This window comes from Arctopsyche grandis, chromosome 13 (assembly GCF_051622035.1).
Source record: "Arctopsyche grandis isolate Sample6627 chromosome 13, ASM5162203v2, whole genome shotgun sequence".
NCBI classification, from domain to species: domain Eukaryota; kingdom Metazoa; phylum Arthropoda; class Insecta; order Trichoptera; family Hydropsychidae; genus Arctopsyche; species Arctopsyche grandis.
Window position 1 is genome coordinate 13,345,441 of NC_135367.1, and position 63,694 is coordinate 13,409,134.

General features: G+C 33.0%; 3 protein-coding genes and 1 long non-coding RNA gene across 4 annotated transcripts in view; 1 reads left to right on the top strand and 3 right to left on the bottom strand.

Moving 5' to 3' along the window:
* LOC143921196 (uncharacterized) overlaps positions 1-12,903 on the bottom strand; it is a 14,823-nt gene extending 1,920 nt beyond the window's left edge. The window contains exons 1-2 of the mRNA XM_077444387.1: positions 12,737-12,903; positions 100-424 (exon numbers count right to left, since the gene is read on the bottom strand). Coding sequence (XP_077300513.1) covers positions 100-262 — 163 coding nt within the window. The 5' untranslated portion in view covers positions 263-424; positions 12,737-12,903. The remainder of the gene's footprint in view (positions 1-99; positions 425-12,736) is intronic.
* A 4,056-nt stretch (positions 12,904-16,959) lies between these two features.
* LOC143920848 (uncharacterized) lies at positions 16,960-23,112 on the top strand. The gene is made up of 4 exons (XR_013261370.1): positions 16,960-17,095; positions 21,865-22,031; positions 22,107-22,236; positions 22,332-23,112. It is a non-coding gene; the product is annotated as an uncharacterized LOC143920848 (long non-coding RNA).
* On the bottom strand, positions 19,358-28,677 carry kel (kelch protein). Its single transcript, XM_077443836.1, has 15 exons — positions 28,439-28,677; positions 25,664-25,822; positions 25,444-25,588; positions 25,285-25,365; positions 25,038-25,213; positions 24,859-24,955; positions 24,147-24,248; positions 23,901-24,065; positions 23,694-23,806; positions 22,291-22,468; positions 22,081-22,221; positions 21,880-21,994; positions 21,586-21,800; positions 21,352-21,476; positions 19,358-21,268 (listed from the first exon to the last, which is right to left on the bottom strand). Exons 1-14 carry the CDS (start codon positions 28,540-28,542, stop codon positions 21,372-21,374), a joined length of 1,896 nt encoding a protein of 631 aa, XP_077299962.1. The 5' UTR covers positions 28,543-28,677; the 3' UTR covers positions 19,358-21,268; positions 21,352-21,371.
* An 8,912-nt stretch (positions 28,678-37,589) lies between these two features.
* LOC143921608 (putative G-protein coupled receptor CG31760) lies at positions 37,590-55,638 on the bottom strand. The gene is made up of 13 exons (XM_077444959.1): positions 55,511-55,638; positions 50,596-50,733; positions 50,381-50,522; positions 44,233-44,374; positions 42,040-42,172; positions 41,682-41,835; positions 41,497-41,606; positions 40,474-40,618; positions 40,201-40,270; positions 39,969-40,107; positions 39,781-39,886; positions 39,560-39,715; positions 37,590-37,742 (listed from the first exon to the last, which is right to left on the bottom strand). Exons 1-13 carry the CDS (start codon positions 55,636-55,638, stop codon positions 37,590-37,592), a joined length of 1,716 nt encoding a protein of 571 aa, XP_077301085.1.
* Between the last annotated feature and the right edge of the window lie 8,056 nt (positions 55,639-63,694).

Consider the following 63,694-nt stretch of genomic DNA (forward strand, 5'->3'; position numbering starts at 1 on the left):
ATGAATAGTTAATATATGTAGATTGTTTAATCTTGGAATTATTAATCGTATCACAATAGTTTAAGTCGAATAAAGCATTAGTTACAGTGTTTTTCATACCTAACCATTGCGGTAGCCAGTCTAAAATTATAGTTTTGAACTCCACATAAGCTGTCAGCATTAAGATGAGGCTAAATATTGCTGACAAGATGCCGAGTATGCCAATAATGATTGTACCAGTCCTCAGAGACGTGCATCCACAGCACGACCTTAACCACGACATTTTGTCTTTGAAATAATCGAACAAAGTCCACAGAAAATAGTCCGACGAAAACAAAAAATACACTCGTCAAATTCGGCTAGTATTTGCACTGTTCATTTACGATGCATTTATTTCCTCTCCATCTTCTTCTTTTCAATGTTGACTCTCGCAAATAATGATTTCCTACAAAATAACAATTGTATATGTTAGTAAATATCTGAGTATGTATGTATTTATAATATGAAATTAATGTTTATAAGACTTGAGATTCATTGCAGGAATGGATTGTATTGCATTGCTTTACATATGCATGTGTAAACAGCGTAAGAATCAAATGAATAATCTTGAACGAATGCCAAATTCGATGTAAACATTTCGAAGTTTTATTCCGATCTATCTGAAAATATTGTCCGATGCTAATATAGTAGCGACATCTTTTGATTAAAAATGATACTAAGAAACTTTTTCTAATAAATAAATTGTAGTTTTAATTTTAAAACACGTTAAAAAATGTTGAAGTAATAAAAATAGAAAACAACCACAACGTAATTTCAAGCTAGCTAAACTGCAATAGGTGAATATTGAGTGTATATATATTTTTTAAATAGTAAGAAAATCTAAGCTCTGTATTGTAAAAAAGTGGATATATGAAAAAAAAAAACCCACTTTTTTGAAATTTTCGTCGAGATATGTAAATATGTAGAATGGTTAGAGGCACAAGAAATTATTTAAAATCGATGATTTTTTTTATTTAAGGTTTTCTTGATACGACCTTTCCCACTAGGTCCATCGATGGAATTTCGAAATTCGAAAATTTTTCGTTCCGGTCCAATGTATGTAGGTGAATGTGTGCCATTTTGTTAGCTTCCAATGTAAAATGTGATTGGTAATCAAGTGATGACTTTAATCCGATATATCAAGACTTTTCTAAAAGTTCGGTGATTATTTCGCACACATCAATAAAATCTCGATCACGGAACACCTGATCCCCGAAAATTCCATCTATCGAGAGTGTTCCACGCGAACTATCATACTAACGAGAATTCAAGTGCCAGATATTCCGTATTCGTGATTTTCGTGGTTACGATTGTCGTGTGCGCGATCGCAATGATCGAAATAATCCGTTTACCGTATGATATGTATGCATATAAATATTTTCAATCACGTGATGGGTTCAAAATAGTTGTAAAAAAATACGTTCGTGTTGAATGTAAAATTACATTTAATGTTTTATATTATAATGTAAAATTACATTTAATGTTTTTATATTAACAATTTTTAATGTAATTTTTTTCATTTTTTTATCATTGCTCATTTCGAATACGCGTTCATTTTTGGTGATAGTAAATGTAAGTTGTGTATTTTAGTTCCATATGATGCATCAGAAAACAAAAATATAATTCAATATATGTATGTATGTAGAAAAATAAAGTGATAAAAATCCATTTTAGTTACAGTCCAATCAGCGAAGGGAAACAAAACTTCTCAGTGTTTCAATGAAGTTAATGGAAACGAATCAGGTTAAGGTTTTTAAGGTCTTCGATAATTTATGACCATACGAGTCATAAATCTCTCTGCGAAAGTGAACATTACGTAATCGCATTTTGTGGACATAAAGAATGTGTATGCAAAATTTATACGATGTAAGTCGATGCTTTTCAAACTATACTACATATATTAATGCAATTAGTTAAATATGACTTTCGTTTTTTTAATTTTATTCCCACAGGTATATATCCAACAGAATAGATTAGTGGTTAGCATATACATACATAATGCTTTGAACAGAGTGGTCACGGGTTCAAATCCCACTGGCTTCTGCTGGCCAGACCTGGGATTTGTGACTCCAGATCGATCGTTTCCTATCAGAGTTTGCCAATTTATCTGATTTTCATTGAAACGGTTCCAACCAATTGGCAACCTTACCCATTTTTTGCAAATCTCGAGTTTCGCTGAACTATATAAAACGCTACAAATTTACAAAATTGACCATCGATGTCTCTGTGGACATTAATTGATATGTATTTATATACTTTGTATAATACTGTTACGTATACTAAAAAGAGCCGCCGGTTAAGTGCAATCGGATTAGGCCGAGGCGCATCCCTGACAATGTGCGACCGTTATAATTGGTTTCGAGGATTATCTGCAAACTAAGTGCATGTAGGCTAAACAATGGCCACCGAAGTGTCCCTTCGCAGAAGTGACCGATACCGTGGGACTGGGTGTCGTGAGAATACATATCCGGGTACATGCGTAAACAATAGGGAAGTAACCGGATGCCCTGAGAGACCTGCCCCTTATAAGGCGGTACTTAGGCGATATCAAGAGATTCTGGACGGAGCACTGCCAGTGCGTGTTTCTCCTTAATCATCAATAAATGCTGTGACACGACTTTGGCCTTTTACTTGGATCCTCCACCCACCCCTAGGCAACAATACTAATAATATTTGTATTAAATGTACAATGTTTTTTTCCAGGAAGGCACATTGTATATGTGTATATTGCACATGGTATAAATTAAAAAGATAAAATAAAATATTATCTATTAAATTGCGAAATAACCTCAGTAGTAAATTAAATTGGCATTGGTTTTAAACAATTTAAATTAGTAATCTTGTTGATTTCTGATGTATAACCTTTGCTGAAGTACAACTTATATATGTATGTATATGCATAAAATTTGCAAATCAATTTCAGTTATATTTTTCATGTACACGTATATAATAAAATAAGTATCCAAATTTAAGGTTTTGCTAAAAGTTTAAATCTTCCGAGACATGAAATTAAATATGTATGGATTCTTCATCATACTGTGGTCGGCTCCTCTGATGACACTTAAGTAAATATATAATATATTCGCTGAATACTCAAATAGGTCACCGTATTCAAGGTCATCGTATGGTAAGCGATCGCTCATCAATATTAATCGAATGGCATCGCTCGGTCCGCCAAAAGTGGTTCGATGGCTACGATATCCATTTTTAGTGTTTTCTTTTAGTGTTCTCTTTTCCCCTGGCCTGTTGTATTAGCGATCGCGTGTTTAGGGGCTAGGTAGGTTTCCGTCAATCACGGCTCGATTTTGATAGTGTGCCATAATCGAAACGATCGGGAGAGTGGCCGACGAGGTCGAAGGAGTGTCTCCGACGAAGAAAAGGTCAGCTCCCGGATCGATAGGTGGTGAGGAAGGCCAGCAAATGTCAGGTCTTTCGCGTTTTGGGAAATTTCAACAACGGCCAAGGCTGTTGCATCGCTCGAACAATACATATGTATATCATATTATTTACGGAAACTGACCTATTTCAATATTGCCGTAATTTGCTTGGTCCAGTACATATGTATATGTACATATTTCACTTAAAGAAATAACGATGCTTCTCACCTTTGATGTTCGTCGGTTTTTTGTCGTCGAAATCGTCGAGGTAACCTTTCATATGCCTTTCGTATGCATATCTACTTGAGCTATGTGCGTATGTATTATATATTTAGGTATATCTATGGTTTCTTTTTATTTCATGTAGGTGTTTAAGTTGATTTAAATTGCGTCATAAATATTTTGTACACATACATATATGTATAGCAAATGCTTTTTCTATTTATCCTCTCGAATATACATATGTATTTATTTTTCAATAATTTTTCACAAATCCAAACACAACGTTCTTTATTTTTTTGAATTTCAGTATTCTTCTTCCTCTGCTTCTAGATTCTAAAATTTTTTAATATGGAATTCTTAGCATGGTCTGCAAATTATTTTCACACAATGAGCTGGATTATCAAATTATTCAACAGGTAATTTTTCAATCTATTGTAGGTCACTCCTGTTATTGACGGTACCTATTTTGTAATTTGCAATTCAATTTTAATTCCAATTTAATTATTAATCATTAATTTTGAAATTATACAATGATGTTTCTCTTTTCCCTTATTTCATATTTATATCGAACGTTGCAGAAATTTACTATAAATTAAAAATAATTTAATAAATTAATGCTTAAAAGTTAATGATCAACTATGACAGTAATAAAAAATCAGGAATTCGTGATGTGCAAAATCGATGTTTTAAATTTTAATTGATATTTATACATTTCCATCATTTGGTATTGTAAAAAATGACTATTGATCAATGTTTTTTTTATAAAATATTAAAGAGTCTTATAGTAACACGGGATATTATAATTACATACGTATGTATTGTCTACCTCGTTCCACCAACTTGCAATATCTCAAGACTGGTTTTCCCAACTTTTTCGGTGTATTTCGTCGTCGAGTTTGTATTTATTCAAAACACATTTGTGTGTGTATACAAAGTGTGTTTCGCATATACATATGTAAATATATACAAACACGAGTTTGTATACATATGTATGTATATGCGTAATGTTTTATGTAGTGAAATACCTACTTTACCAGATAAACATAAACTATTAAAAAAATATAGTAAGAATTGGTTTTCAAACGTTTTTTGTAATATTTTAAAGGTGTGTTAATAGCTTAAAAATCTATGAATAATCATAACTTGTATCTTATAATATAAGATATTCAATACATAAATACAAAAAAATATGGTTGTATACAATATACGAATTCCTGTTTAAACAGACGAATAGTTGAGAAAACGAGTCTCGAGATATTGCAAGTTGGTAAAACGAAGCGCACCGCCCCACAACACGGTTGTTAATATTGCATACTTTGTAAAATAATATGTTTGATTTTAATTTGGGAGAAATTGATATTTGAAATTTTCACATATGTACTTCATATTCTCTAAAAAAAGTAGGTAACAGAACCTATGCCGTCAGGAATCGGTTATTAATAATTATTTTCATTTTAATTGAAATTGAATTTATTTACTTGTATTTACAGGTAAATCGGTAATTTTGATATTTTACTTAATGAACGTATTCGAAAATTGTGAAAAAAATAATAGCAGGAGAAGGGGGTAGTGGCATATTTACAAGCTACCAAAGTTAATTTGACAAACTACCCTAGTTACGGCTCTGTCTGTACATACATATGTACGTATGTGTGTACATATAACCAGAATAGCCTCTAAAGTTGCTAATTTTAATTGATTTTATATCTTTCATTTTATTAAAGGAAGAAATAAAATTTTAAATTAAAATTTACTAAACGAAAACAGAAAAAAAACATAGCTTGTGGATCCATATTCTTAAGTGTTAGAAAGCATAAGCCAAGTTCAGATCTGAAAATCCCCTCTGGAGAAAGTCTGAAATGGCAGTCAGTAATAAAATACTTAGGAGTAACTTCGATAAAATAATGAGATGGGCACCTCACATTGAGGGAGCAAGGCGATGCGGGCTATATCCTCAATATATCTAATATTTAATTGCCATAGTTCTTTATCAACTCAAAATAAAATAAAATTATATCGCGCGCTCATATTACCATTATTAACCTATGCTTCAGCTGTATGGAATAACGCCTCGAATACTAACCTTTCCTAGCTCCAAGTAATACAAAATAATTTATAATACACCCATATATACTAACTTGAAAAAACTGCATGCCATATATAATATACCGTTTGTTACAGACATTACTAACAAACTAACCAGTAGATTCTATGACAGAATCACTAATAACCATACTAACATATGTACTTGTAAAGAGTCTCGGTGATTACAACAAAATGTCTATCCCCTTCAGGTATAAACACAGATTACCTAAACACAATCTGCTTTAGGTCATCGACTTTAGTGAGTCTTTAATTATTATCTTTAATTATTAGATGTATCATGAGCATTTATAAGGATTGTAAATAGGTTTTTGAGCTCTTTTTCCTATTATGCTGTAGATTAACATTAGAATAATATAATACTATGATTACTAACCAAATTAAATTAAATTGTAAAATAGAAAATGATCAGTAGATCAGTAGCTATTAAAATAGATATAAGATGTATTGTGAACATAATTTCGTAATAATAAAAAGCATTTAAAAATCAAAATCAATAGCTTGTGGTTTATAATATTTACTGAAATCAAAAAATAAGAAGTCTACTGTTCTTACTAAATAAAACAGCAAATCGTTTATGTAGAGGACTAGAAAGATAGTTTTAAATTTCAAATACTAGTAATATACACGGCAGTTTGGAAAGTTCTTGTACAGATGTCATTTATTTTAACGAGGAAGAAGACCGCACCTTTTTTACTTTTCGACACGTCCGAAGAACGCTAAGCGGAACCAATTTTAAAAACGGAGCAGAGCGCGCACAATGGCAGACAAAAAGCGATGAAACGCGGCCATTTGTTCACATTAGGTGACACTAATTTATTATCGTGGTATACACTTCAAAGATTTTAAACATAAATAATGATGTCATTTGAAAATAAACTCACACAATACAAACGGAATAAAATTCTGTAACTAGAGGTGTTATCGTTTCGCGATAAATCGGTTGCGTTAATTTCTCGAAACTTAACGGATGATGGACATAGTTGACGTTGTTACGACCGTAACGGGGCGTCACCGTTCTATGGCGCGATTTCCAAATCGAGAAAATGTCGTAGAAAAGCATCATCGTCCGTGCATTAGAATGCGGATCATAACAGTGGGCTTGGGCGACCTTGTATCATATTTACGCGTACGATCAAAAGGGATCAATTCGAGCGAACAAACATTGTATGAATGTATGTACATACATATATACCTACCTACTGACGGATTGTATAGCCGGAAGTTTATTCATGCGCTTTTAATTTTTAGACGTAAGAGCGCGCATTCTACGCATAGTCCATTGATGGTTTTTTTTCTGATTCGTACTTATAAAAGGGAAATCACACAGTAATTTGAAGTTAAAGTAAAATCATATACAGACATACTGCTTCTCCATTTGACGTAAAAAAAGCAACTTGATGTGCAAGCAACGTAATATTTTAAACTTAAAATCGAAAGAGCCCGAGTTTGAGTACGAATATTTTTTTTTTGTAGATTTATGAAAAATAAAAAAGGCTTTGTTTAATAGTGGTGTGTGAGTTGTCCAATTTCCAAAACAACAGGTTTCCAACAAGAATTCTTCCAATACATATCTAATATATAATTTCGAAAGAGACTTTGTATGTATGTATGTAAGATTGGTTGGTAATCGAAAACAAATCAAAGTTTCTATGACGACGATTCGATTGTTTGAATATAATTTTTTTTCGATTCAAATAAATTTAATAAAAAAAAGAAACAAATGAATATTTATTATTAGATTCGCCATGTTTAAGCTGTTTATATTACAAATACTGAGCGAAGCCGGGTAAAATAACTAGTTATGTATATTTATAAAAAGTGTTTTTATTTATATATTTATATTAAAAAAAAAACAATTAGATTAAAATAATCTTAGTAACAAGCAGACGAAGAGGTCAAGTTTCATTAAAATTTATAGAGTACAGATTTTAAAATTGCATACTATTATAATATGTAGGTATGTATCTAAATATCCCTGAAAACCGGATTTTTTTATGAATGATGCTCCGTATTGTATAATTAATCATAAATATGTATATCTATTATATCATCATAAGCACTGTATATTTATATTTATTTTATTTTATACTAGAAACAAATAAACTCCAATGCGATTTATTGGCCAATTACAAACATCAATAAATAATTATGTGTATACAGTATCAAAGAGACAGGGTGGGCAGCATTTTATAATATCAGCAAATTCGAGATGTATGAACTCGAATTTGCGAGAAATAAATAATATACAAATTTATTATGTATGAAATATGTATAGCGCAAGTTATAGAACAAGACCCAAAATTTTTTTTAAATATAACTCATTGCCAATATTCAAATGGTGAATTCAGAGGCATGAAGATTTTGAAGGTTTTCAAAAATTTTAAATCATAAAAAATTATTTTCAAGAAAAAACGTTGAATAGCATCACTAACTATAAGTACGAGTTTGAACCTTTGTAGTGATCTGTACCAACTGGTTCATCATTATCTCAATAGTATGTACATACTATTGAGATAATGATGAGATAAAAATGATACAACTAAACTTCAGAGCCCGTGACCTCTAAACTCCTTGATGCGACTCTGATTGAATTCGCAATTAACCTCTCGCCTGATTACGATCGACCTAAGGTTCGCCATTATTGTGTAGAATGATAATGGCCGGGCTCGTTTCCAATAAACGGCCGTTTACGAGTTTGCTCCGTGGCGAAATTGGGTCGGCTTGTGTGGGACAGGCCCGGGGCTATAAATACGGAGCGGGGGCGGAGGCGCCGAGCCCACTTTGCGGGGAAGCGGGGAAAGAAAAATAAGGGGGGTACCCCTTTAGAGTCTTAACAGAGCCTCGTCTAAAACTCCGGACACGAAGTTTCCGGTGATAATGGAAACAGTGCTGAAAAAACCGGCTTGACTGGTCCGATGTCAGCGGCCTTCGAAAAAAGTGGTTCTTCGCCTATTCTTTATCTATATAACGTTTTTAGTGTGTGGTATACAATTACCATAATGAGTGGATACTGTGACGTCAATCGTATAAACTAGAATCTTATCAATGAAAAAGTCGCTAGCAAAATTGGTTCAGGTGAGAATTTAGCCAGATGAAAAGATTTTCCGATTCATATGACATTTCCATTCAAACGAATCCACTTCAAAACAAATATGTGGTAATCCTCAAAGAAATATTTGCTTGAGTGAGCCGAATGGACTTTTATAAGGCGGAAACGTGGTCTAATTTAAATTCCACGTGTGGAGATAAAAATAGAAGAGAAAAATGCTATTGGTTACATTTAAAACATTCCTCTGATACTCAACTTCTATTTTAGTCAATGATGAGACAGCTTTCAATGATTGGGTGTTGTTTTAATTGACAACACGCGAATGGATGATTCTGGGGAAAAGTGAACTAATGGTATTGAAAATAAACATTCAACAGAAGAATCGGAGTCAAGTTCTTTCAAAGCAATTTAATTTAATTTAATTACTTGCATGGAAAAAAAATGTAAAAACTGGTAAGTAAAAAATGGCGGAAAATTGTAACAGAACAAAAATTAATAAATGATTTTGTTTCTAATTTCAATTCAAATATTTGAAATTGTGTGAAGTTAATTTAATTTTTCATATAAATTTATTTATATTTCAACGACTAGGAATACAAATAATTTGAATCAACTTATGATGAGCTGTTTTCAGGCCACTATTTTATTAAAGAATCATTTTATGGATATGTATTTATTTATTTTATTTTTACGGTCAAGAAAAAATTGACCATTTTACATGTTGGAAATAGACAAAGAAAAAAAATTAAAATGAAATAAAAAGAAAAATACACATACTACAAAATAAATTACATTATATTAAAAAAATATTTAAATAGAATAGATTTCATGTTGTATTTACTAACAATGAATAAATCGACCATGGACAATTCGTTTCCAACTCAACTCAAGTAAACCATTAATAGTCGACTTTTCCGGAAAAACAGCATTCCCATTACACTTATGATGAGCTGTTTTCAGGCCAATATTTTTTTAATGAATCATTTTGTGGATATGTAATGCAAGTAAACCATTAATAGTCGACTTTCCCGGAAAAACAGCATTCCCATTCAACTGGTTAGCTCATAAGTCATAACAGACCTTCATACAATAATAATTACACGAAAAAAAAAGCGTAATCGTTTTAACACACCCAATTGAAACAATAAAAGAGTATACGTAAACGAAGCGACTGTCATAATGACCCAAGGTCTGTATGTATGTATCACAGTTGCACATTATGCCCCCTGACAAGTTCAAAATATGCGTCAAAATTCAGTATACATAAGTAATCGTATTTTCCTTGAATTACGCATGTTGGATATTACAAGGTACGCCTACTATTATATATGTACGAATAAACGTGAGTTGATTCGTCGATGATGCAAGAAACTGCATCCAATGTCTGACTCAAAGACGGCTCATGTTTCGTGGATGGAACACATGCCACTGGCGTGATATAATGTTTTAAATTATTATGTATGTATGTATATGATGATACACATTGTGTATATGAATATTATGACAATAAATAAAGTACCGCCTGTATAAACAAATGCGGAAACTTTATTTCACAAATATTACGTCAACACTAAAATAACAAGGAAATATAAATCTTAATTGTCGCAAAAAAAAACAACCGAAAAACATTATTTTACACCCCACACAAAAATTCTTTGAATTGTCATCTTTTTTTTTTACTAATGTTTTCCAGATTTTAGTTTTTATGCATAATTATACAAAAATGATTAGCATTTTGTTTAAATTAATAGCTTTGAGTTTTTTTCGACAGCTATGGCATACCAATAATGAATAATGATCATAATAAATGTAACTATGAGTGTTGATTTAATTTAAAAATAAATGAATGCACATAATATATATTCGAATTCTGTTTTTAAAAATTTCAAGCTTTTGGCCATAAATTCGTTGATAATCTCAAAAATAATTTAGAAGCTTTATCTAATCTTAATTCCAGTCTAAAAAGAAGTAATGGTAACGTGTCATCAAAATAACGCGAAGAATTTATACAATGTACAAACAAGCTGGTCAGATTGACCAATTGAATGATGACCGGATTCGTTTAACATGTTTTTAAAATGATTCGAGTTATCTATAAATAAATATGTTAGCGAGTGCCGATGTGATTTGTAAAAAAATATTTTTACTTAAGATACTTTTACATACTTCAGTGATAAAAGTGAACGAAAATAAGATTTGTTTATGTAAAAATAGTACAAATGAAAAAAAAATGCATAATTTTACGAATACTATCTATATGAACTGGGCCACAGATTTTTTTTTTATTAAATTTAATTATTTCTCCTTTAAATATATGTATGTATGTACATTCGGGTAACCGATTACATATTACATAACTTGACTTGCATGATTTCACAGAAAAAAGGAAAATATGATGCATGTATTAGTAAACCATTAATGAAAATTTGAAAATGTAGCCATCCCGTCTTACTTACGATCACTACCAGGGGCGTAACTAGAAAAATTGGGCCCAAATGAAAATTTTAACAAAAGGCCCCCCCCACCATTTAGTAGCTTTTTTATTAAAATTGAACTGATAATGAACACATAATTTAATGTTCTTTTTCCTCACATTCGAAGTCGCAAATTATACAATTACACCTTTCAAAGACAATTTAGAAGTTTCTTCATGTTCAATCGATAATATTGCTAATTCACTGAGTGTAAGTTGACTCTTCGAATTTCTTTTATAGACTTTTATTAATTTTTATTTACTAAAAGTTTGGTCAACACAAGCGACAGTGACTGGCAAAGTGAAAAATAACAAAAAGGCCGTGTACACTTAAATTTCCATAGAATTATATTTTGAAATTAACAAATCCGAAAACTGTTGAATAGGCATTGTTGCATTGAGATCACTTCTTAACACAGTTATAATTTGACTTCCAAGACTTTCATTTAAAAAATGTCTAGTATTTTTATTTAAAAACCGAAGAGGCCCGCATGTACCGCATGCCCGTGTGGCATATTAGTTACGCGCCTGATCACTACCTTTACTAACTATCATACAAATTATTATAGACTTTGACATTCTTATATATGATATACTAGTGGTTTTACCCGGTTTCGCTCGGTATTTGTAATATAAACCGCTTAAACATGGCTAATCTAATAGTAAAAATTCATTTGTTTTTTTATTAAATTTATTTGAATCGAAAAAAAAAAATATTTCGCCGTCATAGAAACTTTGATTTGTTTACGATGCTCCCACACAAACCTTACATAGTTACAAAGTTTCTTTTGAAATTGTATTACATATTAGATGATGAAAGTAGAAATTTTTTTCCGCTACTGCGAAATAACACTTTTTCACGGAAAAGTATTTAGTCTCCATACATTTTTGATGGTGAACAAATTCTTTGACTTGGTTAATTAATTGAAAATTTGCTATATATTATCTGGCTCATTTTATATCAATATGCTGTTAATTTTTTTTTTTTGAGTTTTTCATCATTGTACAAACGAAGTCTGAGCAAAGTCATTGAAAGTTATCAGTTATCAGTGACCGGTGAAACCATTAAATACTTAACATCCGTAAATGATTTTTTTACAACAGGTAAAGAATGTATGCAACCGAGTTAGCAGTAGATCAACTCCTACTGATTTCCAAGTAAAAAGCGTAGCACGTTACACACAAACACCGTTTCTAAACAAGGTCAGAAATCGCACATTCAAGAACCGAAAGCATTGTTTATGATACGTACGCACTGGGTTACGCCTGGATAAAACTTTTGGCACTGAACGCGCGTCGGAAAAACTCGGTCGTCGAGCGGAAAACGCGAAAAATGAAAACAGGTGTACACAGATGTAGGGTATGCATACACAGTTTAGTTATTGGCAACGCACGTGTCGTAACAAATAAACAAATATATGTATGCATGTATTATACATATGTATATACAATGGTGTGTCGATGAGACGAGTCGTCTTCGGGTCGAGTTACCTTCAACTCGAATGAACTGGTAGGTAGTCGGCGAGTTGGTTAGTTGCGCAATCGACCGGGAATATAATGATGCTGGTGTGGTGGAGGTTGAACGAAGACGATCGCAACACCTCGACAGACCAACTAACACTGCTTGGTCGGCTGCTGCTTCTCGAGATTTCACAACTAGTCCGTGCGATGTTAAACTGTGGTGCGCGCCAATTACTCTCGACGTACCTATCGAGATAGTTGCAATTTTCCGCAATACTTTTTCCATAAACGAACATGTCTGCATCGTGTAATGTTTATTATAACGAGGTTGCTCTTCTTTATCAAACTGTCTAGTTGAAAAAATGGACAGTTTAGTTTGGAGTAAATCTGGAAATATTATCGGGGATGGCCCAGTGGCGTAGCTAAGAATTTTGGGCCCTCATGCAAAATTTATCTAAGGACCCCTCACCCCTCCCATTAACCTGATTTTGTAAAATATGAGACGAAATAATTCAAATTGTTTGTTGATACATATTTACATAGGACTATTGTCATAATAAATAGTGTTGTACCCGATGAAATATCAACGCATGGGTGTTGTACCCGAAAAAATAAAAGAAATGTGTCGGTCCTATGATCGATCTGCACGAGATCGAGCTTTTTCAAATATCTTTTAAATATATTTAATTTAATTTTTATATTTAATTGTTTAATAAAAATAAATAAACAGATAATACATTACATGTACATAGGTCCATATACTAGTGTTGTACTAGATGAAATATCATCGCATGGGTGTTGACATATTAAATTATTAAATAAACAAAAATTAAAAGAAATGTGTCGGTCCTGTGCTCGATCCGCACGTGGTCGAATTTTTTTTCAAATACCTTTTAAATGTATTTATATTTAATTATTTAATGTGAAAAAAAAATGGTAAAAACTACCAACCTACCTACATATAAACAATATAAAACACCAATAGAAAAATTAATTAATTAAATAAATGTTCAATAGATGGCGGTAAATGCTCAGAGACAGCACCGTCTATAAGCCTAGAGGAAACATTGGTAGCAAACAGTATTAACAGTATAAAGAAGTTTTTTCTTTTTTTATTATATTCATATGTTTTGTTGGCATTGTTTTACCTGTGACGTACATATGTATGTCGAATCGAAATGACTATTATAGTACGGCGAGCATTATATTACACACACACACAGATACATAGAATAGCGATATTATATATGTATACGATTCTACAAAAAAAATAAATTTAACTTAGCTCACCGATTTCAAAAGTCTTCATTTTCGATTTAAGGTTTTCAAATTTTGTGATGAGTCTTGAATGTATTTCCAATTAATAATGGCATTACGTGATTGATTATCCGACTTGAACCCAAATAGCTTTCAAAAGTCTTCATTTTCGATTTAAGGTTTTCAAATTTTGTGATGAGTCATGAATGTATTTCCAATTAATAATGGCATTACGTGATTGATTATCCGACTTGAACCCAAATGGCTTTCTATGGTCTGCAACGATACAAGCCCAAATAGTTGCTTGAACCTTTTCACATTTCTGCGTCGTAAAATAAAGGTGAAGCAAAATCATATTTATAAAATTATAACTCTCAATATTTCGATATTTTCAACAATGTTAAATTATATTGAGTGTACCAATGTACTCATATATGTATATATAAATTTGAACCCCCTGTCAAGCTGAGCTCTCATGCTTTGTATGTCTTTGCTAAGAGGTAGCTACGCCACTGGTATGACCACTTCTAACTACTGCAATAGGTTGGTCTCAGTGACGTCGCTAGGGTTGGTGTCACCTTGCGCTTTAAGTCAAGGTGTTACCCCCAACCCAAAGTCATACATTTACAAAGGAAAATACAAATAATGAAAATATTTCTTTAGTGACATATGTATATGACACTCTTAGATTGGATAGCCTAAAACATGGCTGCTACTTCCTTAATGGTTCTTGATCTGATCTGGAGTTCAGAATGAAAACGGTCAATGCATTAAAATCGTCCTCTTGTTTCATCATTCTTATAAAGTTAGTTCAGCGTCTCTTGTTTGCTCCCCTGCCCACCTCTTTTTACAAACCTCCTTTACGTTTCACTTACTATTACAATTATTAAGCCTAGATCTTCTCTCTATTGCGATTTCATGATCATCTGATCTGTTCTTCTAGCTTCTATTGATGATGATAATGGCACACCTAGCCACCCTTGAGTTGGAATGCCCTATCGTTTGTTGTTATATCCCCAGACAGACGAGTCGTTCCGGTTGCGAATAAATTCATTTAAAATTTGTAGTATTATATAGTAATATGTATTTTTCATTTGATATCACCCCCTGGATGATGACACCTAGGGCGCTCCGCAACCCCCACACCTGCCTTATGACGTCAATGGTTGATCTAATAACTAAATATCTAATAACATACTGCTATCAAGTAGTATTGAATAAGGATATTATTTGAATACACAATATTAGTGTAATTAAATCCAAGAAGCCAACTACATATATACATACATACATACATTATACATTATACATATACACATTTTTACCAATTTTAAACATTTTATCAATTTCTAAAAGTGCTGCAAAATTCCTATACGCTTATAATTTTTTTTTGTAAATTAAAATGGATATTATTTGTTTTCATTTCTTTTTGGTTTATTAAAGATTTGATTATAAAAAAAAGTGCAATGTTTTTGGTACAGTTAGTACCTCATATATGTACATACACATGTGTGTATTTACATTTTACATACAACAATTCAATTACGGGCCAAGAATTTAATATGGAGGGGGGGGGGGAGAGAAAGACTATATATTATTTTGCAAACATTATCAAATTAATTGTGATTATAAAAATATATTTAATGAATAAAATCCAGTTTACTCTTCTTATTGCAAAACTTTTGAATGGGTTCGGTCGTGTTATTTTGGAAAAAATCGGCTAGTGTTTTCCATATATTTTTTTTGATTTTAAGGGGCGAAGGTCTTTCTGGTCCCCTTTCTTGGTTGCGTCAAAGTAAGTAGTCATTTATTAGATAACTTTAAAATTCATTTTAGAAACCGTCCGTTTCTTAGAAATTCAGTAGAATTCATTGGTAATATTATTGATAGATTACGTCGAGAGAAAGAGAAAAAACAGAAAATATAATAGTAATTAATATAAAATTAAGTATTAAATCTTTGTGCGTATATTGGTTTTGGTTGCAAAATAAAATATGAAAACACTGTCAATAAATGAAGCAATACATAGTACTTACCATAAGTTAGTGAATATGAGGAAATTATTTTGCTAATGCGGTAAAATTGTTTGAAACTGTTACCCGGACGTTTCCTGTCGATGAAGCATTGAAAACGTGTCCGGGAAAAGTAGGATGTATGAAAAACTGTGTCGAGACATAATAGTCCGCAAGTCACAGTCCTTATATGTAATTGTAATTGTATGTAATTTTAAACACAATTATTCCAGGTATTTAAATTCAGCTATTTTGCAAATTTAAACTCGTCAATCAATACCCGAGTTAAAATTAAGCATGAATATTCTATAGAAAAATACTACAAACGACACTTTTGACCTCGAGACAGACCGACAAAAGGTCAATACTTTTTACTTCATCTACATAAACCCTATCTATATGCAGACCATCGTTTATATAATAAGTTTGAAGTTTCAGAACTCGAATTTAATAATCTAATACTTGAAATCAATTGGTTTTCGACTAAATGACTATGTTAAATCATTTAAAGAACCTGTTGATTTATACAGGCCTTAAAATAAATAGTGATAATTTTCTATACTACATACATACATATTACAATTAAAAATGTTTTAAACGATTGACATTCTTTTCGTAAATGGATAAAACCATTTTCCAATAACACGATTCCATTAAACCCCAATACAATTTTATCATGCGGCAAATCAATCGTGAAAAATAGGCTACTTCCGGTCGAACGATTTTCGCCGTATTCAAGACGACTTCTTCTCGATAATATGAACTGCGAAAACATGGCCACCCAATTTCAAGTTGTCGTGCGTAAAAAGTCCCTAGGAAACTTAAAAATTAATTTGTGTTCGTCAAAATCAAATTGCACACTTCGAACACAACGTTATTGTCGCATCCGCATTGGAAAATGTAATCGAGCGGTTCTCAAAGTTTGATATTTGTCGAAGTGGAAGCAGTAGTAGGAGTCGTAGGTGCCCAGAGGTGGGAGTTGTTATGACGTGAGTTTCTGCAGCAGAAATAGCACCGTAGTGAGTCTTGGTTCGTTTTTGTGACACCTGGTGACTAATCACTCCTTATTTAGCCATTTGAAAAAGCCTGAAACACAATTCAGGACGACGGGAAAATCGAGGCAGGTCTAAAGTTAAAAATAAATACAAGTTTGATTGATTTATTCTTTTAATATACACGAATTTTCATTTATTTGTTCGAACAATATAGTTTTCCTCCATTTTTTAAACACCTACTAATAACTAAGCCTAGAATGCATGGAATTCACGCCAACAACGGCGTAGCAATCAACAAGAAAAATACATACATATACTACAAGGCGAAAATTTCACTGAAATATGTTTTATGTATGTGTACATGCACGAAAATATGAACTCAGTTAAGTGGGTCATGTCCAGGACGATGGTGATCTAATAATATTACGTCATACCCAATGAACTGTTTACACATATAGTAATAATAATAAATAAAAAAATATAATAACAAAATTTATAATACAATACAAATAAAAATATTTGAGCTTTTAATACAATGATACACATTAACAATCACTACATATAGATGCTTACATTACTTTTTTTATTTATTGGTTGTGGCTATTTGCAGGTGCTAGATCTGCAAATTATTGGCTATTTGCAGGTACTATATCTGCGACAGGCGCAAAGCCTTCTGCGCATGCGCGTGAACTTATAATCCGATTATAATTTCTTACATTTAATGTATGCTAGACTTGATTGAATTAATAATATTAACTAATTTGGATTATATTTTTTACTCTACGTCACTTTACGAGTCCGAACTAAATTTTAAGAGGTTTAAAACAAAATTTTAGGAGTAAACACGCTGACAGTGACAGTTCACGCGCATGCGCAGAAAGCTTTGCACCTGTCGCAGATATAGTACCTGCAAATAGCCAATAATTTGCAGATATCGTACCTGCAAATAGCCACAATCTTATTTATTTAACACGAACTCAAAAATATATATAAATTAAAATTCTGTAAAAAAATATTTTTTTTGAACACTATGAATAACGTTAAAAATAAAAGCAGAGACCTGTGAATAAAATATTATTTCTTTCAATGTAAATCTATCACAGAAAATTTTAGAGATAAATCACAATATTATACATTTATGAAAAAAATGCAGTGGTGTCTTGACTGAAGACAAGTGATATACATAAATATATATTTAAAAACTTTGCAGGTCTCCATCACAGGCTACTTTTTGAAACGATTACATTACTGAAAAAATATATTTAATATTGTATATACGGAAATATATTTTGATCTTTGCAATATTCTTTACAGCAAAATCATAACAATAATGGTAATTATGTACAAGCAAATTTTTAACATTTTCATCTATTTATAATTATACATTCACACACATCAATGAATTAGAGAGACAAAGAAATTTGAAAATACAATTTCGCTACTGGAATGATGATGTCATTTTAATTTGATCGCTATTTAATCACAAAACAAAAACAATTTAAAATCAGACTTTTCAGATTGAGCTCGCTGTAAGTATTTACACTATGATGTTTCTTTTACAATCGAGAGCGAAGTATGTAGGAAGAAAAATAAAATTGGAATATAGACATTATTTTTCACAACCTAATCAACTTGCTTCCTGCAATTTACACTATTGAAAGAAACAAATTAATTAACAACATACATAAAGATTATATACATGGAATATCGGGGAATTCATAATATATATTATATATTTATGTATATTATTCTACTATCGAATTTTTATTATTGCATACTCTCTATAATATAATACTAAAAATAAATCGAACATTGCACACAAATTATGACTAAAATTAATTGGTATTGGTTAAGAATAACTTCATCCGAGGCTGTTGCTATTAACATATGAGATGAACAGTGAGGCTAGTCTGCTTTTGGAACTGTCAATTTAAGACACAGATAAGATTCAACCATCCAATTGATTGCCAATTACAAAGGTATTTATGTAAGTGTTTATAACACACACATGTTTTCATCTATAAATATGCCTGGTATTGGATATGCTTAAGTACTCCATTGCGACCGCCTCACTTTATCACATTAATATTAAATTTGATCATTGATTTGAAATGACCATAGAAGTAGAATGCATAGAATCGCTCTCAGCCTCCAAAAATGTTGCTACAAAAACTCTGCGCGGCAGAGTTTGTTCATTGTTTGCTAAATTTCGTCTCTCTCCTGACTTTCGTCTCTCTCTTCGACGGCTCGCTTTTAGACGATACTTTTGTTAACAATGACCATTCTATGGATTCTACTTCTATGGAAATGACATTATACTGGTTTCATAATTGAATTGAGGATATTCTCAATCTGTATGTATTTTTTTGGTTTTTTTTATTGGTTTTAATTAAAATTTCTACAACTTTTACTAAATACTGTTAGAGAAAATGGTTAATGCAATGACGTCTACTAAAGTTAATCGATCCCTGATAAATTTTTATTATCGTCGTCTTATTTGAATTTCATTAAAGCAATAATATAGGATGTAGAAATCCACCCAAACAATCTTATAGATCAAAATATGAGAATACTAATTATTAAAAACATCGGAAGGTTTGGGACTGGCGGGTCCTGTAGTTGGAGTAGGGGTCGACGGTGAAGTCGGAGAACACGTATCAACACTGTTGCTATGTTGTCCCATTCCTCTGCCTTCCGACGTAGACGGCTCATTATCGCCCAAGCTTAGCCCTTGATCGTTGTCGGTTATACTGTCTTGAGTTACAAAGTTGTTCGCTTGTGACGTATCAGGAGAATCGCAATCCTCATTCAGCGATAGATTACCACCGGGCCGTTCGTCACCGGGATCGTTCTGATTATTGTACGAATTCTCTGGAGAGTTTCTCAATGAGTCTTCTCTTGCAGCGTCGTCAGCTGGCGCGTTATGATTATTACTCTCTTCAGGGGGGTGTTCGTGTTCGGCAAAGTAGTTGCAGACTCGTCCAGCTCCGCGTGGACACGTCCTTCTATACAGACTGCACGTTTCAAACACATTCCTACCGTAGCAGTGATCATCGGTGCATGCTGAAGTGCACGCCGAGTATTGTACATCATCATATAATGAGAAATCTAAATCTATGACTTTGTATTCATTCTTACCACCAGAGTTTCCAACCCATAACGGTAGCCAACGGTTAGACATAAGCCATTGAAGTGAGCTCTTAGATATTCCCCGAATGTCAGCTGGAACTAGTGATGCCCCAATCCTATCGCCTTCTTCAGTTGGGATGTGCGGATTTTGATATGTTCTGTCAGCTTCGACCGTTTGATTTTCAATCCTGAACCTTGGGTTACCTTCTTGACGAGCGTGCGGAGTACAATAATGATCTATGTTGCCACAGGAAGAACTTAAATGGCGTTCAATGCGACCAATGCCTGATCCTAGCACATGCAAACGGCCATATGTATTTCCGACTCTACCGTAAACACAATTTGACAAAGCCGAAGCCTGAGGCTGAGATGGTCCACCGTTACTACTCTCTTCAATTTGCCTCTCTACGATGCGATTAGAATCCCGACCTTCTCGGCTACGGTCATTAAACTCTAACGTTTGGGAATTTGACGGTGAATGCAATGATTTTTTTCCAAAACATATATTCAAACTGATTGGACTCCCACTAGTTTGGTTGGAAGATTCACCGTTGGTCGCTACTGGAGAAACTTTCAATTTGTTCTTCGCTTTAGTCGGAAAGCACTTATCAGCAAGCTTGACGGGTGCTTTGGGAAAATCATAATCGGATGAATTCTTTGTAGACTTCAACGATCCATCCCGAACGCTGTTCTGTTTCGTATTCTTCGTCACTGACTTGAACATTTTAAAGCGCCAATGAGTGGCCGCAGAAGACGTCGAAGTTGAAGGTTCTTCTAATCGTTCGTATATATGATTTGGTCTATTCAGATTGGGGCTCAGATCTAGGCGGAAATTTGGTGAGGATCGAGGCAATGTAGCGCATCTTTCAATATCGGGTCTTTCAATTATATCAGCAGCCACTAGGACTCTGTCATGTTCGATCACGTTTACATGGTTGATAATTTCTAGTTCGTTAGCTCGGGAACAAGACGGCATGTCCACCGAGTGATTGGCGGCTGAATCATGTCGAGATGGTAACGTTCTGCAGTTGTCGTTTCTGGTTGATTTTTGTTGGTTATACCGTCGTCGTGTTGTTGATGATACACTCTCACCACCGCATATTGAACTTCTGGCGCCGTTTCTGCTCTCACTGTCAAATTCTTCCCCCTCACTTGTTTGAGAAACATATCTAAAACGATATAATGTATTTAAAATAATGTTTCTATGTATGAGAATGTGTTCTGAATTTGATATATGTAAATTCAAACTAACTGAGAGGGAGGTGGGCGACGTCAGGCTGGTGTGGGTCGATCAATTATAGCTACTCCTGCGTAAGAACGGCCAGTTGACATGCCACTGGCAAGTGTTGTCCATGTTTCTGTCTTTGGATTATACACCTGAAATATAAAAAAAGTATATTTAATCTTAGTACAAATTGACTGTCCATATAAATGTATTGTATAAACAATAGTAAGGTAACGTAATTCTCATTCAGTCTAAACTAACCTCAACAGTATTTAGATTCGAAGTTCCATCATCTCCACCAATGACATATAAAAGTCCACGGTGGGGCAGGACACCAGCGTTACGTCGACAGATGGACATGTCTGGTGCTGGTCTCCACGATGATGTGCCAACTTGCCACACTTCAACTGTACGACGCACTTGAGGTCCATCATGACCTCCTACCGCATATAGCACACCGTCTAACACTCCCACTCCTAAAAATACAACAAAATTATTAAAAACAATTCTAAATATAAATTATAATTGCACATATTACAGAAAATGAGATATTACCAGCTCCACTTCTACGTGCAGCCATATCAGGGGCCATAGTCCAAGCATTGGTGGCCGGATCGAAGCATTCTACCGAATTCAAACATTGTCGACTGCTTCCATCATAACCACCAACCTAAATATAAAAATAGTTGGTATTCAATGATTATAAGGTTGTTGCTTTTTAAAATTTCGAAAATGAAATTTGTAGAATTAACTAACTGCATAAAGTTTTCCTTGAAGAACAGCTACACCGACGGAAGACCTACGTGTGGTCATGGATGCGAGAGGACGCCACGCTCCTAGTCTCGTATCTAATACTTCAGCCGAATTCAATCCTGTAGCTCCGTCAAATCCACCGACCTAAAAAAAATCTTTGTAAGTATAGACCTAAATATTGAATTGATAATAAGCAGATGAACAAATACATACAGCATAAATACAAGAATCAATAACGGCAACACCGAGAGTAGAACGTCTTGCTTCCATTGACGGTGCAACTTGCCAAGAGTCGGTGTTTGGATCGTAGACATCAACAGTACGAACACGCAACGAACCATTGAATCCACCTACAGCGTAAACCTTACCGTTGACGACTCCAAGACCAGCTCTGTAATATTTGATAATTATGATAGTAAAAAATGAAACATACATAGGTAATTAGCATTAGCTTTGACAATTTTTCAATTAATTAAAAACATTCCAGTTGGTTTTGACATACTTGAAAAACCCAGATAAAACTGTAATTAATTTTTGTGAGTGTGTAATTTTTGAGTTTGTGTAAGTGATTTTTGACAAGATGAGAATGATAACTTCATTTCGTCATCATTCAACAGAATGAGAGCATTAAGTTAAGTTAAATATTACAACAGAATGTTTAAAAATTTTATATTTTTTTTGGTAATTCAAGCGCCATGGCTGTGATAATTTACATACAAATTTATTGGTAAATAAGGATTTGAAAGCTTTTTAAAATAAATAGAATACTGATAAAAGGCTAAATTTTTTGTCTATTCATTGATAGATAGGGTGACCATACATCCCGTTTTGGCCAGGACGGTTTGTCCCAACGTTTTCGTAAAATTGTTTGATTTGTCCCATTTTATCCGTCCACTGATACATAGAAGAATTTTGTTATACAAATATTTCCATATTTTTCCTTATTTATCCTAATCAATTTGTTCCCCAAAAACAAATATTCATTTACATACATCCATTTTAAATAACATTTAAATATATTGTTACATGTTTCTGGAAAAAAAAAAAAAATCGCTTTATGCTCAGCATAATTATTTTTAAATAACTCTAAAATACAATATAATACTATTTTTAATTTTTTATCTTGTTTTATTTTCTTCTGTTTAAGAAATGTACGTTTTGATGAAAATTATACTACTTGATAAAAGAAGAAATGAAAACTAAAGAAATAAAGATTTTTGGACGTGTAACAAATTTTTTTTATATAGGGGGGGGGGGACATATTTTTTTGGAGATTTTGAGTCCTGGGAAATACATATGGTCACCCTATTGATAGATAAAGATTTATTATTTCGATGAGTGATTATCCCATGTTTACAGATTGTCATCAGTCTGAGTCCTTACACTTTTTTCCTTCAGTCTACATCCCAACATACTATTTCTTATCTAATTTTCTTCAGACAGGTCAAAAACATTTCTGAGAATTTAAGTTTATTTTACAATTTAAATCTTTAATATTCAATGTATAGTTCAAAAGTTATCAACGAAACAAATACTTCCGCTACTCATAGTCCACTATGTATAAATAAAACGAAACAAACAACAATATTTAGAGTTCAAATTGAATGAACACAAACCTGCAACGTCTTGTTGCCATTTCGGCAGCATGGTACCAACGCTCCTGCTGCAAGTCATAGCATTCCACGGATCGAATCGCTTTTGGAGCTTGTCCTCCGACCACCAACAAAACCTACAATATCCAAACATACATGTGTTAGAAAACAAAACGGTCAAATTCGACGATGGTGTGATACATATTATATTTAGTTGGCATTCGAGATAACCTTGGGAGCATCTATGGGTTCACGAGGTCGACATCGCGGTGTTATGGCCGCTAGGCGTTGTTCCGGCCTCAGCAAGTGATAAGTCAAAGCCTCGATGAGTAAATCTTTGCAGCGTAGATCACCGCGGAGGGCTGGTTCTGTCTGGACTCGGTTCACTAAACATTCCTGAAATAATTTGATGTTGATATATTAATTTTGTGATTTATTGGAGATATTTAATATGATAATTTTGTATGGAAATCTTACTTGGGATAGTAAGGGTAATCGAACGTGTTCCATGAGGGAAGCTAAATGTGGCTGACGCTGGGTTGGATTGTGAGCAGCCCACTGCAGTACACTTTCCAAGACCTGAATAATTTAATTTAATTAGTACCATTTACAGAGCTCCACAGAATCGACTGACCATAAACGCATCCTAAGAATTCATTTTACATGAAAATCTTCTCTATTAATTTACCATTTTCTAACTTTTACTTTTTCTGGCCACTTTTGTATGTCTAGAGTTGCAGTATTTGTATCCTATCAAAAATTAAATGTAACAATTGGCCGAGCTGATATAATGTTTAGTGTACTCCCTCAATTGAAACATTTCAGGACTATTTCGCAAGAGTTAGAGCAGCGACTTTTAACAAGTGTGTCGCGCAAAATCGACAGGTGTCCCACAAGGGTTTTGTAGGGTCTTTACTGTAAAATGTACTGTAAGTTGAAAAATACTGAAAATTATAGGTACAAATGTATGTATGTACATACATATGTATATGTAAGTTATTTTGTCATTTTTTTATTCAATGATTAATAATTTTAGTAAGAAAATTATATACAAAGTATAAAACGTAAACAGTAAACAATTGATAAAATGCGCTGTAGCAGTGTTACGCAGGACAATGTTCTGAAATGTACGAGGCTCCATGTCATTAATATACCAAACATGATTAATGATGATGATTTATAAAATTACCTTTTCTTCAGTGGACACAGTAAGACGATCACTGCTAATCAAACGAGCCACTTGTTGTTGTGAAAGTGCTAAAAACTCCTCACTCTCCACAACCTCACTGCAAGTGAAATCAAATTTGAAATTTGCACACCCAAAATCTATTACTTACAACAATCATAAAATACCAAAAGCATAATTACGCAAAATGAGCTTCGATATAACGATCGGCTGCCAGTATTAAATCTTGACACGCATGTAGATCGGCAAATGCGCGGATGCCCAGACAGTTTGACGGATGCAATTGTCCAACGAGAAAGCTACAACAAGCTTCTCGGACTCCACCGAGTTGAAGAAGATTAGCAGCAGGTAACAAAACCTATTAACATATAAAGAAAATTACTATCATGTAAATATAATCATATGTGTAAAGACCAAAAGAATACATACTTGAACATTATCTTCGGTTACGTTAATTTCTGGTTCATATACATAATCGACAAGAAGTTCTAAAGCAACTGGATCGACCCCCTAAAATCAATCATTGGAATGTGTAATGTATACAATATAAGATATACATATGTAGTGTTGAATTATTTAAATTTATACTTGTAAAATAATACGATCTCTCCGAGATTCGTCAAATTGAGTGAACATAGCTCGAAAGTATGGGCTGCATGCTGCCAAGATAGCACGATGAGCCGGTACTTCCGTTTCGCCGGCCACAAGTCGAACGTCGCATAGTATTCCTTGTCTGAAAATGTCGGTGAGCGATTAATTATAATTTAAATTAAATACGTGCAAGGTTTAGAGAGTATTGTGAACTTACTTTCGCATTTGGCCAAGCGTGTCAAACGCTGTTGTCGCATGATGATGGTGCCGATGGCGCTCCGAAGCTCCGTCTTCTGAGCTTCCCAGTCCACAATGTCCGGCAGGTTGACTGCTTTCGTCTAATGAAGATTGACTTGCGCATCGTAGCAGAAGGCAACTGTAGAGTTAATACAATCACATTGTAGCCAATTGTATGAAGTTTTTATATATAATGTAATACAATTGAATGCAACCGATGATTCTTAATCGGATAATTTTAGTATTCCTTTTGTTTCTGATTCAATATTAATAGATAATAGATAAAATCAGATTTGAGGAATGTTTAATTCAACGTAAGATTTGGTTTTAATGCAAACTCAAAATGATTAAATTATTAGGTTTCACTTTATATGTAATATATAAAACATGCGTACATCCTAAATACATACTACTAATGTAAACTTAATCATTGATATAATCTCAAATACAGCTAACATATTCTACATGAATAAAATACTATTATATTTTGCGGTATTGATAATAGACCCAGAACAGAAATAGAATCACAACAGGAAATGAGTGTTTTGAAACCATAGTGCAACACCATGTTAAATAAACAGACATTACTAACACACTAACCAGTAGATTCTATGCCAGAATCACTAATAACCACACTAACACACTATTGAAGAGTCTTGGTGATCACAACAAAATGTCTATACCCTTCAGGTATAAACACAGATTACCTAAACACAATCTGCTTTAGGTCATCGACTTTAGAGAGTCTTTAATTAATATTATATATTAGATGTATTATGAGCATTTATAAGAATTGTAAATAGGTTTTTGAGCTCTTTTTCCTATTATGCTGTACATTAACATTAGAATAATATAATACTATGATTACTAACCAAATTAAATTAAATTGTAAAATAGAAAATGATCAGTAGATCAGTAGCTATTAAAATATATATAAGATGTATTGTGAATATAATTTCGTTATAATAAAAAGCATTTAAAAATCAAAATCAAATAAACAACCATATTGGATAAAAAAATTATTAATAAACTTGACAAAATATTCCTCTAAGAGCTACAATTTAGAACTTCATACTATAGGTACATGTATGCATTATAATTCTGATTATCCTATATCTGACTCAAAATCAGAATAAAAGTGCATCAGATTAAAGATTTTGATTGCTAAAATATGTAGATTGAGATGGCGCAGATTTATAAAGGTAATTGTTGCTGATATGTATGTATATTTATGCATTATTTAATGCATCATCGGTCTAATTTAAATCGGTTAACCGGGACTTGTACTGGAGTGATTTAGGAATGTAGTACAATAACAAAATTAAGATAAATATTAAAAAATCAATCGTATTAGTATATTTTTAAATGGTTAATGGACAAACTTCTGATTGGATTAATATGCAATCCTCGTATTTTTGCTGAGTTGAACTTCAATGTTCCCAGCAAACTCAGATCTACTAGATACCGCGAATTGTTCTTCTCACCTGAGGCACGTACCAATTTAATGCTTTCGTCCCCTGTCGCCAGGGGCATCAAGCTCCTCAACCGGATTTCTATTAGATTGGATTTGTTTTATCTAAACTATACTGATCTGGTTGACTTATTGTTTAGTTTGAGATCATAGCACCTTATAACATATTATATTTTATATTTTATATTTCATGTTTTTACAATTTTGTATTTTTATATTTGTTTTTTAATTAATATATAATATAATAATAATTCATTCTTTTTATGTAGCTGTAATGACGACTTGGAGTTAATCTGTAAAGTCACTATGGCAAACTTGTAAATAAATAAATAAATAAATATAAAGAGAAACAGATTACTAAGAAAATACGTCTATTTTATTAGTTTTTATTTATTTAATTTAATTTTTTATTTAATTTACACCAAGAAGGCCTAACAGGTAAACCCAATGCGTCTTCCTGGCCAAAGACAATTATATAAATATAAATGTAAACCATCCATATATACACAAATACTTCCACGTATACACAAATACACATACATACATACATATAAAAATACACATATATACATACATACACACCTACACATATATATATATATATATATATATATATTTATATATATATATATATATATATATATATATATATATATATATATATATATATATATATATATATATATATATATATATATTCATAATGTATTCATAATGTATTCATAATGTTTGTATGTATATGTATATGTATGTATATGTGAATATATATATATATATATATATATATATATATATATATATATATATATATATATATATATATATATATATATTCACATATACATACATATACATATACAGATACACATACAATACATACATCCATATACATACATATACACATAAACACATAAATCATTACAATTAGTTATTTAGTTTCTCATGGCAAATTTATATCACTTACGGTAAATATTCACCGAAGTTAACGAACTAAGAACAACTATGAAGCAATCCGTCTGGCCAAATAGAATTGACCCTGCTGATCTTATCAACTTTCAAACACGCCACCAAAATGTCATAAAATTTTTGATACGAGCAATCAGTATTACTCTAGTTCTAATTGACATTTGAAACATGAGCATATGTGAACAATTGCAACATAATATTGTGAAAAAATCAGATGCTTAACAATGGTTGAAATAGTATAGTATAGTATAGTATTGTAGTGTAGTGTGATGTAGAGGAGTATTGTGGGTGGGGTGGGATGGGGTGGGGTGGGGTGACCTGGCTTTGTGAGTGGAGTCTCTGGGGGCAGTTGAAGTTGAAGTTGGAGGTGGGGCTCCGTTGCCCGTGCCCGTGCCCGACCCTGACCCACTGGCGCCTTCCATGGCTTGGCCCTTCCCCGCTTGACCGTTTCCTCCCTCGTAACGCGTTCCGAGCGACCGACAGCGAACGACCAACCCTCACCGAAACTCTTCCCCAACTGACAGCTGCGCGCTCACTCTCCACCCCCACTACCCTCTACTTCTTCCCCCACCCACGTCGATATTACCTTTGACATTTGCGAGTGCACTTGCACTCTGCACTTTACGCCTCTACGCCACATACAATCAACTACAAATGTATACATTCCATGAAAAATCGATTGTTCAAATGAGATTAGGTCACACAATGAAAGTGTGTACTTCTGAAGTGTAGATATTTCAACCTAGCTAATATTTCAAGGAATCCTAACGAGTTGCGACCGATAAGCTGATCTAGAAAAAATTAAAGCACCTATTCAAATCGTAAAAACATACCGAATGGATTTTTACGGACAGAATTATTCCGTTAATTAATAATGTGGGCAGAGATTATTCTACAAATTGAATATTGAAAATATTTTTAATAAAAATTATTGTAAAAAAACATGTCTCGACTTACATTTATAAAATTGAAAAATGTAAAATTGGATATATTTTATAATGTATCTTTGAAGTACTGTAAGGTAGGGAAGGTATGTTGACCGTATCCCGGCCTAACGAAACACATGCTGTGTATTTTGGAAGAGGATCGTTTATTTTTGTTCAATTGTTACAATGGTTATTGTATGTACGAAGATGTTGAGCTTCGGAGAAGTGAGCTGGTTGAACTCCAGAGGTTCACTCTGGTGCGTCGCTTTATATACGTTCTGGCTTGAGGCGTGCCGTGTGCAGATGCTTTGTCTTCGTTTCCAGGACACGCGTTGACCTATTTTCGAGGCACGTGTCTTTGGTACACGTATGGTTTATAGCTATGGGTCCAGCGCGAGGACGTCGTTCGTTTGAGAATGGGGTCGTGTGCCACGCGTAAACGATTTTTTAGACATGTGTTACGGTTGCCTGATGACATCACTGTTGGGTTTCATTCGTTTTACGATCTAGCGATGAACTCTTTCTTCTGGAGTGGTCAAATGGGACGTTACCTTCGAGCTCTGCATGTTTGTACAGGAGCGATGATGATTGGTGTGAAATGTATGAGATCACTGGTTTTGATTCGTAAGAGCACAAGTTGTGTTATATTCCTACATGTACATATGTATTTATGTAGGTTCGGTGATTATTCTGTAAAAAACGATTTCGTAAAAGTCACTAAAATTTATATTACGGAACATCTGGCACCCTAAAATTTCATCCATCGAGAGTTGACCACGCGAACTATTATACTAACGAGAGCTCGAGTGCTAAATATTCCGTATTCGCGATTTTCGTGGCAACGATTGCCAAATAATTCGTTTATCATGTATTTATGTAGGTGTCATACAAAGCAATGTATTGTCAAGTTGTCGTTTTGTACGATTGTCAGCAGTGCGCGGCGGTATACTCATTTAAAGCGTCCGTTGTGCGTTTGACAGTTATCAAATTAATGAATACCATGGCAGACAATTGGAGTTCACGCGAATACGAACTCCAACTGCTCACATTCGATCGACCCCTGCTCAAGTGGGCCATCAGAGACTTGCTGAACGACCGACTCAAAGCCCTCACGGATCAGGCCGAGCAAGATCTCACGTCAACCGACCGAGTCACCCTTACTCCTGCACAAGTCGACACAGTGAGAACGAGATTAAAACGCATCAGCGAATACTTCAGCGAAGGAGCCAAGGAGCCTCTGGGCCGCATCGAACAGGCTATCGACGCCTGCTTGTCTATTCCCGACAACGTACTCTTACCGTTGGACGAAGGCTGTGGATCGGAGCAAGTGCAACAGAAGCGGCGGTTGGAACAAGAGGTGGACCAGTTGCGGACTCGGGCACTCGCAGCTGCTGCTGGGAGCCGATTGTTGGAACGAGAATTAGCCATTGTCAGGTCGGACAGAGTGAAATTGACTACTGCAGCGGGTAATAATGTTGCGATGGCCATAAATAATAGCTCAAACACGTCTTCTGCTGCTTCCTTATTCCAATCGTATTTATCACTTGGCCTTAATACGGACTCTGAATGTATACCTCGTCTTCAAGGCGAAGCCTTTACTACGCATAATTCTTCCTCAAGATTGTAAAAGTGTGACTATGTGACTATTTTTAATTTTATTTAGTTTAAACCAGTGTACAAATATATTTAAGTGTAAGTTTGATTAATTTTTATGATAATAATGAGCATAAATATTGGAGATTATTATGAAATTCTTTGATTAAATGTCGCCAATTTAATAGGTTTTTTTTTATGAACTTACCTTTAAATTGAAATTAAATGATCAGTATCTATTTTGGTCAGTATAAAATAATACATATACGGCGAGCAATAAACCCAACATATACGAAAAACGGTATTTTGATTTAGATTTTTCTCTCAAATTCTTATAGCAAGTCCGATTCAGATTTCAGCATGTTTACAATTTCATACAATTTGCTCGAATTCTTCCCAACTTCTCTAGTTTTTCTAAGACTGGTCTCACTTTGAAGCTGCCACAGATATGGATGTTTTTGATGTGGCCTAGCATAGTTGCCTCCCGCCCATCTAAGCATCCTCATCTCGGTAGCATGTTGTTTCTTGAGTAGCCAACACTTGGAACAGTAAGTCATGGTTGAATGCATTGCCACCTTGTACGCACAGTTTTCCTTTTATGTGAACTGGCAGTCTTCCGTTACTGACCATTCGTCACTAACTTAGCGTTTCCTGACCTTTTATTATGTATTGCCTTTGAATATAAATACTGACCTAACATGGATTAAAATATTAACCAGAAAAATACAAGCTGTTTTTTTTGTATGAATTTTAAATTTTATATTTAAGCACAAATATAACAATTAATTTTAAATTCTGCTCGTTATTCTTCGATTGAATTTCGCCCTATTTCAATTTATAAAACTTTCTTATATTTTTATTATTTATTATCACAGATTAACCTAATTTCCAAGTAATTGATTATATTTATCATTGTAAATATGAATGCTTTATGTATGTATGTTAGTATAGTATAATATTGTAAATAAAATGCGATTTATTATTATTTGAACACATTTATTAACAATCGATCATTTATTTCAAATATACAAGTAAGTTATTAGCAAACGCGATTATCCACACATTAATTCTTGCGAAATTAGTCGCGTTTGCGAATAAAATCCTCGTATATGTGTATATTCATTACAATTTATATCTTGTAATGTATAAACAATCTAAATATATTTCTTTACTCATACTAAAATATAAACTCAATCAAAATATAATATAATAATTCTAAACATCTGTCAACAAGTTAATACATGTATAATATAATATAATAATTTACACAAAAGTCTATGATATAATGATGAATTTTATTTTCAATATTATTGTACTCGTTTATTTGACGGCACGATAGTTAGTTCTATCGTGATATTTTATAGAAACGTCGAATAAACGACAATAATAAAAAATAAAACACCTACACGATATTTTTCATTTATAATATTACAACAGTCATTCAAAAAATACACAAATCATACGTATATTAAAATAAATGTATCCATAAAATATACATCTACATTCATATGTATAACACATAATATACATTTTGTTTTATTATTATTTTACACGCTTCTTCATCGTCGGAAAAGTATCGCCTATTTTGAATAATGAAATACAATAACGCCGCGTGAAATCAATCAATATGTTATCAAAATTTACACATACATACATATATAGCAATTTTTCAATATGTAATCAACAATCCAAAATTTACATATGAAATCCCAGGCAACAAGAATAATCAATCTGTTATTGTCACAATTGACAGTATTTTTAAATTTTATTTTATATAATCATGATAAAAAACCTTCTACGTTTCATTTTTTGCAATTTATAAATAGTGAACATGTATGAGACATGGTTATAAGACATGAGCTTTCAATATAAAATTTAGCGTATTTTAGCACATCCTAAAATATCATTGAGTGATTTCTTCCTTTGTTGAATTTACGTCACATAGACACATGCGTACGTGAACGTCTTATATTTTAAATATAATAGATTTTGTACATGGAATTTGATACATACAAGTATGCACGTGTCGACATATACGAATTTTTACTCGTGTTTATACAGGGCCTGATATTCCTGACACCCAAATTCTTATGATAATATCACAGTCAATCTCAAGCCCACAATTTATTCTTTTAAAAAAAATTAAAAATCGAACTTAATTATATTATATAAATACATTACGGGGAAGGGGTTTGGGAGAATAGCTAAAGTTTGTGGGGTGGCTGGTATTAAATGTGGAAAAAAGTCGACAAGTATTGACTTTAAACCTGTTGACTGGATTGAATTTGTGCTTTGGAATTGCATTCATTTTATAAGAGAGGAATATGTGTTTAAATCATTCTCAAAATCTAAATTGCATCTAAGAATTTGGAAATTGATTAAAAATCTTCATATACTATAAGTGCAAGAATACGAAAATGATCATAATCACACTCACATTCAGAAGGTAGAAAATATACTAGAACTAAAAGTTCTTAAACAGTTAACGACTATACGTGAATAATATGAAATTTCTATTATAACGAAAATATATTGTAATAGTTTAATACATTCTACCGAGGCCCTTACGATAGATTGACAGTTTATATTCAATACCAGGCCCAATACCAGACCAATACATTTGATTAAATTAAATACACCACAAATCGTCGACTGATTGTGACGTATAATACATCGTCTGGATGGGACTTCTTTTCTACGCATTCAATGTCATTCTATCTTGACGACCTCGCTTTTATTAAAAATCGAGCTATTATACAAATAAATAATACAATTGATTATAACTATGTAACATGATAAGGTTATATTTTATTGTTCTATTACGTATATAAAATATTTGTTAGTGTGTATATGAAAAATATAATTCAACCTCAATAAAAATAAACACACTAAGGTAATCCAAGCATTCCAAATGTCTAATATCAGAGCTAAATTACTGGAGCATCAGTTTAAAGCTCACACATGCTCGCCCACTAAATATAATAAATACATTGGAAGGCTCGGACATCTTTGCTGGATGCAAATGTCAATTAATATAAAGTTTAATTGTGTTACTCTATTTAGTTATAATAATTTGTAGAATTTGACACAGTGGATACGTTCAGGATGTGATTTTAAATGTCTATTTAACTAAAACGCTAACAAACCTATATGTTTAAACTTTTTTTAATGTAAACCAACAGTACATAAAATGAATTGATCAATTAAATAAATATAGAAAATATATTTTATACATTTAATTACAAACAAGTCATACAAAATATATTTATTTATATACATACATATATATTTATATTGAGATGATTTGTGCAATGAAGACGATATAATTGTACTCACATGAAAACAATGGAAGTATAATATATAATGCAATATAAACATAATTCTCTATAATAAAATGGAATAGAAAATATTTTCTGTAAATCATCATCATATGTGTAGTATCACAAGTACGAAAAATTTGACATGCCGTATATAAGTATTATATAATAGTTTAATTTTAATTCAATAGATGCAATAATTTTTATAATATTATACAACAACGTATGACACTTCTATAGCAAATAAGTTGAGCTATAAATAAATGTACTTGACAATATATTGTGTGTATAAGTAACAGTCAACGCGTATAGAAGCTTGGTATTCTATGTATTTGATCTAATTTTCACATCAACTATGCTAAATATTTTGGTTTTTTTTTTAATTTTTATGTATGTTCGTCTTAAACATTATATTATAACATCGACTCTAGTACAGTGCTGAATGATTAATTGATATTTAACATTAGAAGGCAGGCTCACGATGAGCACATAAGCAATACGCCTGATGATAGCCTGCGAATGCAAACAATGTTAAACATGTTTCCACAGCGCATGATCTTGAAAAGTAATGATAATATTAAAAATTAATATGAATTACATAGTTATCATAACATACCAGTGCATAGAATGTGGCGCCAATTGACGGGTGGTATAAATAGTAAAACATCATATTATGTGTTGATCATAAAAAGGTATGAGATGGGTTTTATCTTCATCGAGTAAGATTAGGTGAGGTATTTTTCAGAATTAAGAAAAACAAACAGTGCTGTATAGATAGTGAAAGAAAAATGATGATAGTGAAAGAAAATCGGTCTGCATCTTCGGAATTGTGCTATAAAAAAATTCTTCTGAAAAATGTGCTGTATGGAAAATTAAATAATTAATATTATAGTGCAATAAATAATGGGTGCTTTTCTTGAATAGTGCCATTCAAAAATAAATGAGGAAACGCTGGACTAGAGCATATTTTAAGTACAGAAAGTAAAGGCGAATTTATGATAATATTTATCCAAGAAGATTTAAATAAAAAATTTCGATTTAAGTACAAAATGTAATTCTTAGTAAAATTTGTTTCGTATAAATATAAAATAATCCATCACAAATCTACAACACATGTAAATATATTTCATTTTTGGATAATTTAATTTTTAACTGTGACTTTTTTTATATACGCTTCGACCAATTTCCCCTTCCAAGGGGAATAAAAAAAAGGGTTACAGACATTGTTTTTCATGAATTCATCATCAATTTATCAATTCCGATCAATTGCTTCCAAATTGATTCAAATCATATGAAATTGGGACCACCGTATTCATTAAAAAGATTTCAATTTTGTTTTCTTTATAAGACAATTAAAATATCTTTATTTAATATTTATATTATAATAATAAATACATGTATATGTTACAGTCCAAGTGAACATTTCGTTCGTTTATAAACATTCTTGTTTGTATATACATATATACTAACCGCTCTTCATATGTATGCATGGTAAACGGACTATTTCACACATCGTCATAAAAATCGCGAAAAAATTTCGATCTTTCGACTTTCGATCAAGTCACTTTCGATGCAGTGACGGCCACCGGGTGTTTTGACATCTCAAAAGTTTTATGCGACACCCAGTGAGTCTATTTGAAGATAGCTTTTGACTGTTAGCACTTGAACTAATTTCATGGAAGGAGCATGTGAGGAACGAAACGGTCCTCCATCTTCTTCATAAAAAGAGAGAGCTTCTTGACATGGTAAAGCGCCTAAAGATGAAGTATTTTGGCCACATTATTCGAGGCCCCATATATCGACTTCTACAAACAACCATAGAGGGGAAAATATAAGGCAAACGGTAGCTTGGGAGAAAGAAGCTGTCTTGGCTCCGGAACATCAGGTCATGGATGGGCCTCGGACTCGAAAAATTGTTTCGGCTTGCCCATGATAGGACAGAATTCGCACGGGCCATAAGCGATGTCTGCCCATGGTAGTCGCCTATGCCCGAATACGGATTCGGCATTAGAAGAAGAAGGCTTCAACTAAAACCAATTCGTGTATGAAAAAACTAGTATGTTCACGAACGAACCAGAGTGAATAAATGGACTGTAACCAGGCGCTTAACTACTATGCCGCACGGGCATGCGGTGCATGTGGGCCTTTTAGATTTAGGGGCCCAAAAGGTTTTCAAATAAAAATTTTGAAAGTTATTTTAAAATTATTCAAATGACTAATAGGAAACAATATTTAAATTTTTATACTCAAAATTTGATACGCGACACATTGCGTGTCGAATTTTCACCCATCTGTACTCCTTCTCACGACATTCAATAGTTTTCCGAAATCGTACAGTAATAATAATTGTCTGCAATTATCTATAAAAACGATGTTAAAATAAAATGTTTTTGAAATATGTAATTGTATAATTTGCGACTTTAAAGGTGAGGAAAAAAAACATTTAAATTATATGAGATAATTACCAATTTAATTTTAATAACAAAAATATAAAGGGGGCCTTTTATACCATTTGCATACAGGCCCAATTTTTCTAGTTACACCCAGGGACGCCGAGAAAAATCCCGGGCCCTGGGAAAAATTTTGGGCCCTATGACAAACTAGAAAAGAACATTAGAAAACATTAGAAAGAACAAACTAGAAAAGAACTTATACATATATTTTTAATATGCGAAAAATCTATCAGAACTATTAGAAAAATCCCTATATATTGTTTATTATTTTTTTAAATAATTAAATAAGAAAATATGATATAACAGGTACGATTTTCGACACGGGGTCCCTTTACCCCGGCTCTAATCGGCCTTGGTTACACCACTGACTGTAATATACATACATATGTATATAAAAAAAAACGAAATTTTTACATACAAATAAACTCACAAATTCTTTGCTGATGGATCATTTTACTAAACAAAACATATTTATTTAGAATTTTTTCATATATGGAGGATAAAACAGTAATTCGCCGGCCTATAGTAATACGCCACTAGGATTCTAAAGTTAAATTTAGCATAACATCAATAAAAACCTTGTGTGGTAATATTGATTTTGTTTTTTAATAATCATTAGCAGCATATAAATTTACTTTTAAGTTTAAAAATGTTTACCGGCCAATAACTGTTGTCGCTTCATTAAATCGATAATTGAATAAACTTGTCAATTATTTCTCAATTTGAAAATTAAAAAAAACACGCCTTCCATTAAGCCTTTCAACAAAAATTAAACTCTTTTAACAACTATTCAACGAGACTAGATGAAGCTTGGTACGCATGAATGACTCGTACAATAACAAAAAAAAATGCTATTAATTCACGGTTCTACGTTGGATAACTAATGCTTTTTTTTCATATTTGTATATCATAAATTTAAGAATGAATAAGATGTATAGAGCTGAAAAGTAGGAGGCGTATATTAGACGTAGATGGGGGCGCGTGTGTCAGGGGCACGGGTGTGCGCGCGCGCCGCTGGCCCTGGCCAGCGCCATCCGCTCGCGCACCACGCTACCAGTCACCCCGCTACCATTCTCGTCGCTTCTATATCTTCGTTCACCTGCTTAAAAATTTGATTAACGTCTCGTCAAATTCACTATGCTATTCCACGAACGAAATTAAATGAAAAAAATAAAAATTTTCAATAAACGTCAACCTGAGGCTGAGGAAGAATGTTCGGCGGGACCGGCAGCGTGAAATGGCCGCCGGGCCGTGGCCGCAAATGTCTATTGTGCAATTCCATTTGAACGATTTTCATGAATTCGATCTGTGCCGCTAACTTCTGAACTTCCTCCTGAAACATTCAAAGTTTACGAATCCATTACAATTTATTAATCCTTGACCCTTTGAATGCTGACCAACGCCAATAGGCGTTTTGCCAACAAGTCCAAACGCCGATAGGCGTTGTATTTTGAAGGTGACCGTGAAAAGTCGAAGTGAAAAAATCGAAAATATTCGTTTATCATGCATACATATGAAAAACGGTTAGTATATATATCAGTGGCGTGCGGTAAAACTCTCTCTCCCCCCCGTCGTACATTCTCACTTAATTTGCGCGAGCAGGATACAACAGTACAAGAGGAACAGGCTTTTCCTCCCGTATCCTGCGCGTGCACATTAAACAAGGCTGTATGACAAAAAGAGAGATAATTTCACCGCATGCCACTGATATATATATATATATATATATATATATATATATATATATATATATATATATATTATATATACATAGTGCCGTTTACCATGCACCCTTTTTTTTGATCTTTCGACTTAAGATCTTTTGATTTTCGATCTTTGCCTTTCGATATTTGCTTTTTCGACTATTTCACTTTCGGTCCCGTGAGGTAGACCCGTATTTTGAGCATGTACAAAGTAAACATGAATACTACTCGCTAAGCCTTTCCAGCAGAGAAATGTTATAATAATAGAAGTGGCTTTAGGCGTTATATTGTTGTCAAGTGACGATTTTCCACAGACATTCCTAAATAATTTTAGCATCAGTCGTATTTGATGCTTGGTGGTCGACGTATGTCCTATAAAAACTTCTCTGGGCAAGGGCAATGGGCAAGGGCATCATTAAAAATTGCATGATGCATTCAAAAACACACAATAAACAACATGGGATACATTTTTATAAGTAAATTGATCATTTAAGTAACATATTATTCAATTAACATCGTACATGAAAGTTTTCATGAAAGTGTCATGGCGACAGTTAGCATTCGGCAATAGCATACGCATATGCGTACAATATTGCGTAGTTATGGAAACGGTACGCGTGTTATTGAAACAAGAAATCTATTCGAAAGGGCGCTTCTATTATTATAACCAGAGATAGGCGCGAAAATGCGATGAAACGGGATCCTATTGTTAATTTTTATTGTTCTCTAGAGAGCAAAAAAAAAAGGTTAACAATAGAAATTAACAAAAGAAACCCATTAATTTTGAGCTGGCGCATCCAAACACCGCTCACTGATTACACAGAGCAACAAAAATCACGTTTTTGAGTTACCAGAGCGGAGACTAACCAATCTTTACTAAGCTTGACCCACTGAATTCGAATATGATGATGATTTTTGTTGGTTAGTGATCGTTTACGAGATACCCCTGTACGTATCAAGCTGAAAATTTATATTTGTATTCTTTATGTACTCACTTAAAGTTGATAAGGTTTTGGTCAAAATTCGTAAACTTCATTTATTTTATTTTGACCTTGTAAATTATTTTTCTTTTCTTAATATTTAATGTGTACAATATTTATAGTGATTTTACTTTTTAACAATTACGATTTAACTTTACAAAAACTGGCAGATGCATCAATGCAAAGTTGAAATTGAAAGCCTGATTAAGTATCTTCTGAAGACTAATCGATTGATATGCGGACTATATATTAATTTTTATATCAATAGTTGCTTAGTTACCTTAAATATTAAAATTTGCTCTAAATTCATTACTATGTAAATCTTACCAAATTAAATAAATTTTTAAATTAAAATAAATCGAATTAATTTTTTAGTATTAAAAATTAATCTTAATCTAAATTCTTTACAAATATTATCGAAACAGTATTACATATGTATATCAAGAGTAAGCATCAATCATTTATACCTTTAATTCATCATTCTCTTGAGCTAAATCGTGTGGAGTCGGCGGTGGAGGCGTGTGCGGATGAAAGCCGATTCCATTCAAAGAAAACGATGCTGAAACTCCTCGAGCTGCTCTACTATCCCATTGGTCTCCAAATCCTCTCCAAACTCGTACCACCTACAAGCATTGCCAATTGAAACAATGTATATTTAACAATTATTTGTCATATACTAAATTCATACCTTAGGACCGAAGACAAGTGCTACTGTAACCGATGTTGAAAGTTGCGTGCGAATGAAACCTAAGAAATACTTCATATCTGGACCGACTTGCGGAAATATGAGTAGACTGCAATGAAAGCATGCTTTATATTAATCTGCAATATGAAAAGAAAATTTATTTATTTGTAAATTATCAATGTAATCCTTACTGGAATGTTAGCATGAGACAGTTAACAACGGCAATGTTGTAGATTGCATAGGATATGAGACGTGCTTCATTGTAAAGAGATTCGGCATGTCTCACTCCATAGCACACTTTGACTCCCCACAATAGGAATGCAAGTTCGCCTTAATGTGAAAATTATAATTTATTACTTTCATCGAGTTATTTATTATTGTTATAGTATTATACATAAATTGATTCTTAATCAGGAATCACACCTATAGCGAGACTGTGATCCCACCAATTGTAAGCACATTGTTTGAATTTGAGACCTTCGCTGTCCGTTATCTGAAAAAAATATCAATGTAGCACAAACGTTCAGCATGAAATAATATGTATACTTGAGATATGTCTTGATTTCGTCAAGTAATATAAGTTTTCTAATAATAAAACATACTCCGAAATCAATCACAATCAATACGAATAAGATAAGATCCTTGGATAAGAGATCATTTTGAAATGTGCTAGTCAGTTTTACTTTGTGAACTTACATCAATAGCATGAGGTGGATCAGAGAGAGTCCACGTTCCTAAATAGACCAAGGCAATAAGCAATACTGGCAACAACCAACGTAGAAGCTGTTGCTCGGTCAACTTGACGGCATGTGCTGATTTTACTCGGTACGTTAATGATACCCTGGAAACAATAAATCAGCATCTTTATTCATAGTGTTGGACCATTGTGGCAATATAGGAGAAAAAAGCAAAAGCAGAAAATATGATAAAAAACAAAAGAAAAGTGATGGATAAAAATGAACATAAGAAAAAAAAAATCAAATTAACAGATAATATATTTACATACATATAATAGTGTTGTATTAGATGAAATATCATCGCATGGGTGTTGGCATATTAAATTATTAAATAAAAAAAAATTAAAAGAAATGTGTCGGTCCTGTGCTCGATCCGCATGTGGTCGAATTTTTTTCAAATACCTTTTAAATATATTTATATTTAATTGTTTAATATGAAAAAAATGGTAAAAACTACCTACCTACCTACATATAAACAATATAAAACACCAATGGAAAAATTAATTAATTAAATAAATGTTCAATAGATGGCACTAAATGCTCAGAAACTTATTTCCCGAGAGGAAACATTGGTAGTAAACAATATATGTATGTACATACATATAAATTTTTTCTTTTGTTATTATATTCGTACATTTTGTTTGCAGTGTTTTAGCTGTGACGTATGTACATACATATGTATGTCAAATTGAAACGAATATAGTGTAAGGTAATTTATAGGCGCGCGCACGCACGTAATGTTAATCGTCATAAAAAGTGCGCGCATTACACGTTCACCAATCGAGCCCGTTCGAAATGATAAATTAAGTATGTGTATGTGTCACCCGTCGCTCAGCCCGACGTCACATGACGTGCCGCGTACCCCCGACTTCCCCCCACTTATCTCAGGTAGACAGACAGACACACACACAGACGGAATAGTGATATTATATACATAATAATAACAACAAAATACAGAATCATAATAATGAATAAGATTCACCTCCAAGTTTTCATGAGCAGAGCTGTGTAAGTGATACAGAAACCCAAGTGGCGGGACCACTTAGTAGCAATACAAGTGTACGTGTCTAGCACAGGAAAAATGGCCGCCATCTACAATGCAACACATTTCATTTTTTAAATTTACATATATAATCATACGGTTCGAAGATGTGAACTATCGCGAACCTCAAGATACATGATGGCACATCCCAGAAGGGTTATTGCTAAAAACACAGGACTGGCGCTACGGAAGACTCGAGCACGCCTGTGTCGGTGAAGGTATCCTGCAAGGAAAGCTGTACACGCCGCACACCATGCTGATATTCCAAGTAGAACACTCCTGAAAGCATTCAAAATGATTATGTAGGATGTTAAAATTTCTTTGTGTCATTCATCTCAATTTTGCATATCTCATTTAACTTTTGTAATGGCTATGTACATAGTTGATAGTATGTCGCCCTCGGGACTAGTAAAGCTTGGGCCTCGATTGTTACATTGTTAAAACTACATAATGGAGTAATTAATTTTTACAATGTGTATATACCTGAATGGCCAGTTGTATGAGGCTCGACAGGGACGAGGGCTGGTGCATGATAAGCATCCTTCAGCGCAAGGTAGACACCTTAGAGCAGACCATCCATCACTTCCATCAGGGTCTATGTGTTCTTGCCATGCCACTGAATATTAAAACGACAAATATACTAAAAAAAACACGTTGATTGTATTTGCATAGATCGATAGAAGCCATACATGTTTTATTGTTGGGTGTGTATAAAATAGTAATACAATGGATGATGGGTCACAATAGATATAATAACTCGTCTATATTTAGATAGATCTATTAATAATAAAACGGTTGAAATGTTACGTAGAGAAGGAAGAAATGGGTGTAATTATTTTTAGGTGTATTATTGAACACCCGCCAAGACAAAGAAAACTCTTCATATTATGATATAATAAAAATTGATGGTTCTTTTTACAGAATTTTAGTCACAAATACTTCAATTTTATCAGCTTATTAGACAGGTGTAAAATTGGATTATCGGTGCACATCTGTTGAATATGATATAATTTTTAATGCTAACTTTTCATAAAACGGAAATAGCGATATAACTTTTCATAGCCATAATATAAACTTTATGTTTTAAAATGGTGGAGGAACTTTCAAGTTTTACAACTAAATGTGCCTGAAATATTTTCATAGTTTACTACCTCTAATTAAATTCGAAAATTGTTTAATGTTTTAATTCTTAAAGTTAGAGAACAGCGAATGTACATATCTCTAAAATATATGTATATGTAGTAACTATCGAGTAATTGAAAAAAAAAAACGATTTCCAATTTTTCAAAAGATAGTAAGTATGCATATGTATTATATTATTATCTCTAATATATAATTTCAAAATATACTTTGTATGTACATACATATGTATGTTAGTTTTGCATGGAAGCATCGAAAACAAATTTAATAAAATAACAAATGAATGTGTACTATAAGTTAACCATGTTTATATTACAATCTAGTGAATAGCCCGATGAAATATCATCGCATGGGTATAAAATTATTATATACCCGTATAAAACTAAAAAAAAAATCCGGAACCGGAACCGTTATTTTCGTAGACTCTCATAGATAGTTTTCAATTCTTTATTTGTAATAATTTTCAATTCTTAAAGTTAACGTTAACAAAATGTAATATTTTCCGATTATACACAAACGGTCATTGACCTCGCAACGTTGAATATTATTATTACACATAACAAATTACGTGCATATACATATGATGTGTATTTACAACACGTATTCTGGGCGAGGATATGGCATGCGACGCGAGCTCGTGAGGGCCATTGCGTTTGGATCGGAGGGTCCGAGGTTCGATTCCCGGCGCCCCGCGGTGAATGAAATCAATTTTTTTCTCGAATATCGTCAAAATATAAATAATTTAAATTATAATTATAATTTAATTGAAAATAAATACATAAAAAATGGTTCAAAACCTCGCTAAATGAAATTATTAAAATTACGTATTTTTATATGGCGAGAAAGAATATTTCAATTAATGTTTAAAAAAAAAGGCGAAATGAAAAATTGGATTTGGCGTGATGTCCGAGACCATTAGCTCAATTTAGACCCATATTCAGGCTATTTGGGGTGATCGGTTCGAGTCGCGACAAATTCGTCTCGTCGAAAAATGAATTAATCGATTTTTATCGATTCGTTCATTATGTTCGGCGAGAGTTAGGACACACACACACATATTACCGTCTTTATATATATGATTATATCACAAATACCGAGCACAGTCCGGTAAAACCACTATAGTATGCTATGTTTTAAGGGGGGAAATAATGAAGTACATATATGACATTCGAATTTCTAAAAACAGTGCAAGATTTTTTTACAATGTTTATAGAATGTGTGTACATATAGATATGAGCCGTTATCTTTGAAAATGGCGAAGTCAAATTTTCAGATCCGAAAACATTTTTTCTGTTTGACTTAATTCACAAATTGTTATCATTTCTTTTAATTCGATATGTCCAGAAACTTGCAAAAGCAGAATAAACGTATTACAAGCCACCAGTATTTTTAAATATAGTAAAACGTAAAATATTAATTTTAATGTTTTGCGAGATATTTCTCGTAATGAAGAAATGTGGACTTGCACGAATTCCAAATATAACGGCTCATATGTGAGAAAAAACAGTATAGCTATAATAAATAAACATAGCTTACCTTCTACCAAGGATCCATTAAACCCGTCAGGGTGTGTGGGAGAATAAAATCCTTGACGGCAGCGGCAAACGTAAGCTCCTCTGGCCCAACCACCCCCTGCACCCGCACCTCCTCCTGCACCCTTTCCTGCCCGATATTCGCACTGGAAAAGGTTAAAAAATTACTTAACTTCGAATTAAATTGACGTTCCAACACATTTTATCGAAGTTAACCTGAAGATGGACTAATTTTCTATTAAGTTTGATGATAATTTACCAAAATATAAGTGATTATAATTTAAGTTTCAGTCCAAACTGACGTAGATTTATTTTAACAGTTGCAGTATATATGTATGTAGGTCGTAACACTAAACATATTATGCGTTTATATCTTCTTCTTCTTTCTCGTTTGCTCAATGCTGAGCGTCGTGGTCATTAATGTCATCTTGGATTTACTGGATGTTCTACCTCCGCTCCTCCCGGTTCTGTACCAAGTTAAAGTCATCGTTAAGGGACGATCCCGCCAGTTCTTTGATTTGGTCAGATCATCTTTTGGGAGAACATCGTCTCGCTCGCCTTACCTCGAGCGTTCCGGTGACTACCAGCCTCTTCAGACTTCTACTCTTCCTGGCTAAAGTAGGAAATAATCCTTTTCGTATATGTTGTAGATAGTCTCTCTGAGACTGCCAGCTCTTTGTGGATAGAGATGTCCGTACGTCTTGAAATCCATGGTATACACAGCATCTGTCTCCAATACCACACTTCGAATGCATCTACAAAGAATGTCCCTTTCTCTTTTTTTCGACTCCATATAAAGCGAGTACTAGAGATTGCACTAGACGGATTTTCGTTATTTTCATAATATGTAGAGCGGTTCTTCCACATTTTTACGAGACTGATCATCCCCGTTTTCGCCATTCCTACTCTTCTGCAGTTTTTCAATTGGCATCTTCCTTCTCCCGAGATCAGTGCCGGCTTTACACCCTATGGCGCCCTTGGGCAATTTTTTTAAACGCCCCTAGAAAATTAAAAAAATGGGTTACCATCCTCTTTTTCCGGGTTCGGGACCGGCAGCGAAATGGTTAAAATGATTTCCCAATCCCAGGTGGTGTTAAAAATGAATAAATAAAATAATAATTCAGAAGTGAACTTTCCGAGCTTTTCTTTCAGCAAAATCTATAATTAAAGCTGAAAAAACCAGGTTTTTAAAATCAATTTCCGTAGATAGTGTCAGCAATATTCGCATAGCAACTCAAATGGTTGGATACAATTCTTATAAATCATGCTGTTTTATAAAATTTAATACAATGAGTGGATTAATTTTACCTTGAGCTTTATTTGAAAAAAAAAGGATTTTATTAATCGCTAAGTTCATTAATAATAATAGATTTTTAATCCACGGTGAGCTTAATTTGAAGATCGGCTCTTTCCGGTAGATTGTTTACAAAATACACGAAACCCCCACGTCTCTGAATATTTGTTCAACTGTTCGAATCTTTCTTTCATTGACACTAATGTTATATCTAAGAATTACAAATTAATTTCACTGAAAAAGAATATCCTACCAAACAATTAATGAAAAAAGAAAGCTGAAATCTTTTAATTGTTCCGTTAATTTGGTTGCTTCATTAGCTACACCTAGATCCTTTCTTTTAGTTTCAGAAATAGTAATTAAAGCATCATGATGTCAACAATTTGATAACGAACTGCTTTGAAACTTGCTATTTTCGTTTCCCATCGTGTGGCAGATAAGAAGGAATTATTTATGGAAAATAATTGCACGCGAATCAGTTAGAATCTTCCAGCGATATATTAAAGCTGAATATAGTGTAAACATGCTTGCACTTTAGAAAGTAGAGGCAGGCCCCTTTGGCCCTCTAATTTAAAGTTTTGTAGGGCCTTTGGCGCTCTAATTTTAAATTTTAAAGCGGCTTGGGCGCATCGAGAGACGCCCTAACTTACTCGGTGCTCTCGGGCGCCACCCGACCCAGCCCCCCCCCTAAAACCGGCACTGTCCGAGATCAAGGCCTCTATGTATGTAGGTAGATAAAGTCATCGACTCCTTTAGACTTTTTATTTATATATAAATTTTACTTGCCGTATTATTTATATATAAATTACGCGTTTATATCTATTTTTATAATCGAAGATAAAAATGATAATTAGCCAAAATTGTAAGTTCAGGAAATTGTGTACGCTTTAATAAATTAATTAAAATTTAATTCGACGATCTACGCCAATGTACATACGTATATGTATGTATGTACGTAAATTGGTCATTGTGTAAAGTTTGTAAATTGGTACCTAAACGGTGGAATCGTTTACTTTGTCAGGGGTCTTATGGTCCGTACGCACCAAACCAACGACGATTTTGGGCCAACTTTTAAAACCAGTAGCGTACAAAATATCGAAATAAAAATTAAATAAAAAAATTGAAATTAAATATCAAAATTAAGCTAACGAGCGAGATTGAGCTAAAATTAGATCATCGTTGATGTTTTGAATTACAACAATGTTTTGAATTACGACAAAACGCATTACAACCAGAGAAATATTATAATTACGAGCGAAAAAAACCTTGTTATTGTTTCTTATAAGTCGTCACGATACACTACTGTGTTTCCCCCTTCGGAAATATTTAACCAACGAAGATTTTGGGCCAACTTTTAAAACCAGTAGCGTACAAAATATCGAAATAAAAATGAAATAAAAAAATTGAAATCAAATATCAAAATTAAGCTAACGAGCGAGATTGAGCTAAAATTAGATAATCGTTGATGTTTTGAATTACAACGATATTTTTTTAATTTTTTATTTATTTATTTAACATATTAGCCACAGTGACATTACAGAGATCTCCAACGCGTCGCTGTGGCCGGTCATTCAGTAATAATAACATGATAACAGTAATAATAACTTATAATAATAACAATATTAACACAACATCATTAAAATCATAAAATCATAAAAAAAAGAAAAAACATAGATAAAGTAATAACAATCATTAATATTTATAATAGGCAAAATCAACCACTGGCATTCCTCAACAACCACTCAACCAGATTAGTATATTTTATATTGAAGAGGTCAATTTCACCAGAAATCCTGTTAAGCAGATATATCGCTCTAGATATAGGAGCCGTTGACAACATATTTGTGCGAGCCACAGGAGGAACAAACAAATCACGATTTCTCAAGTCTCTGAATTTACAAGGTGCATTAAACCTAAATTCCTTTAGAACCTGAGGATTGTGTATTATCCCATTCAACAGCTTAAAAAAGTGTCTTCCCAGTAACATATTCCGACGAGACTCCAATGAGTTGAAACCTAACGCCCCTAATAGGAATGCACTAGGATATAGCCAAGGATAATAACCATACTGTTTCAAATAAAGATATCTGAGAAACCGTTTTTGGATTCTCTCAATCTTCAATGAATGAGTTATATGGGTAGGATTCCATATAATAGAAGAAAATTCTAGAATACTACGTACTAAAGATTCATAAAGAATTTTAAGCACCAACGTACTCTGGAAAGGTTTGCTAACTCTTAGTAAGAATCCCAGCATTTTTGTTGCACGCAAACAAATATTGTCTATGTGTCGTTTAAATTGAAAATTATTCGAGAACAAGACCCCCAAATCACAATATTCATCTACAAACTTTAATTCAACACCACTTAGGCGATATGGATAAATCAAGCGATTTGAAGATCTTGTCACATTGAGAACACAGCATTTTTGAATGCTAAAAAATAATTTATTATCGACAGACCAACTTGACAGCGCATCTAAGTCCAATTGGAGAAGGGCTGCGTCACTATGAGACTTAACTGTCTTAAAAAGCTTAAGGTCATCGGCGAATAAAAGATAGTCTGAATACTTAATTATTTTTGAGATGTCATTAATGTAAATTAAAAAGAATCATGCACAGAGTCGTCAAGCCAGGTTTCCGTTAGTACCAGGATGTCAGCACATTGAATAGCCGAGTTAGAACCTAATTCATCCAGTTTAGATTTAAGGCCTCGTACATTTTGATAGAAAATGCTTATATTATGCATTACAACCAGAGAAATATTATAATTACGAGCGAAAAAAACCTTGTTATTGTTTCTTATAAGTCGTCACGATACACCAATGTGTTTCGCCGTCGATGAAATATTTAACAAAAAAAATGTCGGTGATTTGTCAAAGGGCTTTTTTTTCTTTCGTCGAAATAAAATTAATAATCACACATTATCCGATAAATTTTACCTCTGAGATGGATTTAATTATTTGATTTATTTCGACGAGAGAAACAATTGAAGACATTATCCGATAAAATTTACCTCTGAAATGATTTAATTAATTGATTTATTTCGACGAGAGAAACAATTGAAGACAAAAAAATTTCCTTTGATAAAACCGACAACGTCTCGGGTTGAAAACAATAACTCGGTCACCCATACTAACACATGATATATGCTCAGTAACAGCGCATTACGGGGAAGTAAAAATAATAATTCTTTGATTTTTTTTTCGAACTTAGTGCGTATCTACGTAAGTCAAAACATCTTCGACAAACAAAAGTCGAGGATTATCTGTATGTGATTGTTGATGATCTAATTTTAGGTCAATCTCGAAAATTTATTTAAATTGGGCATGTTCTGTTTTAACTTTCAATATTTTATTTTAATTTTAATATATTGATTATAATTTTATTTTGATATTTGAATTTAATTTTAATATAATAATAATATTTTTAATTTTGATATTTAATTTCAATTTTTAAATTTAATTTTTATTTCGATATTTTGTACGCTACTGGTTTAATCCTGCTGGTTAAATCGTTGGACCAAATTCGTCGTTGGTTTGGTCCGTACGCAGCATTAAACAAAGGCTAACTACTTTTCATCGAATATTAGGGTTCCAGGAAGGTCATGTTAAATTTTATCAGAAGGGACAGCTGACTTAACACTTCTTAATTATTCAATTAGTTTGTGGATTTAGCGGTTTGTAATTCAACGAATCAATTTATAAATTAATGCATAGTCAAAATCAACTGAAAAGTAAAAGCGAAATATGAAATTCGCCAGTTGCCTTGCTTCAAAATATGTATTTACACTGCCTTTAAAATATCAGGACTTGAAATGGAAATATTCACGAATGGAAGCGCTCGATAATTTTTAAAACACGATTTAAATTTTTTTATTGTACCTATTATAATCTAATACATATATAATTTCGAAAGAAACTTTGTATATAACTATTGTTGGTTCGACGAAAAAAAAACGAATATTCAAATAAATTGAAATAAAATAAAACTATTAAAATAAATTTAATAAAATGTTTACTATTAGATTGGCCATGTTTAAGCGGTTTATATTACAAATACCGAGCGAGGCCGGTTAAAAACACTAGTAAATTATATGCATATGCACATATTAGAGCCGGTATTAGACATTTTGGGTAAAAGTAAAAATTTGCGCCCCTATCTAATATTATTTATTTTCAATTTTTTATATTCAACTATTGTTTTATCAGTAATAAAATATTATTCTTATTTAATCCGTTCAATTTAAAACATTGAGAAAGCCTGGTATATACCTATAATATGAGCTTAATGGGTCACTGTTCGAAGAAGAGTATCTTCAATATTTATTTTATTACATTTTATACCAGGAAGGCCTCAAAGGTAAACCCCAATGCGCCTTCCTGACCAATTACAAACAATACAGCATTTTTAGAATACAAGTCGCTGAATTACGAGACATTGAAAACTCGCAAATTAACGAGACATGTACATATTTAAATATTATGTGTATTCATAAGATTGAAATATTTGTATCTGAGGAGTCAGGGTTTCTCAAATTAATCATTACTGATTTACATATATGACACGTTCGCTAAAGTCAAGTTTTCTCATTATGGGGACATACAAGACTGAACGACTTTTAACTTTTTAATATAATGAATTATCAGTAGCATATATCTTATGAGTATACTATTACCGATTTGCAGTGAACTAGAGCATTATTGACAGCACATTAATGTTCTTGACTTACTAAACGTTTAGATTTAAAATCCGATGAATCGATTACCATAATATTTATGTATATATTATTTTAATTACTGTGGTCCTTGTTTAGCAGCGTTCAATACAAAAATGTAACTTTAAAAAGTAGAACTCACCTGTGTTGTAAGATTCGAGCACTTATGTGAACCATGGAAGACCAATATTTGATTATCGTCAACCGTTGAATTAGACGCTTCGCACTGGTTGACTTCTAAACTCGACAGATCCAAATCGAGTGATAGCACGACGTTATTTCCACTGAAAAATTATATCGTTTTCAATTTAAAATATTTTGAATTTCCAGTGATTCGTTTTGAGAAATTCAACTTACCTTTCAGTGGATGCTGGGATGATGACACTGTATGAAAGCAGCCAACGACTTGCTGCACAACTGTAATAAGGAACACTCCAGTGCGAATGGTACCCCGATGGAGGATCTTCAGTTAGGTTACTCAACATTGACGGCAACCTTCAGATTAATACAAAAGATTAAAAACGGAAATGAATTCAATGAAGCCTCCATACAATAAAAATGTGAGATTTGTAATATAATCTATATACGAATGGACATATTTATGTAGACATTTGAATCATGAATGACCCATGTACAAGCGTATACAACTTGGTTGAATGGTCACTGATTGGAGGAATTCATTGTCTGAGGTTGCGTTGAATATTCTAAGAACTTCCTCAGGGACAGACTGGACCATCGGGAGCTTAGTTACGTATACATGTGTGTATATAGTTTCGTTTTGTATCGTATGACAACTGTGTCAGATGTACACATGTGTACATATTAGCGATTCTATGTACATATAATATTATACTCATACACAAGGGCGGATCGTGACTTTAAAAACAGGTGGGGCACGAGAAGGCTCCTACATATTTAGTTTTTCCAAAAAAATCAACTTAACACTTTACTGTCCGCTCACGCGTATATGCGTGAATAAAAACTTTGAGTAAAAGTCCGCTCACGCGTATATGCGCGAATAAAAACTTTGCGTAAACGTCCGCTCACGCGTATATACGTGAATAAAATTAGCTTGCACTTTGTGTACATACACGCACACAAAAGCAAATTCCCATACATATATGTATGCATACATATCTATGTATTTATTTTAACGCCGAGATGATCTCATCATCGGTTAAAGGTCATCTGAAAATCTTGATTTACTTTTTTTATATAATAGAATTTTTGAATTGAGAAAAAAAATTAAAAATATTCTCATCATCTTAACGATATAATTAATTGCAAAATTTAAAATCCAATAATTTTTTGTACCAGGGTAACCATCCTTTTTTTATAGAAAAAAATTTTTGAAGTGGGAAAAAAAATCTTAAAATATAGCATCGTCTTTTAGCTATAAATAATTGTAAAAATTAAAATAAAATAATTTTTTGGACTGGGGTGACCAACCTTTTTTTTTACAACAAAATCAGATGAAGTCAGAAAAAATATTAAAATCATTTTTGGGCTATAAATGATTGAAAAAATTCAAATATAATAATATTTTGACTAGGGTAACCAGCCTTTTTTTATTCAAAAAATTTCTTCAAGTTGAAAATAAAATTTTAAAATATTCCTATAGTTTTTATACTATAAATGATGACAAAATTTAAAATAAAATAGTTTTTTGGAGTAGGGTAACCAAACTTTTTATATAACATTTTTTTTAAAGCTAGAAAACATCTAAAAATATTACCATCATCTCTGTGATATAAATTATTGCAAAATTAAAAATATGATAATTTTTTGACTAGGGTAACCAGGCTTTTTATACAAAAACTTTTTTCGAGTTAGAAATAAAATTTAAAAGTCTTAATGCTATAAATATTGCAAGCTTAAAATATTACTTTTGAGACAGGGCTTACCAATCTTTTCATACAACAATTTTTAATGTGAAAAAATAATCAATATAATATGTAAGTAATGTTTAATGACAATTTATTATTATTTTAATTTAAAAAATAAATAAACTTAATTTAAATTTTAAAATTTGTATATCGTTGTTAAAAAATTATTTTTAAAAAATTTGAATATTTAATAATTTTAAAATAAAATTAGATCAAATCAAGATACAGTTAATAATGTATGTATGTTTAACTTTAAGCGAGAAAAAATCCAAAAATATTCCCATCGTTTAAATGCTTTCAATTATTCTAAAATTTAAAATAAAATACTATAATTTTTTGACTACAGTAACCAGCCTTTTTTATACAACAAAAAAAAAAATTAAAATATTCCCACCGTTCTTATACAAAATTTAAAATAAAATAGATTTTCAAAATAAATTAGTTTATTTTGCCAATTAAAAAAATTCGTTGTATAAAAAAAGGCTGGTTACCCTAATAAAATTTATAGTATATTAAATTTTAATCATAAAGATGATGGGAATATTTTGAGATGTTTTCTGACTTAAAAAAAATTGTTGTATAACAAGGTTGGTTGCCCTAGTCTATTTTATTTTAAATTTTGCATAGGGACGATGGGAATATTTTTCGATTTTAATCTCACTGCAAACATTTTGCTGTATAAAAAAGCCTGGTTACCCTAATTAAAATTTATAGTATTTTAAATTTTAATCATAAAGAAGATAGGAATATTTGTAGATGTTTTCTCGCTTAAAAAAAAATGTTGTATAAAAAGGATGGTTACCTTAGTCCAAAAAATTATTTTATTTTAAATTTTGTCATCATTCATAGGCCATAGCATAAAAACAATGAGAATATTTTTAGATTTTATTTACAACTTGAAAATATTGTTGCGCAGGGGTGGGTGGAGGATCTAAGTAAAAGGCCAAAGTCGTTTCACAGCATTTATTGGTGATTAAGGAGATACACGCACTGGCAGTGCTCCGTCCAGAATGTCTTGATATCGCCTTATAAAGGATAGGTCTCTCAGGGCATCTTCAACGTCCGATTTGCTTGCCTATTGTTATGGTCACGTACTAGATGTCCCACGCTACCGCTGTGGGTTCTGAGAACTCTACCGGAATGCGACCCCGAGTTAACGCTACTCCCGCTAAGTGCATTCGGGGGAGATAATCCTCGAAACCAATTATAACAGTCACACAGTCTCTGGGATGCTATTCGGCCTAATCCGATTGCACTTACTCGGCCTAATCCGAGTGTACGTAACAATATTTTTTGTATACAAAAAGGCTGGTTACCCTAGTCAATATTTAATCATATTTTAAATATTGCAACTTCTTCAGTAGGATTCATCATTGGTGAGTATGAATGTAAGTAATTAAAAATATGGTTTGTACATTCAACCAGCTCACTCACTTCTGGGGTATGCTGGTATTACTTCTGGGGTATGGTCGATGCTGGTGTTGTCTAACACTAACCATACTTTTTAAAGATTAATACTTAATCTTTGAGAAAAACCGAGTTTAACATTATTATTTTGACATCTTGGTCTTGAACTTTCACAATTTACAAAAAAAAATAAAATGTCGTCTCGTAATTATTAATGGCTAAAGAGTATTTTTTAAATAAAAAAGTTAGAGAATCACCGAATCAAAATTGTTAATGTATTTACATAAAAAATACAGTTTGAGAATAATTCTTGAAAAATAAATTTTATGACCTCTTAAAAATAGTTGCCTTTTTGAAAACCAAAATATCGCTTTACAAAAATGCAAGTTAAAGAAACACTGGATCTTTAAAAAATTTAAAACACAGATGATACTGTTCTCAAGGATTCACTAGTTGATTTGGGATACTAAAAAAATATACTTTTACTTTACAGTTAATTTAAATTAAACCAAAATATCCTATTTAAACATTATCCTAAGCAACTATTATTCCGAAGTAATTACAAATTGTCTCATTTTCAAATGTGTGAAAAATGTTTTTATTCTTCACATTTTTGGAATTTTGATTTACCATGGTCTGTCTATTACTGTCCACTACTACAAACTTCAGTTTTATGCTATTTTTATATTCATAGGCTATTCGGATGACATTTACGTAATTTATTATTTTTTAACATTAATTCGCGTACTCCAGTTTAAAATCCCTGGTTTTAATTTTTAGATGTTTGCAGAGTGATATAATGAACACTGTTTCAAAATATCACTACAGTACGATCATTATTCTAGAAGTAATCAAATGCACAAAAAAGGCTTTTTTTCTATTGAAACTGAAATCGGCCCGGATTCTGGTGAAAATGGTCGCGCACATTTCCGGACATGGGTGAAAACAATCCACGCGTCAAAGCGGGCGGTAAGGTGTTAATATATTTTTAGTAACATTTTATGCAAGGAAATAAACTTTTTTTGAGCAAATTATCGACTTCATTACGTATTCTGAAATAGCAAAAATGTGATTAATACAAATTATTTTATGTTTAAATTGTTGGCAAAAGTCAGAATTCTCGACAGGGCGGACCCTCTAGGCTCGGAAGCGAGGCTCGGTCGACCCGCTCTTTCCTGTGAATGGCTACTCTTTGCGATGCCAATAGTATTGCCGTGCCCTGAATTAACTCGACTTTTACCTGATGAAATACTCTGACATATATTGCCTGGTTCGCATATAATTTCGGACGGTTGGGCAGCGTACGGAAATATTCCACATATTGTGAATGGAATATACACGCATATCTCATATATAATATACACTCAAAAGTATGGTACGGGACACGCTCGTGGTTTACAGCTGTGATGGGTGTATCTTCATATCATTGTTTATTCGTACGATCTTATTATTTCGACAAGTTTCTCATATATTTATTCAAATATGGGAATCACCCTTATCGATTACTGTCATGCCTATGCTAACACCAGGATAAAATATCACCGCGTGCCACGTACCACTCTGTGTGTCTGCACCTTAAGGGCCGGGCCGCACCGTGCAACTTTGTCGGCCGACTAGTTGCGCGACACGAAAAAATGTATGGAAATGTGTGCGACAAACAAGTTTACGGGTGTGGCATGTCCCATCTACCTGCATGCAATGGTCTGGTCGCCCTCAACCAAGTCACTCGCAAGTCGCACGGTGCGACCCGGCCCTTAGCCATCTGAACGATGCATCCAGAACAGTAAAAACTCAAGGCCCTTATAATTAGGTCGAAATCGAAATCGGCCAAATAAATTAAAAATGAATTAAAGTGATCCTTGCCCTGTTAAGACTACGATTCATCATTAAATTCTTAAGATTTTGGTGATTTGGTTGCTTCCTACTGCCAGGGAACTCTATGTATGTACATACTTATGTGTGTGTGTGTGTGTACTCACCAAGGTAATTCTGGTTGAGGGTAAGCTTCGGCAACATCAACATCCTCGTTGGAAGTGGGACGAGATATAACAAAAGCCCTCGCCGTTATGGCCCTCTCTACCTCTTTGTCCAAACTGCGTGCTATCATGTCTAATATATCTGAAAATTAATTCGACAAAGCGTCATCAAAGTTTTAACGAGCCAGCGCTTCGTTTACGACCCAACAGGGAAATAAAACATTCCGCACTAGTTAAAATGATAGAAATTATTATAGCATTGCGAACTATTCAAAATTGAATTGGATAGAGATTTTGACGTTTCGAACTAATTTTCATGTTTTCCACCAAAAATCTAGTTCCTAATCATAAGCGGACTACATTTTAAACGAATATTTTATAATTTTCCGTTACTAATAATTTCTATTATTTATAAACGGCAGAAATAAATTATTACGATTACGAACATCAATCGTAATTTTGGTAAATTTTGAAAATAAATTCACTTTTGATGACACTTCAAATATATGTATGTATGTTTATATATTTGTGTGTGTAGGATATACAAATATACATATGTATATATATTTGTGTGTGTATATACAAATATACATACATATGTATGTGTATGATAAATTCAATCAATTGACGCGTAGTATCCCTATTCCAATTAGTCGACTAATTGCGTGTCGCGTAATAAATTTTTTACTTTAAAAAATACAGTAAGTATGTATATAATATAAATAAAAATACAGTATGTATGTATATAATAATTATTTCTGTTGAAATTTCTCATTGTTCTTAAAAAGCTCCAAGCCAATGCTAGTCTAGTCTAGTGTTAAGTAAGGTTCGGCGCGACCCAGTGCTATTTGGACAAAAATAGATTCATCATTGTCTATTATGTCATCAATGGCCAACCTTTTTTTTTGCTCTCTAGCTTTTTATTTCATTGTAATAGACATTGCGCAGCCCATTTTTTGTCCAAATAGCACTGCGTCGCGCCGATCTCTAATGATGAGTAGAGGTAGGACCGGAAGCGTGCTTTTTCCAGGAAACGGGGCATTTTGGGTCTATTTTTCAGGAACCAGGGCAAACTACAAAGCTAGAGTGCAAAAAAAGGTTCATCATAAAAATGAACAATGAACAAAGAACGGCGCAACTTGGTCCGCTCTTTAGTGATAAGTAAACTTCAGCTACTCTTTAAGGAGCGATTTCCAAACTGGGAGGCGCGATTAAGGCACTAGAAGTTACTTTATAACGTATAATAAAACAACATTACAATCTGTTCCTGAAAAGCACGTAATTTTTGACGAGTTTATTAATAATGAAGACATTGACGGTAATACAAGTAAAGATATACATATATGTATGTATATAAATATAGAAATATAAGCGACAGGGAACAAAGGAGTAGAATTAAAATACGACGGATCATATTTAAAAGTGTTATTATAGACTTGTAAATATGCCCGGTGGAATATCATCGCTTGGGCATAAAATTTTTCAGTAAAAAAATAATATTAAAAGTAACCGGAATATAAATTAAAATCGGGAATCGGAACTGAAATCGAAATCGGAAAATGGTACCGGGAATCGAAATTGAAATAGGAATCCGGAACCAGAACTGAAAAAGGAATGAAAATTCAGAACTGAAATCGAAATCGAGACCCGGAAATGCAACAGGAATCCGGAACCGGAATCGAATTCCTGTTGTTCGATCGAACGCAAATATTTGATCATTTTTTTACATCGTCGTACTATTTTTCAAATTCCTTTAAAACAGAATTAATTTAACTCATATATTTTAGTGTTTAAAATGGGAAAAATGATTCAAAACTTCGCTAAATAATTCATGTGTAAGGTCGAAGACGTCGTAAAGCCGCTATATTCCAATTTTTAATTTAATGCATACAAAAGTTTAGCTATATCGATGGCTTGGAAAAACCAATGTATTTGCTCTGTAAGAAAGATGTGGTTGCATATACATAGTATGAGACCAAGTAAATTAAGAATTTTTTTTTATGAAAATTAGATCGATTTAATAAATAGAAACAAGCGATCAAGAAAATAGTTTCTGTTCCTTTAAATGCATTGCTAGCATCATTTAAAGTTACAGAATTGCAAAATGTAAAAAGACCACATGCAATATGAGAGACACTAGTTTTGCTGGCAGGATTGATTTGGTTGAAATAATATTCAGCGAAGTTACGACAAATACCGCTTGTTAATAATGCAGTTGGAAGAAGAAATATTGTTCTGTCAATTATATTTGTATTAATATATTTTCATGACATAAAAATATGTTTGTATGATTTTATGAAATAAAGAGGGAGAGGGGGGAGGAAGCCCCAAGATAAGATATTTTTCAAAAGTTTGTAAAAATAATTTTGGAAACCACTGTTTTAGGGCAATTGTAGATAGCAATAGATCGTTCCATTATTGTTCAAAGCTTATAAAAACATGTTTTTTCTAAGAAGCTAACAATCTTAGTACATACATTATCAAGAAATCGTATTAAATTTTATATGAAACTTAAAACTTGGCTAACATGCCTTGAAAATATAATTTATTAAAACCGTACAATGAAAGTGCTTTTTTTGTGAAATATGATGGTTATTATATTTTTCGTATAGTCAATTTAAATTCACAATGAATCGCACAAACGCTCACTTTTTCATTTTCACAGTAAAAGCGTGCTAAACGAATTTTTCCCCTCCACCCCTTCCCCTTTAAGGTAAAATTTTCCCGCGTGGAAAAAAACGCTTTCAACCCTAATGAATTTCCCTTTATTTTCCACATTCAAATACGCAAAACACAATAACGGGTCGTTTTTGGCCACAAAGCGATTTTCATTTATCACGGCTTACGGCCTTGAGAGACCCAATTGATGACTCGATTGAAAATGTAAAATAAAACGCACAATAAAGGGTTAACATTAATACAACAATGATGATTCTGTAGAATCTTATGTGAGACTTGACGGAAAAAGAAATTCCTCGCGTGCCAACTACACGAATACCCCGAATTCATTGTTTGCACATTCCCTTTCTATGTACGTACAACACAAAGAGAAATCCCTGTTCAAATATTTATTTATTCGCTCAAATCAACCGAACATAATCGACCCGAGTCAACGTTTAACGTTGGTAAATAAATAAATAAATAAGCAAATAAATAAAGAATCTGATAATAGGCGAATTCGAATTGATATTTTATACTGCTGCTACTTTTTACTTTATTTACAACATAAATATGTATGTACATATGTAAATATATGTATATACAAATAAATTAAGTGACCTATTAAATCAGGATGAAGTGCATGTGAACGAATGAATGCCGTTTTTAAATCAAAAATGCCATTTTGCTGGAAGGAAAAATATCTTCGATCAATGCGTTTTTTCAGTGAAGAGGTAACAAGGAAAGACAGGAAGCGGAATTCATGGGTGGGAAGTATGACAAGGGTAGTGGATATAGTGGATATAATGAAGAAATTGAAATGGCAATGGGCCGGTCACTAAGCTAGAAGAATGGACGAAAGGTGGAAAAAATAAGTGCTAGAATGATACCGAGAGAATATAAAAGGGTAAAAGGAATACCACAAGGAAGATGGGTAGACGAAATTAGGAAAATGTGTGGGGTGAGATTGGGGAATGCAATTCTGATAGTACCAATATCGGTAGTACCGGAATCGGCCTTCGATGCTACCGGTATTAAAAAAGGAATACCGGTAGTATCGCTTTTATTCAAATCCGTATATTTAGTTAGTTGAAAACAAAATCCCCATGGTTAAAAACTACGAAAACAACGGATCCGTATGTTGTTCCAAAGCAAGTATAAGTGGAGAAAGCAACAAAGTAAATAAAAGTTTTTAAAAATTCTCATTGTGAGGTATTAAATGTGTTGTTATCGGCGTGGGACTTTAATGTAAAATAAATGTATGCAGTATTTACTGGGAACTTCAAGCGACCACAGCAGTCAGTTCCACCAATACGCAACCCAAATGGCGGATGGGGAAGAAATGACGATGAAAAAGCCGAAATTTATGCAGAATTTCTTCAGGATGTATTTAAACCCAATGAAGCAGAAGATGGATCCGAAGAAAAGATAGATAACTTTTTAAAAACAGATTTTCAGATGTGTAAACCCATAAAGAGCATAACACCTAAAGAGATTATGAAACACATAATAATGCTAAATCCTAAACAAGCTCCCGGATTTGATCTAATCACTGCGGTAATTTTAAAAGAACTACCGAGGAAGGGAATCGTGTTATTAACTATGCTGTTCAACAGTATTTTAAGAACATCATATTTCCCAGCGCTCTGAAAAGTGTCTCAAATCATGATGATACCTAAGCCCGGAAAACCCCCAAACGAAGTATCCTCTTATAGACCGATTAGCTTACTGACCTTGAACTCAAAACTATTTGAGAAGATACTACTGAGTAAAATCCTACCTGTAGTGACGGAGGAAGGAATAATTCCAGAACACTAATTTGGGTTCAGAGCAAACCACTCCACAATCGAGCAGGTCCATAGAGTGGTCCAAAAAATCAGACAAACTCTGGAAGATAGAGAATACTGCTCTGCAGCCATACAACAGGCATTTGACAGAGTCTGGCACAAGGAGTTGCTATATATGGTCAAAAAGGAGCTCCACACACTCTATACACAATTATTAAATCATATATCGAGGACAGAATATTCCAAGTGAGACAAGGCGAGGCGTTTTCAAAGCTATACAAAATCAGAGCGGGAGTACCACAGGGATCAATTTTGGGACCAATATTATACACGATCTACACAGCAGACATCCCAACACCAAACAAAAATGTCACAGTAGCAACGTACGCCGATGACACAGCATTCCTAACAAGTAGTAGCGACCCCACGCTCGCATCGGAAGTGCTTCAGGATCAATTAAATGGCTTCCAAGAGTGGATGAAAAAATGGCGAGTGAAGGCTAGCACTGGCAAATCTGTTCATGTCACATTCACACTTCGACGAGGGAACTGCCCAGTAGTCAGACTGAAAAACGATGAACTGACTGAAAGCACCGCAGCAAAATACCTGGGTTTCACCATTGACAGGAGACTGACATGGAAAGATCACATCAAATTAAAAGACAGGAACTCACCCAGCAGCTACACAAAATGAATATAGGAAGAAAATCCAGTCTAACATTAGAGAATACAATTTTGGTATACAAGTCAATCCTAAAGCCAGTCTGGACATATGGTATCCAACTATGGGGAACGAGTAGTAACTCTAACGTGGAAATCTTACAACGATTCCAAAATAAAGCCCTTAGAATAATAACAAATGCCCCATGGTTTGCGAGAAACACTGAAATTCATCAACATGTATCTATACCAACAATTAAAACGGAAATAGAAAGTTATACAAAAAACTACAAGCGTAGACTCGAAACCCACTCAAACGAGCTGGCAAAAGCTCTTATAAAGTCTAGTGCAAAAGACACTAGACTAAAGCGCCGCAGAGTGCTCGAGTAACGGATAAAAAGCTGGCAATTAATGAATTGCCAAATCTTCTGATAAATAAATTGTTATAAAATCTGCTTATGACCGACGGGTCGATTGCAAATATCTTAAATAAATAATAAAAAAAAATAATGCAGTATTTACATATTTATTTTTCGGCATTTCTGCATTTCGGTATTTTACTCTTTTCTTTCGGTATTGTCACATGGTGCAGCTTACTCTATTCCTAGAAAAATTCCAAACGATTTAGCTTTTATATATGCCTTTAAGTCGCTCGAGTATAAAATCACGTGCAGATTTGTGCCACGTGCAGATTTGTCAAAATTACGTTTGATAAATTAAAATAGAGATACTATATAGTATCTATATTTGAACTGACATTTTTTTAATTTGAATTTTAAGTGAGCGATGTTTGGATATCTGAGAAGCTTAAGTCGGAATTTCAAAAAAAAAAAAAAAAACACAAATTTCTACGAAACAGTCTAATCCTTTATACCTGGGACGTACCTACTTCACGTTTTGTACTTGAATATCCTGTATATATTTAAATTTTTTGGTTTTGTATCATATATATAAAGACGGTAATCTGTGTGTGTGTGGGTGTGTGTTTGTGTGTGTGTGTGTGTGTGTGTGTGTGTGTGTCCTAACTCTCGCCGAACATAATGAACGAATCAATAAAAATCGATTAATTCATTTTTCGACGAGATGACTTTGTCGCGACTCGAACCGATCACCCCAAATAGCCTGAATATGGGTCTAAATTGAGCTAATGGTCTCGGACATCACGCCAAATCCAATTTTTAATTTCGCCTTTTTTTTTCAACATTAATTGAAATATTCCTTCTCGCCATATAAAAATACGTAATTTTAATAATTTCATTTAGCGAGGTTTTGAACCATTTTTTATGTATTTATTTTCAATTTTCAATTAAATTATAATTATAATTTAAATTATTTATATTTTGACGATATTCGAGAAAAAAATTGATTTCATTCACCGCGGGTGTCGGGAATCGAACCTTGGACCCTCGGATCCTAAACGCAATGGCCCTCACGACCTTGCGTCGCATGCCATATCCTCGCCCAGAATACGTGTTGTAAATACACATCATATGTATATGCACGTAATTTGTTATGTGTAATAATAATATTCAACGTTACGAGGTCAATGACCGTTTGTGTATAATCGGAAAATATTACATTTTGTTAACGTTAACTTTAAGAATTGAAAACTATCTATGAGAGTCTACGAAAATAACGGTTCCAGTTCCGGATTTTTTTTTTAGTTTTATACGGGTATATAATAATTTTATACCCATGCGATGATATTTCATCGGGCTATTCACTAGTACATATATAACAAGTATATAACAGTACAACCTATAGAAAATTAAAATATCTCACAGATCCAAATATGGACCAAAAACTATTGATGACTGCAGCCGGGGACAGTGAGAAGTATTTGATAGCACCGTAATACAGAGAATTGTAATAATACTAGAAGTGGCTGAGGCTTTATAGTGTTGTAAGATTGAGGTATGGCTATCGCCATACTTAATTAATTTCCGCCAAAGTCATGTTTGCTGTGCATTGTACAGCCTTTAACGATGCACTTCTCCATCTTGTGAGTAATATGAACAAATCAGACGTATGTACATACATATGTCGAACACCGAAATGTACAGTAGGCACGTTGAAAGTAGTCCTTAATGCGAAGCATTTTCACGGAAATGAATACATGTAATAATGCTTATAACGGCTTTCTTTAATGTAATCGATTTGTGCTTTTGTTCGGTGGTTCTAAAAGCCCTTTCAGGTTCACGGACCGCTGGTTCAGCGTCAAAGAGAAGGTGAGCAGCTAATGAGCCGACCGGAACCGTAACACGTGCAAAAAATAAAAAGGGACACGTCGAACGAACAAACCGCCATTCACTATATTCGTCATATCGATCGATAAATTAAATTCAATTTAAAGTTAAATATGTACCTGTTAATTAATTGCTTTCCACCCGTGAAAATTATTTGATCAAATTATACGACTAGCAGTTTTCAAATTGCTCGGAAAAAAAAGGTAAAATATCTACCATTGGATAAAACTACTCGAAGAAAATATTATACCTCTTTTTCCACGCGTTTTATCTCCATGTGTATATATTTCATATTCTATACAACTGACAGAAAAAAAATTATATTTGCCATGGAATATATGTATGTACATATGTAGGTCAAGTGGAAGAAAATTGAAAGAAAACCTATCATAAGAATCAATAACAGATTGACTATATGATGGCTTTGTAAAATGTTGAACAAATTAGGAAATCGGGATGCTGCTCGTGTATTAATACTTATAAATAGGGTGACAATACGTCCGGTTTTGGCAGGGAAAGTCTCGTTTTTTACGTGATTTGTGTTTGTCCCGTCGCATCGTTTGTATGAAATTGTTTTTGTTTTTTCCCGTTTTGTCCTTGTTTTTACAAATCGATTTTTTCCCCAAAAACAAATATTGTTATGTAAATATAAATATACATACATACAACAATATAATAATTTTAAAATAACATTAAAATATTTTTTTACATGATTCATTTTACACGTTTCTGAAAAAATTTTTTTTCATCATAATTATTTTATTTAATAAATAACTGTGAAATACAATATTATATTATTTTATATTTTTATCTTGTTTAATTTTCTTCTTTTTAAGA

Excerpts from the sequence above, each read along its gene's own strand:
- kel (XM_077443836.1), bottom strand. The coding sequence starts at position 28,542 with ATGGAAGGCGCCAGTGGGTCAGGGTCGGGCACGGGCACGGGCAACGGA. Across the intron at positions 25,366-25,443 it reads GAGATCGTATTATTTTACAA|GGGGTCGATCCAGTTGCTTT; the intron begins GTATAAATTTAA and ends GATTGATTTTAG. Across the intron at positions 22,222-22,290 it reads TTGATTCTTGTATTTATGCT|GTCGGTGGATTTGACGGAGC; the intron begins GTATGTATTTGT and ends GATTTTTTTTAG.
- LOC143921608 (XM_077444959.1), bottom strand. The coding sequence starts at position 55,638 with ATGATAGCACGCAGTTTGGACAAAGAGGTAGAGAGGGCCATAACGGCG. Across the intron at positions 44,375-50,380 it reads GCTCGAATCTTACAACACAG|TGCGAATATCGGGCAGGAAA; the intron begins GTGAGTTCTACT and ends AACCTTTTCCAG. Across the intron at positions 40,619-41,496 it reads CTGCTCATGAAAACTTGGAG|GGTATCATTAACGTACCGAG; the intron begins GTGAATCTTATT and ends TATTGTTTCCAG.